The following is a 61,669-nucleotide window of genomic DNA, read 5'->3' on the forward strand; positions in this document are numbered from 1 at the left end:
AGAAACAGGAGTTTGACCATAAAAAACACAGTACCCAGTTGTGGACCGACGATCGTCAATATTAAGCCCCCAATTGGCATCAGCATAACCCACCAGAGACAACCGATCAGAGGGTCGAAACACTAGCCCATAGCTAATTGTACCACATAAGTATCGCGAAATGCACTTTAATGCGACCAGATGTTCAGAAGTTGGAGAATGCATAAACTGACAAACCCTATTCACAGCATAAGCAATATCCGGGTGAGTTAAAACTATATATTGTAAAGCTCCAGCTAGACTTCTATACTCGGTGGGATCACTCAGACGATCACCATCATCTTTAGAAAGAACAGCCGAGCTAATCATAGGTGTGTTTACACTATTTGCATTCGCCAAGCCACTACGCTCAAGAAGATCACGGATGTATTTCCGTTGACACAAATGAAGACTACCAGCAGACGTACGTATAACCTCAATGCCAAAAAAGTAGTGGAGATCTCCCATATCTTTAAGGGTAAACTCGTAATGCAACTGTCGAACAAAAACATCAATGCTATCTGGTAGATTACCAGTAACAATAATATCATCCACATAAACCAAAACATACAAAGTGGAAGTAGTCATAACACGCACAAATAACAAGGCGTCAGATTTAGACAAAGTAAACCCTGTAGAAAAAAGAAAACCTTTCAGTTTGTCGAACTAGGCACAGGGAGCTTGACGTAAGCCATACAATGCTTTGGTCAGACGACAGACCAAACGCTCGCCATTAGGACCAGTTTGAACATACCCCGGAGGTTACTGCATAAACACCTCATCTGTAAGATCACCGTTTAAGAAAGCATTGTTCACATCAACTGATAAACATGTCAAATTGCATATTTTTTGTGCTTAATTTGGTTTATTGATGAACTGAACCCTGCTAATTAAGTGTTTTTATGATTTAATTCTTGTCAGGGATGCAATTGGCCAAAAGTAAGCTGAAAGGGGGCCAAATTAGAATAAAATTATTGGAATGGGCCAAAGCGAAAAGATGGAGCAAGCCAAGGACTAGTCATAAATTTAACTTTGTAAAAAGCCAAAAATAGGAAATTCTATTTTAAGTTTATTTTAATTTTATTTATTTTTAATTATTATTATTTTAGATTTTATATTAATTTTCTTAAGTTATTTTTAGTAAACCCTATCTATATAAATAGGGGATTTTAGTTCTTAGGAAATCATCCATTAATCAATTGTCTTTACATTCCTATTTCATTTTGGAATTCCATTATCCACTTTGTTTTTCTTTTTCTTAATTCAATTGAGCATTAGATTATTTTTTCTTCTTTTTACAAAATTTGTCTAATTCTCTTTGCAAATATTTTTCCTATCCATTTCCACTACCTTTTTCATATAATTTCTATCATTTCCATAACCTTCAAGCATGATTAAATTCATGCCACACTAAACCCCTTTCAACTTTAAGCCAGTGTTAACCCCGTCAAAAACCTGTGAGTTACAAAACCTGAGCTGTTTAATTCCCAACTTTCGATATTTATTATTTCTCCGGATTAAGAGTATGACTTCGTCAACTCACAAAGTCTAGACAACACTAAGTCAAAAAAGACGTCGTTTGAGTTAGTATGGCTAGACGTACAGTTGGAATTCTGAAAGGATCGATTGTCTAATTGGTCTTCCGTGAACACATTGGCGTGCCAAGTGGGGACTGTTGTTTGGTTCCGTCAAGGGAAGTAGTAACCGGATTTAAATGCCCCAAACGTTTGAGGGCATTGGTTCGAGCTAGGCTCTTCTAGAACGCAAAGCTACCGGAGTTCTAAATCACGAACGTTTCGTAGGTTGTTCGATCCGTAAGGGTTAGTTATAGAACGTTCCATAACTAATTCACACAAGGAAGAGTTGGTGTCCGAGGCGTCCTTGGTAGCTATAACTAGCTTATCGGAAAAGAGGAGTTCACCTAATTTCGAGGATCGGGTTAAAGACAGGAAAACCCGTGCTTAAGGGTGAGCTAAGTTTAATTGATTTTTCTTCATATTACTTCGTTGTTTTTTATTTCAACTTTTACTTTTTACGTTTTCTTGTGTTTATTTCAGGTTTCATATTTTATTCCCCCCAAAATGTCGCGGGCACGACAACTGCCCAGACACTAATCTGGTCAAGAAACAAACAATTTTCAGTAATTCTAGTCTCTGTGGGATCGACCCTACTCCCTATACTGCTTTAATTTGCAAACTAGGTGTAGGTTTATATTGGTGGAATTGACAGCCATCAGTTTTGGCGCCGTTGCCGGGGACTGGCAACACTTACAATTGTTTAAATTGTCTTCATGACCAGATCTTCATCCAGAGATCTCAAATACAACCCAGAGATCGAGAAATCAGCGCAAGCACGACGAAAAGAGACAGAAGCTCTTAAACGTGCAAGTAAAGCAGGAGTTGAGCTAGGACAAGGGATCCTAGAATTCGACGTTGAAAAGTTGAGCGAAGCCATTCGTACAGAGGCAATTCGACGTGGAAAATGAGTCGAAGAGGTTAAACCTGAGATCGAACCACTCTTTGAAAAAAAAGGGAACCTCGGTGAATCAGAAAGGATGGCAAACCTAACCATTCGTCAACTAGCCGCTGCTCCCAACGAGCAAACACCGTTATGTATCAACTATCCAACCGGAGGAACCCCTTTCGAATTGAATTCGGGCTTGATTCACCTTTTGGCCACTTTTCGAGGCTTGAAGAACGAAAATCCACACACTCACTTGAGAGAATTCCACATGGTCTGCTCAAGCATGAAACCCTAGGGAGTACCCGAAGATGAGATCAAACTTCGGGCATTTCCTTTTTCTTTAGTTGATACAGCAAAAGAATGGTTATTTTACTTACCCCCCGGTTCTATCACAACGTGGGATGACTTATCTCGTGTATTTCTTGATAGAATTTTCCCAGCGTCACGAGCAGCTGAGCTTAGGAGGGATATAGTGGGAATTTGCCAAATAGAAAGTGAATCGCTCTACGACTATTGGGAGCGGTACAAAAAACTGTGTGCAAGTTATCCTCAACATGGGTTGATCGAACAATCACTTCTTCAATATTTCTACGAGGGTTTGCTCCCTATGGAAATGAAGATGATCGACGCCGCTAGCGGAGGAGCGCTTGTCAATATGACCTCTCAAAGGGCAAGAGAGCTAATATTCACCATGGCATCAAATTCTCAACAATATCGGCCAACTTCGAAACCGACAAGACGGGTTAATGGGGTAAACGTTTCAACTTTAGAAGATAAATTGGATAAGCTTACGAATGTTGTTCAATCTTTGCTTACAGAAAAGAAGAGTTTGACCCCACTAATTGGAATTTGTACTACATCTGAACACCCGACGGATTTGTACCCAATCTTTAACGACAATTCAATGGTACATGTTGACGCTATCGGAGGTTTCCCAAGACCTCCGCAAAGACACTATGATCCTTTCTCTAACACCTACAATCCCGGGTGGAAGGATCATCTCAACCTGAATTACAGAGCTAATCTTCAATATAATCTACTATACCAACCGAGACCTCTGCAACCACCACCACAACACAAGCCGAGCACATCTCTAGAAGCTATCGTGGAAAGACTTGCTGTCGATACTGTAAAATATCAACATAGGACAGACGCATCAATACAAGAGTTAACTAATCAAGTTAGTAAACTCTCGATGGCAGTTAATCGCTTGGAGTCTCAAGGTAAACTACCTTCTCAAACAGAGCCGAACCTTCGGTAGAATGTCAGTGCAATAACTCTTCGTAGCGGAAAGGTTCTAGAAACAATTCTAGCCAAAAATCATGGGCAAGAAAAGGAACGGGAAAAACAGATCTCGGATCCAATAACAAGGCCAGAATCAGAAGTTCAGAAACCAGTTGTGATGCCACCTTCTTTTCCAAGGAGGCTTGCAAGGGATAAGAAAGAGAAGGAGGAAAAAGAAATCCTCGAGACATTCAGGAAGGTGGAGGTAAATATCCCTTTACCCGACGCTATCAAACAGATCCCTCGTTATGCAAAATTCCTCAAGGAATTGTGTACTAGCAAAAGGAGGTTAATAGGTAATGAAAGAGTAAATATAGGAGAAAATGTCTCTGCAGTGCTGCAAAAGAAAGTTCCACCCAAATACAAGGACCAAGGTATGTTTGCTATTCCTTGTGAGATAGGCAATATAGGCATTAAGAAAGCCATGTGCGATTTAGGGGCTTCCATTAATGTTATGCTTTATTCTATTTATAAACTGATTAACGCGGGTCCTTTAAAAGAGACAGGAGTAATAATCCAGTTGGCGGACAGGACAGTCGTCTATCCTTAAGGGCTGCTTGAAGACGTCCTTGTTAAAGTTAACGAATTAGTTTTCCCTGTAGATTTTTACATTATCGACATGGAGGATGACAATTTGGCTAATTCGTCTGACATAATTCTTGGGAGACCATTCTTGAGTACTGCACGAACGAAAATTGATGTTTGGAATGGAACACTTACCATGGAATTTGACGGTGACGTGGTTAGGTTTAGTGTTTATGAGGATATGGGACATTCAAATGATAAGTTACAAATTGTGCCTTGCAGGAATATGAATCTCAATTTTAAGCAAGAGAAATTATCGATGATCCAAAAACCAATACATGAAGATGTGATGAAAGCCTCGAAATTGGAAATCAAACCGTTTCTAAAACATACAAGGATTCCAATAGAGGAAAATGTAAAGATGAACGAAGAAGATCAAATGATAGGAGAATCTGAGAAATGCTTCAAGGATAGTGGAAAACGGTCGAAACTTTTCTGCAACAACATCCAAGTGCACGAGATGAAAAAATTAATTCTCAATAAACCCAAAGGATAACATTTAAAGTCATCGAGCTAACGACGTTAAACAAAAGCGCTTTTTGGGAGGCAACCCAAATTTATTTTCATTTATTTAATTTTGAGTTTAAGTAAGATTTAGGTTGTAAATAAATAAATTTTTATTTAATCTAGTGAATTTGCTATTTTCAGGAACGTAATGGAGATTTTGCAGAAGTCAGATAATGATGGTAGCATGGGCACGCCGTGCTAAATGCTGACAATTATTTCCCAACACCGACAACATCAGTTGAAACACATGGGGAGCATTCTTAACCTTTCTCTTTGCTTGTTGTTTGAGTTACTAAACTTTATTGCATATAACACATGCTTGAGGACAAGCATTGATTAAGTAGGGGTGTAACACCCCGTACCCGAGACCGCTGCCGGAGTCGGACACGAGGGGTTAACGGGCTTAAACCACTCATTTTCACAGTCCATTTAAAAAAAAAATTTCCAGGCAGTTGGCTAACTGCATCACTGTCACCTTAAAAATCATATCTTGAGTTCCAAAACTCGAAAATCAGTTTCGTAATTTTTTTCTGAAACTAGACTCATATGTCCATCTACAGATTTTTTTCTAGAATTTTTGGTCAGGCCAATTAGTACAGTTTATTAGTTAAAGTCCCCCATGTTACAGGGATCGACTACACTGACCTTTGCGCATTACGACTTGGATATCTCCCTGTACAGGGCTTCAATACTGATGCCATTTGTTTCTACAGAAACTAGACTCGAAAAGGAATCTGTACATATATGGCATGGCTTCTAATTATCTCTGGTAAATTTATAATGAATTTCCAAATTCGGAACAGGGACTCCAGAAACCGTTCTGGCCCTGTCTCACGAAAACTTAAATATCTCTTAACATACTATTCATATGATCGTTTTGTTATTTTCCTATGAAAATAGACTCGTCAAGGTTCATTTACATAATTTATTCACTATTTAATTCCATTCCTACTATTTTTAGTGATTTTTCACATCCACATCACTGCAGCTGTCAGCATCTGTCTTTAAGGTAGGCTTTACCTATTTCATAGTTTCCATGATTCAACTAGCCCTTTAACATAAATAGCACAAAATATGATCATGATTAACCATCCCAATGGCTAATCGTTTCCAAACATTTCCATACCTCTTAATGAACAACATACAATGATTATAATACCATGCCCAAAGTATACTTAAGCCATTTTCGCATGGCTATCCAAATTTACACAAAACCGAAAGGTACATGACCTACAACAAAAGGGTAGTCCTATACATGCCATTCAAAGTTCAACCAAAAAATATACCAAAAGGAGCTTTGATAGTGTGGGCGACTTCGACTTCAAAAATCCCGAGTCCGATAGCTGAAGAACCAAAATCTATAAAACAGAGAATCAAAGAAACGGAGTAAGCATTTAATGCTTAGTAAGTTTGAGTCATGAATTTAGACACAACCAAAGTATAGTATTTATGAAGCTAAACAGATAATTTCATATGCACAAATTCTCAATATCATACTTACTTCACATTACCAACCCTTATATTCATACATAAAGATCAACTTAGCCAAAGGCCGGTAGCTCATTTATCAACGAGCGAATACTTATTTGTAAGGGCTCAACTAATTCAAAGCACATACTGAAACATACCTCATTGTTGGGATTTCACAAGCGTATTAACTGAAATTTTTACAGCAAGTTCATTCATTCCCGAATCACGTACCTTCGAGTTTAACCGGATATAGCTACTCGTTCAAATGCCTTCGGGACATATCCGGTTATAGTAACTTCGCACAAATGCCTTCGGGACTTAACCCGGATTTAGTAACTCGCACAAATGCCTTGAGCTTAGCCCGAATAGTAACTCATACGAATGCCTTCGGATCTTAGTCCGGATATAGTCACTTAGCACAAAGCCTTGGGACTTAGCCGGACATCATTCGAATAACCAAGCACAATTATCAATAAATCATGACACATTCAGTATTTCATTTTCATTAGCAAAACTCAAACACAAGACACTTATCACACTTGCAATTTCGCTCAATAGCCACACACAAAGAACATGATTTTGATTTTGCTTAAAACATGATCTAATCAAATCATAATCCAAATTCCATTACTCGAAAACTTACCTCGGATGTTGTCGAGCGATTTCGATGGCTATTCGACCACTTTTTCCTTCCCTTTATCGGATTTAGTTCCCCTTTGCTCTTGAGCTTAAATTGACAATTAAATTGATTTAATCATTTGAGTATCAAAAAGAGGAACTCAAGGTACTTAGCCCATATATATTCATTAGACATTAAAGTCACATATGTACGAAATCATGAATCTAACTCAACACAATAGTCCACACTCTCTTTTAGCCGATTATCTAAGCCAAGAATAGGCATCAATATGCTTGCCTCTAACCGAATGCATGCACACCGATCCACCTCATGTGGCCGAATATGCATGTCCATGTTGAGGCCAATTATATACTTAATACCACATATAAATGGCATACATTTTACTAACTAACGCATTACATATTGTAACTCAATACGCATCAATCATTTACTTCATAACCGAAACATCATCATATGTAAATATATACCTTGAGATAGTATATATGTCATACCAATACATCATGTGCAAACATATATATATATATATATGCAAGAGCCGAATCACAAGTTGATTATAACCAAATATAAACATATATCCAAAACACAAATCTTACCTATCATGCAATAAGCATAAATCATGCTTATGGATATACCATGGCCGATACTTCCAACAACACCAAATAAAAATATACTTCATGGATCTAAGGTAGACCCAAGAGAGGAACTCATAATCATCAAGATTTAGCATGAAACACAACCATCACCCTTATTAATCTCCATAGCCGAAAACCTTACTTATTCCAAAATCACAATTTCAACATGGGTTACCAACAATAACTTGATATCTCACTCAAAATCAACTAGGATTTCAAGAACTAGTATCAACTTCCTTACCTTAATATCGACCTAAGATGACCGATTGCTTCACTCATTTCTTCCCCCTCTCAAATCGGCCAAGAAGAACCAAAGAACACAACTTGTTTTCTTTCTTCCTTAGAATTTTCAGCCAAAAGAAGTGAAAAATGATGGACACTTTTTTTTCTTCTTTCCCTCAACTCACGACAATGGGGGAACACTCACACCATTCTTTTTTTTTTCCCATTTCTTTATTACCCATACTCCTTATTTTATTTTTCCTAACATACACCATTGTCACAACATGTTTTATGACATGTTTTGCCCATCACCCTTTGTCATGGCCGGCCACTAGCAATTAAAAAGGGGGAAATTGACATGCAAGTCCACCCCTTTGATTACATGCACTAATAGATCCTTATAGATTTACCTATCACATTTCAAAAGTGTCACACATAAGTCCTATCGACTAATTTCACATGCAATTTACTAAATCGAAGCTTAAAACCTTCACACATTCATAATCACATATTTTAGACAATAGATATCATATTCAAATAATTTGGTGACTCGGTTTAGCGGTCCCGAAACCGCTTTCCGACTAGGGTCACTTTAGGGCTGTCACAAGGGGGGTTGGATTGATATGTTAATTTTTGCTGCATGTCTTTCTCTTTTGTATGTGTTCAATCTTACAATGAATTCTTTCGACAATTTATTCAACATTTGAGCCTTAAAACCTCATACTTAGTCGATTTAAGCAATTGGGAAAATTTTGAATTAAATGTTTAAGTATATAGATTGGTCGACATTTAGGTTTTAAAATTGGTATATGTAGCTAGAATTTTTTTTGCATGAATTGATTGATTGAATAAAATATGTTTGCTTGTGCATAAATAAATAAATAAAGGTTCAGGCTATGAATGAAGTTTCGAAAATGTGACCGAATTAAGTAACCGGGGCAGGGTGCTAGGGTTGTCATCTTGTCTCGCGTAAAAAGGTTCGAGTGACAAGTCGATAACTTACAAACATTCCGCTAGCTGAACACCCCATAAAATAAAAAAAGAGAAAAAATAATACAAAATAAATAAAGACTGTTTGAACTGAGTAACCGGGATAGGGTGCTTGGGTTGTCATCCTAATTCGCGTAAAAAGGTTTGATCTTGTCTATTAATTTTCTGATGCATAGTTAATTAATAATGTCATGCAAATTATGGGATTCAATCTCAATTTAGCGAAATTGTTTAGTTGACATATTTCAATTTTATGACACTTGTTGATTAAAATGTATATTTTGAACATTTATTTCTTTTTGCCTATGTTGTTTGCATTCATTGAGGATATGAAAAAGGGGCTCGATTTTTAATAAATTGTGGAATTAATTCTAATGTTTGAAAGAACAACATGCTTGAGGGCAAGCATGAGCTAAGTAGGGGGATCTGATAAACATGTCAAATTGCATATTTTTTGTGCTTAATTTGGTTTATTTGATGAATTGAACCCTGCTAATTAAATATTTTTATGATTTAATTCTTGTCAGGGATGCAATTGACCAAAAGCAAGCTAAAAAGGGGCCAAATTAGAATAAAATTATTGGAATGGGCCAAAGCGAAAAGATGGAGCAAGCCAAGGACTAGTCATAAATTTAACTTTGTAAAAAGCCAAAAATAGGAAATTCTATTTTAAATTTATTTTAATTTTATTTATTTTAATTATTATTATTTTAGATTTTATATTAATTTTCTTAAGCTATTTTTAGTAAACCCTATCTATATAAATAGGGATTTTAGTTCTTAGGAAATCATCCATTAATCAATTGTCTTTACATTCCTATTTCATTTTGGAATTCCATTATCCACTTTGTTTTTCTTTTCTTAATTCAATTGAGCATTAGATTATTTTTTCTTCTTTTTACAAAATTTGTCTAATTCTTTTTGCAAATATTTTTCCTATCCATTTCCACTACCTTTTTCATATAATTTCTATCATTTCCATAACCTTCAAGCATGATTAAATTCATGCCACACTAAACCCCTTTCAGCTTTAAGCCGGTGTTAACCCCGTCAAAAACCCGTGAGTTACAAAACCCGAGCTGTTTAATTCCCAACTTTCGATATTTATTATTTCTCCGGATTAAGAGTATGACTTCGTCAACTCACAAAGTCTAGACAACACTAAGTCAAAAAAGACTTCGTTTGAGTTAGTATGGCTAGACGTACAGTTGGAATTCCGAAAGGATCGATTGTCTAATTGGTCTTCCGTGAGCACATTGGCGTGCCAAGGGGGGACTGCTGTTTGGTTCCGTCAAGAGAAGTAGTAATCGGATTTAAATGCCCCAAACGTTTGAGGTCATTGGTTCGAGCTAGGCTCTTCTAGAACGCAAAGCTGCCGGAGTTCTAAATCACGAACGTTTCGTAGGTTGTTCGATCGGTAATGGTTAGTTATAGGACGTTCCATAACTAATTTACACAAGGAAGAGTTGGTGTTCAAGGCGTCCTTGGTAGTTATAACTAGCTTATCGGAAAAGAGGAGTTCACCTAATTTTGAGGATCGGGTCAAAGACGGGAAAACCCGTGCTTAAGGGTGAGCTAAGTTTAATTGTTTTTTCTTCATATTACTTCGTTGTTTTTTATTTCAACTTTTACTTTTTACGTTTTCTTGTGTTTATTTCAGGTTTCATATTTTATTCCCCCCAAAATGTCGCGGGCACGACAACTGCCCAGACACTAATCTGGTCAAGAAACAAACAATTTTCAGTAATTCTAGTCTCTGTAGGATCGACCCTACTCCCTATACTGCTTTAATTTGCAAACTAGGTGTAGGTTTATATTGGTGGAATCGACAGCCATCATCAACTTGACGGAGTGTCTACCCTTTAGACACAGCCACAGATAATATGAGTCTAATAGTAGCAGGTTTGACCACAGGACTAAACGTTTCTTTAAAATCACAGCCAGGGGCCTGTGAACAACCTTTAGCAACCAAACGAGCCTTTCGACGATCAATAGTCCCATCAGAATGTCTTTTAACCTTAAACAACCACTTACACCCAGTGACTTTCAGCCCAAGGGGTAACGATACTAGGGTCCAAGTAGAATTAGCTGAAAGAGCATCAAACTCAGCTTGCATAACTAACTTCCATTCTGGATGAGCCAGAGCATCCTCCACAGTGCGAGGTTCAAAATCATCCGCTTCCACATGGAGAACCTTAGGTTTAAAAATGCCTGCCTTAGACCGAGTTACCATACGATGAGTGTTGACAAGAGGAGGGGCAGAAATCTCAGGTGTTTCAGCAACACCAACGGGTTGAGAAGTACTACAAGTAGCATGAGAGTCAACAGGAATGGATGGAATAGGAGTGAAGGAGTGTCGAATTGGAGGCGGACAAGGTGGATGAGCCGTACATGACTGAGCAGCAGACGATCGGACAATAGGAACATGAGTAGAAACAGAATCACTGAGAGTTGAACCATTAGTGTCAGAGCTTATAGCAGGGGATGCGGAAAAAAGAAACCGACTTTCATCAAATACCACATAACGAGAAACAACCACCTTACCATCCAGTGTGAGACAATAATACCCCTTATGTTGAGAGCTATTGTAACGCCCCGTATCCGAGACCGTTGCCGGAGTCGAACACGAGGTGTTAACGGACTTAATTCATTACTTAAACAGCTCATACAATTTATTTTAAAATTTCCAGACAAGTTGGCTAACTACATTACAGTCACTTTAAAAATCATATCTCGAGTTCCGAAACTCGAAATCCAATTCCGTAAATTTTTCCTGAAACTAGACTCATATATCTATCTACTAATTTTTTTCTAAAATTTTTGGTCAGGCCAATTAGTACAGTTTATTAGTTAAATTCTCCCCTGTTTTAGGGTTCAACTACTCTAACCTCTGTGTATTACGAATCAGATATCTCCCTGTACAGAGCTTCAATGACTATGCCGTTTGTCTCTAATAAAACTAGACTCAATAAGGAATCTGTACATATAAAGCATGACTTCTAATTATCTTTGTAAAATTTATGGTGAATTTCCAAAGTCAGAACAGGGGATCCAGAAATCGCTCTGGCCCTGTTTCACAAAAATTTAAACATCTCATAAAATATAGCTCATATACCTATTTCGCTTCTTCCATATGAAAATAGACTCATCAAGCTTCGATTCCATAACTTATTCATTATTTAATTGATATCTATCTTCTATGCTGATATAAGTAAGAATATATTCACGTGAAGAGAATGGAAGCAGAAAATGAATCTTTGAATCTGAAATTGATATCTATCTTCTATGCTGATACAAGTAAGAATATATACACGTGAAAGGTGAGATAACTGAAGCTAACAACTCCAACTGCATTACAGCTGGACTAACAACCTAACTGACTAATATATCGATTCTCTAACACTTAGAACTGGTGGAACCTCACTTACCCTTTTCAAGAATGGGTGGCGGGTATTGGATGCCATTGGTGTTGCAGATACTCTCAGGGGCCAATTTCTTGAAATTCAAGGGTATATATGTCAATTTCACATGCTTCTTGCTAATTCTAACGGATATTTATACAAAAACCAAACATTCTAAAGTGCATTTCAAAGCTTTAATCTCGGTACTTTAATAATAAAAATTATAATAAAATTATTAACAATTTTAATATTTTTCATCAAAATTTGATTATTATAAGATATGCTTACGCAAAATATTAAATTATAAAAACAAATTTAACCCCTAATATTTATTAAACTTGGGGGAAACTTGGGGGACTTGGGACCTACGTTTTTAGACCTAATTAGTTATGGCTTATCATATTCGAACTTGTTAATTGCATCACCGCAAGGGATGGTGGTGAACTTAGAAGATGGAAGGAGTTACGCTCCTTCAAATTCAAAGACGAAGATCAAACGTAATGAACATTCTTCGGAGACAATTGTTTTCTTTGTTTCGACAAACTAATATTAGAACCTTTTTACTTGGCAGCCAAGAAGTTCGTGCGAGTGGAGCGGAGAATACTATCGAGACGCTTGCCAACGAGTTACCACCTGAGACAGTTCGGTTCTCTTCCAAATTAGCAAAGATTCAATCGAGTGAAAATGATGAAGCTCTTTTGCAACTTACCGATGGGACTACGTTGCTTGCAAGTTGCAAAGGTTAGTAGACCTCAAGTTTCAACGTTGTTGTGCTGAAAGAAATCAGGTTATTGAATATGTTTCTTCAACAGATTGTTATTGGTTGTGATGGAATTAGATCTGCGATAGCCAAGTGGATGGGTTTCTCCGAGCCGACGTATGTAGTTTGGGGTTTTGGCCTGTCAATGGCCGGCACCAACTCGTATTTTGCACACATTATTGCCTGATGATTGTGTCAGGCTTTAAAAAATTAATTTTTTTGATTTTGGCCTGTCAATGGCCAGGACCAGGGTATTTTTTTTCAAACCATATCATATTGGTATACAAAAATACGAGTTTTCAAAAAAAAAATTTGGTGCCGGCCTGTCAATGGCCGACAACAGTATTAAAAAAAATTTGAAAATTTTTTGGTGCTAGCCTGTCAATGGTCAGCACCAAAATACGAATTTTCAAAAAAATTTATCTTGGCTTTATTAATGGCGGGCACCAAAATCGAGGTTTAAAAAATTTGGTCTTTGCCACAATGGCCTAAGCACCAGATAAAAAAAATTGAAAATTTTGGTCTTTGTCTGTCAATGGCCGACACCAGTATTAAAAAAGAAAATTTGAAATTTTTTTTTTGCTGGTTTGTCAATGGCCGACACCAAAATACGAGTTTTAAAAAAAAAATTGGTGCTAGCCTGTCAATGGCAGGCACCAGTATTAAAAAAAAATTGAAATTTTTTTGGTATTGACCTATCAATGGCCAGCACCAAAATACGAGTTTTCAAAAAAAATTTTGGTGCTGAAATTTTTTTTAATACTGGTGCCGGCTATTGACAAGCCAGCATTTAAAAAAAAAATTTTAAAAACTCGTGCTTTTATATACCAGTATGTTACGGTTTGAAAAAAAAATACTCTGGTGCCGGTAATTAACAGGCCAAAATTAAAAAAATTAATTTTTTAAAGCCTAACACAATTATCAAGCAATCATGTGTGCAAAATACGAGTTGGTATCGATCATTGACAGGCCAAAACCTCAATCTACTGTTTATTTCAGGTAATTTTAATGATTATTTTTGAATTTGAGTTATTTTTATAAATATTAAATTTTTTTAGATGAGTTTGATAAAATAGCCGAAATAGTCTAATTGGACTGTTCTTAGTCAGTTCATTATTGTCCTTTTACTTCCTTTCTAAGTTACCTTTCTTGCAATCTCTCACTCACAGCATCACAACAAAACGACCCCATAAGGCCATACCCTGTTCCCACTTCCCATTAACGGCCCAGAGGCTCCCTTCTTGCATTCACACCTTCTTCACATGTGTGGTCCTTACTCGTCCACGTTTCATTCAATACTTCCTCGCAATAAAAATCTCAAAATTTGGAAATTATAAAAACTAAATCCAACTTTAGAAAGTAAGGAAAAATAACATAATTTAACCTTTTGTATAATTTTGGGAGTTCTCTTCAGCCTTTTTATCTCTTTGGGTTTTTGTTTTCTATATATCTATAGGATACTAAGTTATCATGTGCTGAGGCGAACTTGTGGTTAGGCTAGCAGTCGAGTAAGTTTGTAGTTATTAGTCTCTCAAAAATGAGTACCGAATTGATGAGGGCTGCTCATTATGGAGATATTGGCGCCTTATATGAACTGATAGCTTTTGATCTTCACGCTCTGGACTATTCTGATTCACTACCTGTCGTTCATACTCCTTTGCATGAAGCCGTAGCAGTGGGGAATACCAATTTTGCCTTAGAGATCATGAAGCTTTACCCATCTCTTTCCAAGAGGCTAGACCCAAGTGGGTGGTGCCCCTTCCACGTTGCGTTGCTAAAAAACCAGATCGCGACTGTGTTGCGGCTACTAGAGACGGAGCCAGACCTTGTCCGTCTCAAAGGAAGGGAGGGCGTCACTTCACTGCACCTTGTAGTTGATGAATCACGACTTGACGGGACTAAGCATAACCTCTTGCGTGAATTTCTAGCGGTTAGCCCTCTTTCCATCACCGACACCACCAATCGGGGCCATACGGCTTTGCACATCGCTGCCTACAACGGAAATATCGAAGCTTTAAAGGTTTTATTGTCGTTTCTTCAAAGGTCAACGTATAGAAACGCACTATACTGGGAACACAAAGTCCTCAATTGGAAGGACGAAAATGGTGACACTGTATTGCATGTGGCAGTGAAGAAGAATGATCTTGAGGTGATTTGATCAACTCTTTTTCCTCAAATCTAAATTTTCATTTCAGCTATATATGCATAACAAGATTATATCTACTTTAATTTGAATAATTTTAGTGGAATGATAATTATTTTCTTCAATAGTAATAGTACAGATAATTATTGCTAAATTCTACCGTGCAGGCTGTGAAACTGTTACTAAATTGTAACATCAAAGTGAATGCAAGAAACCTAGATTCTTACACAGCTGTGAACTATGCTACAGAAAATAATAATTCAGAGATGTTAAATGTTTTAAACAAAGCAGGGGCTAAAGATGGTAATTTAATTGAGGAGATGAAGCAATTAACTTTGGAAGCAAAGCCTACGCTTCTTGATAATGTGATACGGTTCGTAAAAGGCCAGAAAACAGATATCTCGAGCGAAACACGTGATGCTTTGCTAGTGGTGGCTGCACTGGTTGCAACAGCCAGTTTCCAAGCGGTTCTCAGCCCGCCGGGTGGGCTTCGACAGGCTGACAGTAGTGACAACGATTCACTTCCGTTCAGCAAGGTGGGGAAGGTGGTGATGAAAGAATGGTTATTCATAATTTTCTTGATTCTTAATGGTACTTCATTTTGGGTGACAATCATAAGCATTTATCTTTTACTCCCATCTGGGTTTTATGGAAAGCTATTGGCTCTACCCTTAATTCTCTTCTCTATTACCTACTTGTTCTGCTCAACAATCATATCACCAAGCCTCGTTTGTGCCATTGTTAATTTCAGCTTTTTCATATTTTGTGTGGCATTATTAAGTTTAGGTGTTGTGCTTGTATCCAATCGTTCGTTGTTGTCCTACATCAAGAAATTATGTCCCTGTTGCAGATAGGATGATTACTTGCGGATTTAGAGTTTGTTACTATGTATATGACATAACCTTGTAATTCTATTGCTAATTGTTGAATAATGTACTGTAATTGAAGCTTGTGTTCAATCAACGTGATGGGAATGGATGAATTTAAGAAATTGTTGGCATATTTTGAAGGGTTAATTTTGACTTATATTCTAATAAATGCTAAAAAAATAAAAAAAAATTACGGAAATTAGCCGATTTTACAAAAATACTTACAATTGAAAACGTTTTAAAGGTCTTTCAACTGGAAGTACTTTCTACCATTAAAAGTGATCGTACCAGTACTGTTTTTATTTTCTGGTAGCACCAAGAAATAAAAAAAAATATTAATTCTTCCGCTTTTAATGTTGATGCGATAGAAATCGATTTATTCCTGTAAATTTTATAAAAATTTGCTAAATCATATAATTTTTTTTATTTTTTATTAGCATTTATTAGAATATAAGTAGTTAATTTTAGTACTTTATTTTAGATTTATGGTAAATTGTTGGCATATTTTGCTGCAGCGTACCAATGGAAATGTTACTTTTAGCACCACTGTGATAAAATAAATACTTGTCTTATTTGGAATGCACCCATTTGGGAGGGGCCAATTGACTAAAACAGACGACCAAAGTGGGGTTGCCATGTGACTGACAGCGATTTCTTTTGGAATCATTGTTGTCATCTCTTCACCTGCTTTTATGACTTCTTTCGTTTCAATCATTAACCATAATTGTCAGCACCCAATTTTTTTTATTTTTCTATTTGAGCAATCATTTTTATGTATGGAGTTTGTTGCATGGAACCTCCTCACCACTTATTTTGTGTTGTGTTACTCTGTCTATGACATAATGTTCAAACTCTATTACTAATTGTTGGATAATGTGTTGTAATTAAAGCTTGAAAGGATAAATTTAGAAAATTTAGTAGTCATTAATTATGATGTATGAATGTAATAAATTAATAACATGTTAATTACTTCATTCGAATGAATGAATGTATAGAATTTAAAAGTCACTTGGAACATCTGTATAAATGATTGTAAGTGATGAAGCTAATGTAAGCAAGAAATAATACTTTAATTTCGTATTCCAATCTTGAGCGTATCTTCTTTTTATCATCTCTAGATTTTCTCCAGTGAAGTGGTAATAGGAATTAGAAATCCTTAGAAAGAAAATATATATAGTTGAGAGAGAAAATTTGAAGTGACAAGTCATGATCTTCACGAGTAATGTTTCAATCAACAATACATTCTATAGCAATGTTCATGTTCCTGTTTTTGAAGGCAAAAATTATAAGTTTTGGGGTATTGAAAATAGAGACGCTATTAACTTCCTTGAATGTCTTGAAATTAGTAAATTAGGGCTACGAAGAACTAAAAGATCCAAACCCTACTTTTTTGCAGTGTTTACAAAATGCCACTATGTGTATAGAAAACATTGTATGAAACTTTTGCCAACCTCTTTTATTTGCGGCGTTTCTTTTATAAATGTCACAAATAGTTTTTATTTAAATCATTGTGGTGCTAAGTTTTTGTTTTAAAATTCGGCTAGCGAACTCTAAACGATAATTTGACGTTCAGTACGATGGATCAGTACACATCGACGAATAGAAGAATATACTTTAGATCGAAGTCGATCTGACGGTCTGTTGCAAATCGGAAATGAAAACTATTTAGATTTTGGTTCGTAGAATCATAACGACATTTAAAGTTATTTCATGAAAAAAACTAAATCGTAGAAGATAAGAGGAATGAGAACTTTCGAAGTTCGATGGTGTAAGCGGTGCGAACAAAGAAAATCAACTATTTTATTAACCTAATGACTTGAATAAAAACTTTCGAATAGTTCAATGATTAATTTTTACAATTTAGATCAAAGTTATTTTAAGCCATTCAAATGTTATAAATCATTCAAGGTTTCTTCAATCAATTTTGAGACCAAAGTTTAAGCTATTATTCATTGGGTGAGTGTTCGATCGAGTCGAGTCGAATCGAATGAAAAAATTTTGAGTTAATCGAGTTGACGAGTCCCATTTTATCATTCTAACTCGATTTGAAAGTTTTTCGAATTGAGTTGAGTGAAATGAAATTCAAGTTGAATCGAGTGAAATTGTTCGAGTGAAATTAAAAAATTAAACATGTCAAATTAAAATCTTGTTACATTATAACTAATTCCATGTTAAAGCACATAAATTTGAAACAATGTATATTTGAAAACTTTTTCAAACCAAATAATAAAAATAAAAATATCTTAGTATGATAAATTTGAATCACTAAGTAACTTATTTAGGTTCCAAAATTATTATTTTAGAAAATTTTTAATTTTTAACTTTCTTTATATATTCTTTTAGAATTTTTATAATTTTAAAAAATATAAACTTTAAAAATTTTATGCATATTTTGAATTTTAAAATTATTTTATATTTCTTAAAATTATTTTGTAATTTTTATTAAGAGACCAATTTGCTCATTTTCAAACTTAACAAGAACCAAAATGATATTTACACCAATCTATTATTAGAACTATTCGAATTATTTAAATTGTAAAATTTAACTTGATTCAAACTCAAAACTCAAATTATTTATTCGAATTGACTTAACAACTCAAAAATTTTTTTTTTTCAATTTTTATTCCACCATTTCAAATTCAAGTTTGAGCAGTTGAATTTTTTATGAATAGGATATGGTCAAATTTGGATCAAACAAGGGGGATAGAATTTTCTATATCAAAGTATCATTTTTTAATCAAAAACATGGCTCAACATGAACCACCTAGATCCTTTTCATCTCCTCCACTTACTTCTATACTTAAAATCTGGTGTGTGTGTGTGTGTGTTTTTTTTATTCTCCAATCTCAAAAAACAATCACAAAACTTCCCAAACTCATTACACTCTATATCACCATGGCAATGATCACTTCCCATATGCCACGACCTTCTTTCTACAATTCTCATGGTATCAGATTTTCACAGAAACCATCATGGTTCCAACCTCAACCCAGAACCAAACTCAACCCCTCCGTCAACATAAAAGCTTCAGCCGGTGTTCGGAAAGAAGATATCGTCATCGTCGGAGCTGGGATTGCTGGTCTCGCCACTGCAGTGTCTCTTCGCAGGTCTGTAAATTTTTGCCATTTAATTTGTTTTCATGTTAAGAGATTAATATCATATATATACACATAATCAGGCTAGGGATTGGGTCAGTGGTGCTTGAGCAAGCAGCATCGCTTAGAACTGGTGGAACCTCACTTACCCTTTTCAAGAATGGGTGGCGGGTATTGGATGCCATTGGTGTTGCAGATACTCTCAGGGGCCAATTTCTTGAAATTCAAGGGTATATATGTCAATTTCACATGCTTCTTGCTAATTCTAACGGATATTTATACAAAAACCAAACATTCTAAAGTGCGTTTCAAAGCTTTAATCTCGGTACTTTAATAATAAAAATTATAATAAAATTATTAACAATTTTAATATTTTTCATCGAAATTTGATTATTATAAGATATGCTTATGCAAAATATTAAATTATAAAAACAAATTTAACTCCTAATATTTATCAAACTTCGGGGACTTGGAACCTACGTTTTTAGACCTAATTAGTTATGGCTTACCATATTCTGAACTTGTTAATTGCATCAGCTGTGCAGGATGGTGGTGAACTCAGAAGATGGAAGGGAGTTACGCTCCTTCAAATTCAAAGACGAAGATCAAACGTAATGAACATTCTTTGGAGACAATTGTTTTCTTTGTTTCGACAAACTAATATTAGAACCTTTTTTACTTCGGCAGCCAAGAAGTTCGTGCAGTGGAGCGGAGAATACTACTGGAGACGCTTGCCAACGAGTTACCACCTGAGACAGTTCGGTTCTCTTCCAAATTAGCAAAGATTCAATCGAGTGAAAACGGTGAAACTCTTTTGCAACTTACCGATGGGACTACGTTGCTTGCAAAGGTTAGTAGACCTTAAGTTTCAACGTTGTTGTGTTGAAAGAAATCAGGTTACTGAATATGTTTCTTCAACAGATTGTTATTGGTTGTGATGGAATTAGATCTGCGATAGCCAAGTGGATGGGTTTCTCCGAGCCAAGGTATGTAGGATATAGTGCTTTCCGTGGACTTGGAGTTTATCCCGATGGCCAGCCATTTGCAGCAAATGTTAATTATATCTACGGAAGAGGTTTGCGTGCTGGATATGTTCCGGTGTCTCCTACAAAAGTTTACTGGTTTATCTGCTATAACAGTCCCTCCTCTCCAGGTTTTTTTTTTCAATTTATTATTTTACTTTAAGATTCAATCATAAAATGAAGTAACGAATTACCTTATAACGATCCTTCTGACATGTCTTGTTGCAGGTCCCAAGATTACTGATCCAGCTTTGCTGAGGAAGCAAGCAAAGGAACTCGTAAACAACTGGCCTGAAGAGTTAATTAGATTGATTGATCTCAGCCCAGATGAGACGATCAGTAAAACCCCGCTTGTTGATCGTTGGTTATGGCCGGGTTTAAGCCCTCCCGCTTCAACTGGCAAAGTAGTGCTGGTCGGGGATGCTTGGCATCCGATGACTCCCAATCTAGGGCAAGGTGCTTGTTGTGCTTTAGAGGATTCTGTGATACTGACCAGGAAATTAGCTGATGCAATTAAATCCGGACCAACAGCCGTAGAAGGTGCTCTCAGGGCATATGGAGAGGAAAGATGGCCTCGGGTCTTTCCGTTAACCGTACGGGCAAATCTTGTTGGATCACTGTTGCAGTGGGATAATCAACTTGTCTGTTCTATTCGTAACAATATTGTCATACCTAAACTAGTTAGACTTGGACCAGTGCTTGAACACACAAATTTTGAGTGTGAGCCTCTGAAAGCATAAAAATGTAAAGATTTAAAGACCATAAGTAGCAAGAAAGTAAACAAACTATATATCATTGCCATTTGAAGTTGTTCTATCCATCATTTATTAATGAAACATGAAATTAAAGAGCTTTCTTTGATAAAATGAGAAACGTTACTTGTCCCTAGTCAAGCATTTGTCCAGATATAACCAAACAACCAAGTCGGATTCAGTGAAGAAAAGCGCATTGCAGATTATAGAAATGGAAAATATGCAGCATATTATATGATTCCTGGAGTTCCGTTACCTGCCACAAGAAGATTCTCCACCCGAAATAGTTGAATCTCTACTCATCGTCGTACCTGCAAATCAATACTCTAGCACCAATTCAAGATTCAAGTATCCAATAGCATGAAAACTTGCTGGGAAATTGTTGAAGTTAATATTAAACCAATGACCATAAATAGCAAGAATGAACAAATTGATGTTTCTCATCAATTGAAAATACATTAACTTTCATCTTGTATACATTTAACATTGAAAAGTGCATGAAATCATCTGCATTGTACAAAAACAGAAAATGTTTTTTCAGTAGCAAATGAATTATCCATTTGAAAAGAACCCAAGCTACATTCCATTCTTTGACAACCTCACAGGTTATGTATATGCCGCTTGGTTTGTTGAATTGAAGCTCTTAACAGCTTCAATTTTTGAATCAAGTTGCCCCATGCACAAAAAGTACTCTTGATTTTGATATCAATCTTCAAACCCTTGATTCTGCAAAGAATTTGATCATCTTAGGCTTTAAAGCAACACTAAATCAAACACAAGACTCTATAGTCTAAATTTGATTTTTAACCACTATGTTACTCGGACTCAGGTGTGAGTGTCGAATATGGTCTGCAACCGGGACCAGTATAGTTAAGACTTTTCTAAGATTTTCTATGTTACTCAGACTCGAGTGTGAGTGTCAGATATGATCTGTAACAGAGACTGGCTTATATAGACTTTTCTAAGATTTTCTTCACATTTGAAGGATCTTTAAAGCTCATATCCCCAGAACCATATGTTGGACATGAGTGTCGGACACGAGCAAAACAGTCTAAGCTTAATCTACCTAATATCTGCGACTGAAAATCAGTAAATCTTATCAGAATTCATGCATCTAAATTTAAAAAAAGGACCTAAAATAACTTAATAACCAATAAGAGGATTTAAAAGTAGAAAGCCAACCAGTTACTTATGCCTTGGCAGATCAATAGAACATACAGATATGGCTAATAATCAAATCACACCAATTCAATACTCTTAACATCTCAACCAAATAAACGAAAGTTGTTTATTTCACTAACTTAGAACCAATTTTTCAAAAACCTAGACCGTAGACAATCATAAATAACACATTGAACTAACTTCTCACAATCAATCGAAGAAAAAGCAGATAATATATGAAAAAGAAGGGATGGTGTTTGAAACCTATGCTGGAGAATAACCAAAGGATGAAACCGCAAAAAACGAGAACGAAAGGAATGATGTGAACGGCGTTCTCAGCAGATCTAAGGTGGGACCTTTCTTTCTCGGCGGCGCGTGAAAGGGGGTTATATTTCGGAAGTAGTTGTTTGTCCAAGAGAACCGTCTCTGAACCATGTTGATTCGAACTCAGTGATTGGGAATCAGGTGACTCCAAGAAGACCTCGCTCGAGACTCGGTTACTGCATGAGGATCGAAGCATCTTTCGGATTCTTTTCTTTTTCAGACAAACAGAGAGTTGGGAGTTTCGAAAAAGATATAAACAAAAATAATTTATATCTTAATTTCGGAGAAAAATATGGGTTAAATTCAGTGTAAATCCTTAAACTATGACTCAGATTATAAATTGATCCAAATTTTCAAAACATTCTAATTGAACCCTTGAAATTCTAGTACAGTATCAATTAGATCCTTTCTTCAGTCTAGCCATTAGCTTGGGTGTTAAATACAGGCTCAAATATGAACTTGAGCATATTTAAAATGATTAAACCAAATTATAAACACATGTATCTATTATATAAACAATTTGGATCTAACATATTAGATCTAAGATACGTGTAAGTGTATTTATAATTTGCTCCAAATATTTTAAATATGTTCCACGTCAGATCCAAACTGACATTTAATACCAAAATTGATGGTTAGATTGACAAAAGGACATAATTTGTACAATATTGATATTTTGAAGATTTAGTTAGAGCATTTTAAGTTTATAAACCAATTTAAAATCTATACAATAGTTTGAGGATGTTTGATAAAATTAACACATTAATATAACATAAGTATAGTACACGTGGTAATCTTTTGTTGGTCTAGTTGCTACATCACACTCTCTCTAATTTCCTTTAAAAATATTAAATAAACAATTAAAAAATTATAAATCTATTCAACCATCCATTTTTTTTTTTTTTTTGAGTTGTTGAATTCTTTTGTTTTGACCAATAAACCGATCAATTTTTCATCTAATCAATCCAACCTACAGGTGCAGTATGGTTCCAATAACAGTGCTTTAGACAATATTTTAAAAATTGGATTGGATGATGAGCTAATTATACTGCTAATTCTAAGTTTAACAGTGAATATAACAATAATGAAATAAACAATTAAAATTTTATACAAATTAAAGAATAGTTAAAATTTTAAAAAATTATAAATTGAATCATCGATTTTTCCTAGTTTTTTTTATTTTTATCGGTTTCGAGCAATTCACTCTAAAACTTTATTCATTATTTTACCTGAATCAATATACTAATAGATTCTCAATCCGATTGATCCAATTTCAATAACATTCTCAAATTAATAATTCATTAATTAAAAATTGAAATTTAAAAAAAAACTGACTTTATTTCTTTATTTATAAACAACAAATATTCCCCCATTGATCTTTCTATTTTTTTTTTTGTTTCAATTTTCTCTTTCTCCGGCAACGATCGGAAATTCTAACTCGTCACTCAGTATATTCTAACTCGTCGCCATCATGACTCCCGAATAGTAAGCTCCTATTATTTTTTTTTCCAAATCTTAGAAAGAAATCGTTAATTATCTTGGATTTACGTTAAATCAGTCATTTTTAACTATTTTTTTCTGTAGAATTAACTTTTTTTTTTAATTTTTGCCTAAGGAAATTTGATTGTCGATTGGCTATGTGAATCAGATCCGATTGCATTTTTGTTTCCGATCTGTTTATGTAAAATTTTATTTTTAGCACTAAATTTAGCTTAGAAATAATAATGTTTGTGAACTCTCAAGTTAGGTAGTAATTTTAACATATTTCCAAGAAATTTAGGCTTAAAGGATGGAAATCGTTGCTGCCAAAAAAATTTTATAATTCAATGTTAATACAGTCTGGTACAAGAAATGAAAACTTGTATCAATTAAGTCTTAATTTGATTGATATGAGTATTGTTGTCAATGTAAAAGTACGTAGGTTCGAGTATGCTAAAATGCATTATCCTCTTATTTATGGGTTGGGAAGGGGCTATGGGTAGTTTTAGACATTATGTCAGAAAAAACAAATATGATCAGAATCTATAATGAGATAGTTAAAAAACGTTATTTGTTAGGGTAATTTTATAGAACTTAATTCGCTAGTTCTATAAAATAAAGAACGATCCAATTTAATTTAGTAAAAACGAAATGTGATTATAAGAAGTGAAATACTTTTTAGAACTTATATATAGTTTCTATGTTTAATTCTAAATAAATAAATTGTGAACTTCGTGAATTTGTTGTTCTATAAATAAACTCCAATAAAAAATTTCTCTAGTTCTTCTCAAGTTCGAAATTGAGTAAATTGGTCATTTTCAATTAAAAAATTAAAGCAATTTAATTCTATCAATTTTAAAAGTGAGCAATTAATAACCATTAATCTTGGCGTTAATGTCTTCTATTAATTTACATAGTTTTGATTGACATAATAACAAATTTAGCCTTCAGTGTTTACATATTTTGTCATTTGGTCTTAATTCTAAAAAGTCTAACGAATTCAGCCTCAACATTTACACAAATGTTGCAACGTTGAGGGATAAATTTGTTAAATCAGAACCAAATTGATAGAATATGTAAATTTTGAGAGTTAAATTTGTTATTACATCAATCACAATTAAGTACAATCGATGTTGATAGGAATTAAATTGCTTTAATTTTTTTGAAAGGACCCTCAATATCGAAATTGAGAGAGATTGGAGAGGTTTTTTTTAGCGATATATTAAATTTTTGATTTTTTTTCCTTCTTTTAATATCTTGAATATTGTTTGTTTGTTTAAATGGCAGTGATTATCTATTTAAGCTTTTGCTTATCGGAGATTCTGGTGTTGGGAAATCATGTTTACTTTTGAGGTTTTCTGTAAGTGGTTTTTTTTTTTTTTTTTAAATCTTAGCTTAGTGATTTAGTACAGCTTTGATTCTTTTGATTCATTTTTGGGGAAAGGCGTATAGCTTAGGAGGTTCAGGTACTTAAAATAGAAAATTATATATTTAGGTGATTTTAAAATTTTAAATTAGTAAAAATAAAATTACATTTTAGTCTCTTTAAAAATGATAAAATTTGATTTAATCTTTTAAAATTATAAATATATAAACTATTAAAATGATGAAATTGTACCTTTACTATTATAAAAATTACAATTTAACTTCGATCTCTTAAAATATTTTATGACTTTACCCCTGAGCAGGATGATTCATATCTGGAAAGTTACATCAGTACCATCGGTGTCGACTTCGTAAGTATCATCTCAAGTATATGTGTAAGCATTCGTTTGTTTATTTTTAAGCATTTAAATGGTGAATTAATTTGGAAATCTTATTCCAATATGCAGAAAATCCGTACCGTGGAACAAGATGGAAAAACCATCAAACTCCAAATTGTATGTCTTTAAATTCGCTACCTATGCTTTCATATTTCAATTGGGGTTTGAATCTCTAAATTTACCTATTTGGATAGTGGGTTCATTCTTATAGTTCTAGTTAGACCTGTTAATTGAGTGGAATAGGCTGAAATTTGGATCGAAATATTTCATATTTTAAAATTGGGTTAAATCATTTTTTGAGGTTTGAACTTGGCAATAGTTTTTATAATTGTGTCGATTTTTTTTGTCCAAAATAGTGCTTGAACTAAATAATTATTCGCATATTGGACTCTGAACTAGGCAATTGTTCTATTGTTAGGGCTTGAACTTTCTTTTGTCAACTTTTTCTTTAAGTAAATATTGGGACTAACTTAGACAAAAGTTTAGGCCCCAATGTTAGTATAATTGCAAAGTTCAAGACTAACTTAGACAAAAATAAAAAAAAAATTTAAGCCCTGACGTAGGAATACTTGCTAAGTTCAAGCTACAAATAGTGCATTAACCATTTAAAATCTTCAGGTATTTGGGTTTATGCTTTGGTCATTTAGGTTTGTTATGTGGATTTTTTGAGTAAAGTTATCTTGATTTTAGGTCATTTTTTCGATTACTTCTTCAACTCATTTTGAGTTTGGATCATTCTAATTAATTTTAAATTATATTTGAATTCTGCTTGTTGATTTTTATGATGAAATCAAGTTGTATGATGTTTAGGTTTAGTTCAATTTCGAGTTCAAAATATCTTTTCTAGTTGTTTTAATCATTGTTGATTATTGATTTCCTTTTCTTGCTTGTTTCTAAATATACAGTGGGACACTGCTGGCCAAGAACGTTTTCGGACAATCACTAGCAGCTATTATCGTGGGGCTCATGGCATCATTGTAAGTTGCATATTTCGGATTTTATTTACACTTTCACTCCCTTATTTTCTTTACGCACGATTATATTCATGTCGGTTGCATACTCGACAGATCGTTTACGATGTGACAGACCAAGAGAGTTTCAACAATGTGAAGCAATGGTTAAACGAAATCGACCGCTACGCCACCGAGAATGTGAACAAGGTTTTAGTCGGGAACAAATGTGACCTATCGGCCAAAAAAGTTGTCTCCTACGAGGCAGCTAAGGTAAACTTCTCGAACACATGTCGAAAATTGATATCAGCTTTAGGTATCAGAACTCGCTTTCCTTCCTACAGGCTTTCGCAGATGAACTCGGGATACCTTTCATGGAAACAAGTGCTAAGAATGCCACTAACGTCGAAGACGCTTTCATGGCCATGACTGCTTCGATCAAGAATAGGTACATGCACACACGGGCGAGCGCACAGAGTCACATTCACTCTCATTTTTCAAGTTTAACGGTACTGATCTCTTTACGGTTTTTTACAGGATGGCAAGCCAACCGTCCATGAACAACGCTCGACCTTCGACCGTGCAGATTCGGGGACAGCCCATCAATACGAATTCCGGTTGTTGCTCTTCTTAAAGAAAACTAGTTATAGAGAGAGGGCTTATGATGTTTCCTTAGTGTTTCTTTTTGTTGCATGTAGTAAAAACTAGGCCTATTTAATGCTTTTTGATCTGAAGGTGGTTGACTTTGCTCAATTCTTTTGTGCAATTTTACTCTGCTAATTTTTTATTCTTTAATTGTATTCCATTTTTTTTACTGCATTTGTACAAAAATAGGAGTGATGGTGAAAAAGCAGTATTTTCCTTGTAAACATTTGGATAAAAAAGGGTAAATTACATCCAATGTGCTAAATTATTATTAAGTTTACATTTTGGTCACTCAACTTAATAAAGTTATAAAATGGACATTGAACTATTCGAAAGTTCATTTAAGTTGTTAAATTATTCGAAAGGTTTTATTTAAATTATTGGGATATTAAGTGCTTTTTTTTTAAAGTCCGACTAGTGAGCTCCAAGCTATGATTTGACGATCGGTGCAGTAGATCGGTACTTATCAACAAGTAAAAAAACATACCTTAGATCTAAGTTGATCTAACATCAATATCAGAGATTGGAGAAGAAAGCAATTTAGATTTTGGTTCACATATTTGTGACATTCAAAGTGGTTTCATGAATAAAATTGAATTGTAAAAGAGAAGGAAAATGAGAGCTTTTAATGGGTGCAGGCGATGTGAACAGAGCATGCCATACAACAACTATTTTAACAGCCTAGTAACTAAAATGAAAATATTTAAATAGTTCAGTGACTGCATTTCAACTTTTTAGAGCTAAGTGATCAAAATGCAAACCTACTAATAGTTTAGTAACTTTGGATGCAGTTTAAAAAAAAAACTAAAATCCTAGGAAAATACAACAAGAAAACCCTAACCAAATCCAGTCCCCAAAAACCCTAGCAACCATCTTTTCGCCACCAAGCTGGAAAAAAGGAGAGGGAGAGAGCATTGAGGAACAAAGAGAGAGGCTATTGCAACTAGTCCAACTGAATGGCTGCCTCTAGTGTAAGCCATGCCACGGTGAAGCCCCAAAAAACCAATGCTGGAGCCGTTATGGCACCGGCTAGACCACCAACCAAAAGAGGACCCAAAGTCGAATCATCGGCTACAACAACCATCAAACACAATATCTAGTACGATGACACTAGAATCTATTGAGGTGTAGGTCCGGTGAAACCCTAGAGAGGCATTAATGTCATAGCACCATGCACCAACCAAAAAAAAATTACAAATACAGTCCAATGAAAAGCAAAGGCCATAAAAAGACATGGATGAATGGTCACATATGTGCAAGGTTTTATCTTTTTCATTTTTTTTTTGTTGCATTATCGAGATGGGCTAGGCAAACAACTAGGTATAGGGACATTTAACCTATCCCTATCAAGGTTCAAACTTAATGCCTTGTGTGTATACAATTGTTTCACATTTGATCTTTGTTCATTAACCAATTTCACTAAACTTCTCTTCGCATTCGACCTAAAAGGACAATTCGACGATGAAAAACCATCCACCAAATGTAAATAAGCCTCCAAATCGTGACAACATGCTATGTCAGCATCTGGTTTCAAGTAAGGCGACATTTTAGTATCAACCCTCAATTCCGTCCCGACATGGGTATATGCCCATGAGTTATTGTCGCCAATAAATACACCCGGAACTCTAGTGATCAGATCTTGATTATTTACAATTCGTAATACCTTAACATTTTTTTGATTAAGGCGCTGGACGAAGTTTTTGTTACCGACCCGAGGCCCTCCGAATGAAAAGACCGCGATCGGCGGCACTTGAGGTGCACATGAACTTATCTCATCAGCAACTAAAAGAGATAGTGCAGCCCCAAGGCTATGCCCTGTGATTGTAATACTTAAGGTTTCACCTTTATACATTTCTATCAATCTCTGTACTTCTTGAACAACTGATTCAGCTAAGCTAGGCACGTGAGCTCCACGTGTTTCGTGTAAGCTCAGGAACCCACATTCAACCCGTTCGTTCGAGTCGTCTGAACCCGGGATTCGAACCAATTGAGCTCTAAAATTCTCGGTCCATTCAAGACACGTAGCGGTTCCACGTAGAGCAATAACAATATCCCTCCTTCCCATACGTTGAATCTCTCGCCGGTCATCACAAACCGCTACGAATCCGATCCAACTAGATCGTTGGGTCATCCACCCAAGATTCGGAGCCATATCGTCAACCCATTTCGGTAACCCAACAGACGACGTCGCATAAAGGCTCTTCGTCACCTTATATGACCTATCAGGCAACGCCACGTGTCTCGGTAAAGGAGCTTCGTCGACCGGCATGGCCGGGTTTGAATGAAAACCATGGTAAGCCGCTTGAACGAATTCCCCATATCGAACCACTTCTCGCCGGAGATTCTCATCGAGCGGGTCAAGTAAACCGGACCAATCATTACAACCATGATACTCTCTCCAACGTGAACCGAGATTGTTCCTCGGAGAATACTCCATGGTTTTCGATAAAAGCCTTTGAAGCCGATTCAAGTGACTCGGTGACATTTCTTCGGCGGCTTTCATTTCCGGTTTAATATCCCAAAGCTTCAGCCCTTCGAGTAAACCCTTACGTTTGATACTAATAGACCCATTTGTGAGGGGTTTGGTAACTTGGTCTGAGTCGGTTTGGTTCGTTTTCTGAAGGAGTTTTTCGAGGTTGGAAAGATGTTTCCGAGTTGACTCAGTAGACAATGAGTTAAGAGGTGATTTCCGGCACTTGAAGCTTGCCCGTTTGGATTGGAAAACGAGCAAGTTCTGAGCCGGGACGGTCGAGTTAACACCGATCTGCATGAAGAAGCCAATGAAAGAGGAAAACGAAAGCAACTTCCTGAAAACAGCTAAAGTAAGAACCGAGTAGGATGGAACACGTCAATCACAGTATTTATAGAATAACATTTTCAATGAATACCCTCCCATTTACTTCATAATTACATAAACAACCTTCCATTTATGAAATAAAAGTCTTTTATTAGTATGTAAAATTGTTAAGTTAAAATAATTTTCTCCTTTTAGTTTTTGTATCTTTCCATTGTATAATTGGAATTAGATTGGATCGGTTTGTCAAATTTATTAGTTTAGAAATCGAATGATATATTATCTCAAATAATAAAGAGATTAAATCGATTTTCGAGTAAATCGAACGAAACTAATAAAAAAATTAAAAATTAGGATAAAAATCTACGTTTGAACCAGTTAAATCAATTTATAAACTTTAAATATTTTAAATCATTTATTTAATTAGTGTTAGATTAACGCCAAACCGATTGACTCAATAATCAATAATCTAACTAACTAAAGTAATAGTCCGATTTTAAAACATTGCTTTTTGAAATTTCAATTTGGACTTGAATGATATTGTGATCAAGTTCATTAAGTTAAATTATGATACTTTCAATATTTATATTATTACATTAATAATACTATATTACTTTTTTATTTTCTCATAATACTTACAACAAAATCACGCCTTAATTATAATAAAGAACTAATACGAAAATTTGAATAAATAATAGACATGTGAATCGATAGGTATTTAAAACCTTTTATTATTTCGATTCAAGTTTGTTTTAGCTAGAATCATTTTAAGTGTTTTTATTTTTAATTAAGTAATCTTATGTTTAGATCGTTTCAAGTTTTGCCCTCACGAGATTTACATAATTCTAGATTATTTGTTCAAATTCTTTTAATTTTAAATTATTTTAAATTTAAATTATCTCGAGTTTAAATTTTTCATAATTCGGGTCAATTTCGTTTAAGGGTTATTAACTTATTTGAATTTGAGTTCTAATTGGTTGGTATTTCTTTTTTTTGGGAATCAGAATCCACAAATGTAGGACGAATGAAATAATGTTCCAATGGCAATACTGAAAATAGGAAATGTTTTATGGGTTAGAATAAAGAGATTGACCATTTCTTATATTAATCCTTGAAAGCTTTACGGAGTTCAAGAAAAGTCGGCGACCAAATGGAAACGGGAGTTAGCATTTTATTTATTTATTTATTGATTTATGGAGTTGAATTGACTGAAGGGGCATAAACAAAATTTTTCAATTAAAATTAAAGCTGCTGCCCCTTTTTTACTCTTCAAGAGTGTTTTCACAATAAATATTTTTACTTTAGATTTTTTGTTGTTGACTTTTTTCGGTAAACTAAACCGTAGTGTAGCCGTGTACGTGTAATAATTAGTCAAAGAAATTGTGAATTTGTGAACGCATTTCTAATCTGAACTTAAATCCCACACCCACTGATTTTTACATTTTTTTATTAGGATAGAATATCAAATTTATATATTAATTTTGATTTAATTTGTAATTTTGTATATAAATTTTGATTTGATGTAATTATATATATTAAATTTAAATTATGGTTTATATGTATATATAAAATTTTAATTTTGATTCAATTTTATATAGCGTGAAGTTAAAAAATATTTTGAGGCGGAATTAAATTGTATATTTTTACGATAATAAAAATGCAATATCACCATTTTTAATAGTTTATATCTTTATAATTTTTAAAGGATTAAATTAAATTTTTATTTTTTTGAGGGGCTAAAGTGTAATTTTACCATTACTAATTTAAAATTTTAAAATTATAAAGGGCCTAAATAGAAAATTTTCTATTTTAGAGGGATTAGGGCCCTTACCAACCCCCCTTGGCTCCGCCACTGGGCGTAGTCAAAATATTTTTGAAGGGCTAGAATTAAGTTGTATATTTTTACGATAGTAAAATATAATTTTACCATTTTAATAGCTTATATCTTTATAATTTTTAAAGATTAAATCAAATTTTTAATCATTTTGAGGGGTCAAAGTGTAATTTTATCATTAATAATTTAAAATTTTATAAATCATAAAGGAGCTAAAAGGGAATTTTTTCATTTTAAGGGTTGGAACCCTTACTAGCCCCCTAGCTCCACCCTTGATTGTACACATTTAAAAAATTGAATACATACATTTATTTTCATATTAGATTAATATAATTGTATGTATATGCAATATATCAACGTAAAATAATATTAATTTGATAATATTGTTAGTAATTTTGAAAATTGAGCTAAATCAAAATTTTATGTATAAAATCACATAAAATTAAAGTTCATGTAAGACATTGCACATTGGATCAAAGTTCTTGTATAGCTTTGATATTTATCCCTTTTGTTTTTTATACTATACTCTCTTTTTTCTTTTTTAATAAAAATAATATTATTTTTTAGCAACAAAGTTTTTTATTGACACTTGAAATTCTATACTGAAAATTACACATTTAAAATAAATGTGCACATTTAGAAATAATATATAGTAAATAATAAAACGTAAGGTTTGAAACTAATAATAACACATATACAATATAAACGAAATTAAAATAAAAAATAGTTTAAATTGTGAGTAAAATGAAATTTTAAATAGGTAAATATATCATATTAACATTAAAAGCACTCCAATTGTTTATCATAGTATTGTCTTTTTTAAGTTGATATCGAATTGACTTGCGACATCAACTCAATCAACGACATTATTAATAAAATATAAGTATATGTTTAAAAAACATATAACAAATAATAAAACGTATAGTTTCAAATTAATAATAACAACATATATTCGATATGTACAAAATAAAAATAAAAATAATTTAAATTGTGAGTAAAAGAAAATTCAAAAAAAAATAATTTAAAGTTTAATAGTAATATTATTATTATTCTAATATCAATGTTGCAATATAATAAAAATTAATAAAAATTGTTATATATTTATATACATATGTATATGGATATGGATATGGATATGTATATGTATATGTATATGTATATGTATATGTATAATCATAATAGCTGTGGGAAGAAACTAGTCAATATTTAGGTTGACCCAACTATATATTCAAATACGGTTTATTGTTGATATTAATATTATTAATAATATTAAATAATAATAATAATAATAATATATTATTATTATTATTATTATTATTATTATTATTATTATTATTATTTTGAACATATCAAAGGTCATCTCATGGAAAATATAGTATTTACATATATATTTATATAAAAGAATGAAATACCAGCATATATCAACGCAAGTTTTGACCATGCGGTTTTCCTTTTAAAAAGCTAAATTATACAGATAATGAGGCAATTAAAAAAAGAAAAAAATTCATTTTAAGTATTTAAAAGCTTGTAATTTAAGCACTCATATTATATAGTTCAGTCATTTTGGTTGTTTCGTTAAAATCATAAACAACAAGCTGATGTGGTAATTAAAAAGTTAGTATAATGATAAATTTAGCCCTCGAATTTACATATTATATCAATTTAGTTATAATTTTAAAAATTAACCTCAAAAATTTACAAATGATCCTAATTCTAAAATTTTTTAAAGAAATATATAAAATAAATAAATATTTATTATTATATTTTAAAAATATTTATTTATTCATTTTAAATTTATTATTATATTTTATTGAAACTACCTATGTATTTTTATATAATTCTTTGGTTTTTTAGAATTATAATCAAATTGAGACGATTTATAAATTTTTTAGGGTTAATTTTTAAAATTATGACTAAATTATTATAATTTGTAAAAGTTGAAAGCTAAATTTGTTATTATACCGATTTTTTAATTTCCACGTCAACTTGTCGTTTGTGATTTCAACGAGAGTGGCCAAAAAGATCGACTATGTAACGTAGGTGCTTAAATTGCAAACTTTTTTATTTTGGATATCTAAAATAAATAAATAAAATTATAGCTGGGTGACTATTGTATAGTTTACCTTATATTTTGGTCCTTTTATTTAAAATTAATTAATTAATTAATCCTTATATTTTAGATTAAAAACAAAACCATCTGATAAAATTTTCATCTATTTACATTACTTTTAAATGGTCCAACACATATAATCATCTGACCTATATTTATATTTCTCTCGTCTTCTTTTTTGCAGTATATATATATATATATATATATATATATATATATATATCTGTGTGTATATGTAACCAATTGAATGAAGTAAAAGGTTGAACATGGAATTAGCTCTATTTGTTGAAACATTGAAAGTAATAAAAACAAAACAATTCCGGTCAAATAGTGGATATTTTTAATCTTTAAATTTTAAACGAACATTAATATATTTATGGGTTAATTGTGATTTTGATCCCTATACTCTTTGTAAATTTGAAAATCAGTTTTTATTTTTAATTTCAAGAATTTATAGTCTCTATTATTTTGATTTAACAATTGAAATCCAACCGAGAAAACTATCAAATAACTTTCATTCAATCGGATTATTTAGCGATTTAAAAATTTTAACAAAAAAAATTTAAAACTACGTGGAAGTCAAGTAAGAAAAAGACATAGTATCGACTTTTGATATAGTGTTGAAAAACCTTATAAACCCTAAAAATAGAATTGAAAACCTTACAATCCTAGATTCAATTTTTTTTTTATTTACTCATTTGGCCTTCCACGCTTGTAATATTAGTTACGCGAAGATTCTTTTTATTTTAAAAATGTCACATAATCTATTTAAATGGAAGCCTTTTGAGGAAAAAGTATCATGAAGCCCATTGTATTAAGAGTCAGATTGCATTTTACCCACTTTACTAAAAAAAAAAGGGGCAAATTAGTCTATCTATATTAGACCAAAGAGCAAACCAGTCATTCTGTTAAAAATTTTATCTATTTTTACTGTTAAAAACTGGTCCCTATATATCATCATGAGGTACACGTGGCACATCACGTGTAATTGTTTAGTTTTTCGTCAACCACATCAGTTTTTAATAGTAGATATAGATGAGAATATTAATAGAAAGGGCCAATTTACTCTTTGATCTAACGTACAATGATACAATATGATTCTTAATATAAGGATCTCCATTGTAAATTTACCCTTTTTTGATGATGCTATCATGGCGTGAGAATGATTATCTTAGATGAATTTTACGTTATATGTATTGTTTGATTAATTGGTCAATATGGTGTATGGTATAGACAAATTCATACATTTTTTTGGTTATAAGTTGGCCAATATAATTACGTGGGCTAATTTGGAGTGGCATGGCGGATGTGTTTGAACTTTATGATTGCCGATATTGTAAAACATTGTTTTAAAATTATGAAGGTTCCTTCTCATTTCCATTTCTATTATATACATATTACGATTAATGTGAAAACTATATCGAATTGGTAGATCAAATCGATTAAATTGAGAATTAAAAGTGTTAAGCGTAACGATGAGGCATGCTGCTGAGGCATGCTGCACTCTAAATGAGAGAACGTAAGTTTAAATTTTGAAGACGATATTGTTAGATGAGATAACGAAAAATATGAACCATAAAATAGATATGAAGAATATATAAAAAAATATTTATTTATATTTTTAACAAATAAAAATTGAACTTTTTCAATAACTATACATAAAAAATAGTAATGAAATGTGCATTATCTTCGTATGACGTTAAGTGGGAAAGAAAAGAAAAATACCAGAAAATTTTCACTACACAACAAAGTTTGAAAATTTATGAAATACGAAAGAGACAAAAAATATTTGTACATTTTCCATTATAAATATATATGGTTTTCAAGAATTTTTTTCACACTACACATATAAAAATGAAATTTAAGATTTAATTTTTAAAAATATATGCAGATACTTATATTTGAATATGTGTTTGAACACGGATACTTGAAAAAAAAAACTAAACGTCATAATATAAGTTTTTATACTTTTAATAAAATCTAAATTCACGTAGCTCTATTTTCTCTAATAGGTTTTCTCTTTGAAGCTCGTGATTAGATAAATTTAGTTGGGGTGAAATTAGAATTTTTTGTGGAGGAGTTAAATTTGAATTATAAATTTTTGAGAGAGTTAAAATGTAATTTTGTTATTATATCGATGTAAAATTTTATTATTTTCACGGGATTAAATTAAAATTTTTGTTTTAGAGAGAGCATAATTAAATTTTAACTTTTAGAAAAGACTGAAATAAAATTTTATCATTAAATTAATTTAAAACTTTACAAATACTCAAAAGACCTCTTCTAATTTCACCATTGAATTTTAGTAACACATAACCAATGATGTCTTAATTCAATTGCAAAGGTCCCAATAAGTCTCACCCTATATTAATGTGTAAAATACTTTCTTAAGGATAAAAAATTAATTATTTTATAATTTTTCAGGAGATTTAGAAAGAAATTTTATCATTTTAAGGGCCTAAAGTGATTGTCTTCCCCTTGCATTTGTCGTGAACTACGATCAGCTACATATAATTGTAAGCCTTCTTCCCTATCAGAAGTCAACTTGGCAATACGATCAGCTTCAACATTTTCTTCTTTAGGGACATGTTCAATTGACCAATTCTCCACATTCTGCAAAACCTGAGTTATGCATCTGATTATTGCTAAATTTGACCGCTTCGACAACGATTCCTTGATAGCCCCAATAACTTTCATGTGATCTAATTATTGCTGAATATGTGGGTTTTGCTCCATATGTATTCTCGTTATAGTTAATTAACAAAACTAAGTTTCATAATTACTAAATTAATTACACAGTTTAATACTTATAATTAATCATTTTAATTGAAATTGTAATATAATTATACCTTAAAAAAACAATTTTAGTAGCTTATATGCCTAATAAACTTTAATTTGAAGGCATCAAGTCACAATTTCATGTCTCCTAATTCACATACAAACCATGTGCATGATACATACTAATATTTATCATTATTACATGCATTAGACTTTTGTTGTTTGTACATTCCATTTTTTTTCTTTCATTTAAATAAAATAATTGAAGCATGCTCCTCGTGCTAAGCTCCCTAATTTGTCTTTATTTAATTATTCTTCTAATAATAAAGAAAGTTATCCATTTTTTTTATAACTTTTTTTCCACTGAAGTCCATTATTACACAAGAGTATGGAACACATGTTATACTTAATTTCTTTTATAATTGGGATAGAAAGAATCCTACTTAAAATCGAATTCAAACTTTCATATTTATAACATAGTATTTTTGTTATTATTAGCTCAAAAGATTGTTGAATATATGTATACTTAATTATTTTTCGTTTGAATCTTAGTTCAATTAGCATGAGCATTGTTGTTCATGCAAGAGGATATAGATTTAAGTGCGCTGAAGCGCATTATCTTCTTATTTATGAATTGGGGTAAAGCTATGGGTTTTATTAAAATGTGATGATGCAATTATAAAATGTGCTTTTAAATAATCTTATATTCCATCAATTAAACATCAAAATCTTAAATTCCAATCAAATGAACCAAACATGATAATGTACACGCCTTGTTAATATGTTAAAAAAATTTACATTTTGATAATCCTATTACTAAAAATAATCTTATATTTCGCGAAACAAACATCCACAAATAGCCGGAGCAAATCACCTTGCTTAAAGATGAGTGCATGGAGGAGCTTGACCAACCATGACTAAGGAATCACTTTGCCCAAGTAGATCTCATCACGGTTAACGTATTCATAACCACGAAGGGTTGTCTCGCCTAAAGGAACCGCCTCGCCACATATGGTCACCCTATCCCTAAATCAAATACTTACCACTTATAGGTGCAGCATTTGGAGGAACACCAATTGCCATGACACCCACTTCTATACTGTTTAGCAAACAACAAACCTCTTAATTACGTCCAAATGCACGTATTGGAGGTCAAACATGATTTAACTGATAATTGAGATATTTGTATCTCGAAGCTCACATTTTATAATTGACTAGACAAAATACTTTAAAATCTAAAAAACTCGAGTTAAATTATCTCTATTCAAACATTCTAAATTTTTTTAAAAATTTTTAAAACAATAATATATAACTCTCAACACTACGGTGTAAACCGTTATCAATCTCATACCAACTTTGTGCGTGTGATTATAATTTTAGACAAAACAAAATTCAACTTAAAAAAATGGGAAAATGACTATATTTTGGATTAAGATATAGTCAAAAAAGAGTAATATTGTATGCACAAAATGCCCCACATGTGAAGACGTAGCAAGCAGCTTTTCTATTTCAAAGTAAAATAAAATTTGTTTGATATAATTAACAAATAAAAAAAATGGATGCTTTAGTAGGTATTAGAAAAAGTTGGTCAATGTTTTAATTGCCTTAGAGTAAAACCTATATATCCCTTTTGGTATGACTTTCAATAGGCATTTTTGCATTAAATTGTATATAAAATACCCAATAGCGCTCTCTCTCTCTCTTTTTCCTTTTAATTTTATGTGTGAAAGTGAGAGGGAGTATCAAAATGAAGTTATAGACTTTTGAAAGTGAGAGATAGGCTTTGAAAACTTTAGCTTAATGAATTGATTAATTTTGGGGAATATATTTGGTATTCATACAACTTCAAATCATGTGAGGAATGATAATGATTTGGATATTTGTATTTTTGAATTATCCGAATATGAATTTGAATCAAGAAATTTGTTTAAAATTTTGAATATGTTTTATTATCCGTAAATCATCTAAATATTATTATTCAAATCTCAATCTAAATTAAATATTATTCTATGTTTGATATTCGAATATGCAAAAATAATAACTTCAAAATTTTCACTCATTTTTGGATATCTAATTAATTCACTAAAATTATTTTTATATATAAAATCTAAACTATAAGCATTTTGTAACAAGTCCGTTATTCAAATAAGCAATGCATATTCAAACACTGAAAATTCAATGTATCTATTTGGATTATGATTTTAAAATCCGAATATTATCTAAATCTACAATATCCAAATCCTTATAAAATGACTAATTTTTACAAATATTCAAATTCACAATTTAAATTACCATCCCTAAATAATATGTATGTAATTTTAAAGTTTTAAGGTCATTAATTAATCTTGGGGTTGGTTTAAGGGTTTCATCGAGCCTTACAAAGTTCAAGATTCAAAAGATACATTATAGTCTAAACAATATTAATATTTCTTGAGTTTTGAATTGAATTGAGCTTGAAGTCATCATTATTTAATCTTTATTAGATTCAGTTATAGCTTAATTTGAAGAGAAAAAGTTTAATATTTTTCTAATCACTAAAGTTATAACTAATTAAATTATTTGCCATAAATGTGAATTAAGAAAATATGAAGGCTTTTTCCTCCATTTGATAAAATCCTTTATTTTCTTAGATTTTTCTAATTTTTATTTATTAAAATCATCTTATAAGAGTATAATTTTTTGGTTAGATCTTTTATTAGGTACGATTCAAATGAAACGAGTTTAAATCTTGTCGGGATAAAGTTGGATAAAGTTAAAAAATTTTGAAATAAAATTAAATTATATATTTTTATGAGAATTAAAACACAAATTTCTATTTTAAGAGGATCGAAACCTACAAACCCTTAACCCTTTCATCTCTCATTTCTTATATTGTACTCTTTTTTCATAATGTATTTTTTGGGTACATATCACAAATTGAGATAATAAGAGAATTTCAACCCTAAATTCTTTTTGGTAATTGAATTCTAATCTTTGGTGCCAACAAATATTTTAAGTTATATTTTTTTGAATATTGAATGTGAGAATGTCAATGAGAAAAAAGTAGCAACTTTACCTATTCCAAGTTAAAATATAAATGTTTTGGTCAACTAAAATGGAGGATAATAATAATTTCAAAACTTTACCTAAATTTATTCCTCAACTTGGAAAAAAATGTACTTTCTGTTTGCTTTTATTCCATGTCTAAAAGATATAATAAAATCAATGGTCCATCCATGTTAATATAATAAGAAAAAATGTGTAATATCCCAAAAATTTTGGAATCGAATCGAGATAAATTGTGTGAAAATTTTAAATATATTTTTATTGTATTTCAAAATTTTCGGACAAAAGGTTAAAAATTAGATTTTTAGTATCTTGGAATTATTTGAAATTTTTGTTTAATTAGATAAGTTTATATATAGTTTTAATGTTTATCCTAATATAAATTTGAATTTTAAATTAGAAAATGAATAAAAATTTAATAAAACAAATTCCTTCTCTTCGCTTAAAATAAATAAAGCAAGTGGCTAAATATTACTAAACGAAATTAATTTAGTGCTAACTCATGTATTAAGACATATTGAAAAATAATATTTCTACTAAATGTAGCATTATTACTTTTATATTAATCATAAAAGAGATTGTAATTTCATATAACAAGGGTGTTATAGAACCCTCAATTGGGTTGGACTTTAAAATTTTTGGGTCATTTCGAATTTAGATTATTTCGAGTACTAGGTTTAGATTTTTTTTTCAGCTTATTTCAAATTTAGATTGTTTTAAGTTTTAATCATTTAATCATCTAGATTGTTAATCGCGCCCATATTCTTCTGCATTGGTAATAATGCCCATACCAATCAAGTTAATACTTAATCGATAACTCTATTATTAAATATTTATAACTGTAACGGTAAGAAGCACTGCACTGTTAGAAAGAAAACTTAGGTTTGAACTTTAGACATTATTGAGAAGAGCATCAACAAATCCCGAAAAAATTAATATTCATGGACCATAAAACCAACACTAAAGATATATCATTCATTAAAACAATATAAATGGATTTGAACCATTAGAAAATCAAAGAAGATCCATAACACTATTTGGGCCAAACCAAACCAAATCCAATCCCATCCATAACCCAATAACCTTTCCCATCTCTCCACATTTTCGCTAAATCCAAATATCAAAACAAATCACAATCATTGTGCTTCGTAAAATTTTCCCGTTAAAAGCAACCTAACAAACTTTCTTTTATTTATATTTATTTTATTTTCCTTTTGGATCCCCTTTTTTCTCTTTATATAAAAAATAAAATAAAAAATTCTCCTTCCCCTTCCTTCCACTTCGCCTACTATTCAGAAACCGCCAATTCCAAATTTTCCGGCGACTTTCCAGATCCGTCGATACATTCAATTTTTATCTCTGGTATATAAAAATACAAAAAAAAGCTTTTATGTCGTTTTATATAGTCACAAAAATTATATAATTTATATTCTAATTTGTCCTCTTCATCAATTATTTTAACCTGTCTAACAAATTTTGACCATTTTTTACGTTCAATTTTTGACTTATATTTCTATGTTCTCTAGGTATGGAGGTAGGCTAATTTCTTTTTTCTTGTTTCATGAAATTGGATTACGGTTACACGTATTATTTATTGTTTTTTAATTAATTTTTTATCAGTTTTAATTTAGGAATAAATTCTTATATATATATATATATATATATTTGTTGATGAATTAGGGTTTCTGATATTAGCTTATAATTGAATCGTGATGTTTTCCTTGTCGTAGAATTGATTAGGTGTTTAGATGTCTTCGTTTCGTCTTTCGTTTAAATTTAGGTATGCAAGAGAACAACAAAACGGGAGATTTTCTAGGTAAAATTGTAGCATTTGGTTTATGAATTATTGTTTGAGCTCGGGTTCACCTTTTGTGTAAAAATTCGAAATGGAAACATTGTTTTGCTGTTTAACTTGTTGCCAATTGCGAATTTATTATACTACCAGGAGCTGATATAGATTTTTATGCTAAAGAAATGTTGACATCTGCATTGGGGTAAACCAACCATTGTATTAACATCCATGTCAAATTTGACTTGGTCAACTCTATATTCATCTTCATTATTTTCATTTGCGATAATTAAATTTAATCCAAGTTGTTTTGGCTTATTTGGCTGTTTGATTGTTAATCTGCATGGATTTTTCAAAAGATTGATTCGATATGTATGACTGCTCTCTATTGCGTAGGGTGAAAATCATAGTGTCAATGCGTGTTTTCTTTTTTCTTATTACCTTGATATAGATTGCTGATGTGAGGATGAGGATGTGATTTTTTGGATTGCAGGTCATGTGCCGCCAAAATTCATGCTTGCATTTGTCTGCAGAGGAGACAGATACAGCTGTAGAGAATCTCTTAGTATATTGCAAGCCTGTTGAATTGTACAATATTCTTCGTTGCCGTGCTTCACACAATGTAATGCTATGCTTTTCTTACTGAACATGCATCTCCATATTTGATCTGTTTTACCCTAGGAAATCTTTTTACATATGTGTTTTTTGTGTCCAAGAGAACCTACTATTTGCACTATTTGGGAATTCTTGTTAATGCATTCTTTTTTTTAGGTCAAATAGATTCTATAGTTAATCTTTCTCGTATAAGTCATGTAAATGCACAACCTCAGTTTGATGAATTGAGCATGGTTATCTACTGTTTTTGGCCTGATGGGGCAACATTTTTCGGGTCAGTCTACTTTATAATCAAATATCACTTTCTGCTTCAGCCTTCATTTCTTCGAAGATGTCTGAAATACAAAATACAGGCGAGGCGTAAAAGGAGGTATGAACTTCCCTTTTAATATGTGCTTTGGTCTCTGAAGTAATGCTTTGAATATTATCAGTCTTATTTCCCTGAAGTATGATATTAGCGTATTACTTTTGCCAGTAACCATCTGTTTCAATTTTTCTCCTAGTTTAAAACTTTTAAGTTTATATATTTGAAATAATCATAATAATGTCCTTGAGTAAGGATTATGTGATTAAGGCTGACAAGTACAGTTAGTTAATGGGAAATATACGTTTCTATTCTATTTCCTGCTTCTGAAAAGTAGCAATATTCCTTGATGATTATTTGATGTTTGAATTGAAGTGTCTCATTCACAATTAAATTTGTTATAAGGGGAAAGTGAATCTTTGTTGTTTAGGTAAGTTTCTCGATGAGATTTGGGTCCAAGTTGTAGCATGATGAAGAATTTGATGCTGCAGTTGGGAAGATTTAGCCCTAGAAGAATTGTGTATAAGACAGATGCCCTGAGACAGTTCCAAAATCCTGGAACTCTCCATGCCCTGGAATTTTTTGAAACAATACTGTGAAAAACAGAATTTTTTATTATTTTCCAAAAGTAAAAATATCATTAGTAGCAGAAATAAAGATATCATCAAATTACTAACTAAAGTTGATAGTGATTGCTTGCTGGTGTATTGCTCCATTGATTTTCTACTTCATGTCTATAGCTAAAAACATCTTTCCCGGAAAAAGGAAAGCAAATTTATGTATAACAATTATGAGGTCTCTTTATCGCTTATTATGCTGTTAACTTACCTCCAATCTGTTTGTGTAGGTTGAGGGCTGGAATTGTAATTTTCAACTATAAGGATTATGGCAATATGCTACAAAAGACTGAAGGTTAATCTCTTTATCCGTACCGAATTCTGCATTTTACATCATATTTACTTAACCTTTAATAGCTAAAGTTGATTTTCTGAGTTCTAATTGCCATGTTCTTTTTAATCATTTAAATTTGCAGTAACTGAAGATTTCTCTTGTCCTTTTTGCTTGATGCAATGTGCAAGTTTTAAGGTGGATACTCATCTGTTGTCTTCACTTATTTTGAGTGCTTCATTCATAATTTTGATGATGAAGTCATATTATATCAATTTTCTCTTTATCTAAAGAAAACAAGAGGATGGAGTGTTTATTAAATTTCCTTGTATGTGATAAGATAAACTCATTTACATGTAATAGGATGACTTTCATTTCGTACGAATATTTTTTTTCTTTTCTTTTCTTTTTTCTACATATTGCTATTTGTTGGATTCAGGAATTGTTCTGATTTTTATTATTCATAGATAACTATTCTATGTTATGCACCAAAAAGCTTTTTTGACACTCAGCCTACCTTGATGTTTGTTCACAGGGTCTGCGATATCATTTGTGCTCGTCGCATGACTTGTTCAACTTTGACTTCTGGGTTGGTAGCTGAAATGGTCAAGTCACTTGCCACTCAATTGAGATTTTCCAGAAAGACTATTGAAAAGATGTTTATATTGTAGGTGACAGAGGAGTATCAAGCAGTTAATGTCTCAGTGAAAATTGATTCATTAGTATCTGAGGTAACAGTTTTCCTTCTATGTTCCTTCAAGATTCACATGGAAGCTTAGATTTCAATAAGTAGCAATCCTGCTGCCATCAAAGATAGTAGATATTTTAGCTTTAGACATCGGGGAAGAAGTGCTAGTGATGGTTGTTGACTTGGGTTGGAATGTTTTTCAAAATTAACCATGGTTGAAAATGGAAATAAAATGTCATTGTCACATTTTTTGTCTTTTCTATGTTTTGGAAAATCTATTGTGTTATTTCAAAAAAAAAAAAAGATTGTGACTAGGCAGAAAGCGTGATTTGACTTCTCAAACTTTAATATCCTGCCAAAAATTCTTGTTACAGACTTTGGCAAATGGAGTAGATCCACGAGTAGAAACTTTCTGCTTCTGGTAGGGTATAAATTTTTGGGTACATCTTGCTTCTTTCAATTGCAATGAAACCTTCTTGTTGGAAATAAATACTGGCAGTTCAGTGGTTAAAGGAATTGCATGTGCAGCTCAAAACCTCGAAGACGTAGGTCTACAAGCCCTCTGCAGGGTGTGAAGAATGTCAGTGTACAATTTCTGGAGATGGACTCACCCAAAATTGTTAGTGAAAACAGGCAGAATGGTTTTCTGGAGAATGATGGTAATTTTTCTAGTACCACTTGTCCTTACATTTTTATATATCTCTATGTTTAGTGCATAGTCTTATACTTATAGTGTGTGAACTGTGAATGCTTTACATCTTGAAGTCACCAGCTTAATTTTGTAACTTATAGGTAAATAACACCAGAAAAATGACTCAATAATAACCTTTCATTGACATAACTATTCAACTGTCTGAAGGTGAGAGGGCTTCCAAGTCAGTTCCTCTGGAGAAAGATTTGCAAAATGGATATAATGGTCTGGAGAACTATGGCTCTGATTATGCTAGTGCAACTGAGTGTCTTGCACAAGTTGCAAATAGTTGTGATGGTCCAGGAGTTTCAATTGCAATGGCTCATTCTCCTTTGGACCCTGATTGTATTAAAACAGTATCCGGAACTGATATTGCTGCACCTCCTGCAAAAACAAGGAAAATAGCTGTAGATCGATCTGAACCTAGGAAGTATGTTCTCCAAGGCAACTTTTTTCCTCAGTCAATTCCTTTCATTTTTGTTGAGGGTTTTTCTTTAATATATTCCTTTCATTTTTGTTAATAGAAGTTTTTTACCTCCCCAATTCACTGAAGTTTAGGCATGCTAACATTTTAAATGTTTAACGATTCAAAATGTTCTCTGACAGCCGCTTGCTCCTGCTGAGACGCCAATTCTTTCACTCACACCGAGTTCAGGTGATCAGTTTTAGCTATCTGCTATTATCTTATCACGAATATCCATGTTGTGTCAATAATCTTATTTCTCTGTATGCACTGACAAGTCTTATTGTTTAATTGAAGCCAATGGAGATGGACCAAGTAATGTCTGATAGAGACAGTGAAGATGAAGTTGATGATGACATCGCTGATCTTGAAGATCGCAGGGTATGGTTTACAATTTGCATCTGAATATTTCCTTTATTTTTTTATTACAATCATATGCTTGCTGGTCTAGGCTTTAAATTTTGTGGAACTCACTTATGAATTGTAGTATTTTATAACTTGTTAGAACTTCAACCAGTTGCCAATAGCTGAAGAAAGCAGTGGTTATGGCTCCTTGTTAGCACCTTAAGAACAAAGGTTCAAACCTTACTGTTGTTATCCCTCCCCCACTTTGTAACTTGTAATATGTAACCCAAAAATAAATAAAAATTCAAACAGTTTATTTTCCTGATTTTGCTCCTGTAAAATAGATCTTGTTTTAGCATTTTGAGGGCAAAATTATGTCATTAAAAAGAAAAAAAAATGTATTTAAATCATTCAACCTGGTTGGGGCCAAAATAACCGGTGAACAAGAATTTACTATTTTGGGTTTATAAATCTTCAGTTGTCTTGGGAAAGTAATTAAATAACAGTGATCTGTTGGGGTGAGATGATCAATTCTCTTCATTCATCTCAAACAGTAATACATTGCTCAATTTTTGCTTGTATTTTACGAGCATTACTTTGTTTAGGGTCCTAGCACTAGTTCCATCTTTAACCTCTGATTATTCTACTCTTTAGAAGTGAGAGGATAACATAAAAACAATTATGTAACAGATGCTCGACGATTTTGTGGATGTTAGCAAAGACGAGAAGCAGCTTATGCATCTTTGGAACTCATTTGTTAGAAAGCAAAGGTAGTCTATACGTAACACTTGAAGCTTTCTTTCCTTTTCTTGTCAATTGAATTCATAATTATCATCTACTTTTCTTTTCCCTTCGCCATTCTAATTGTTGTATGTCAAGAAATTCTAAGTATTTGAGCTGGTACCACATAGTAGGAGAGAGGAACCAGCCAGTTTGGTTAAGAAACCCTGCTTAACTGACCAACCCATACTTTAGCTGGACCGATCTATTGATCTGACTTAACATCGGTTGGTTCAGTCTGTTAGGTTGGTTAAACTAATCTTTTTTTTTTCTCTTGTTTCCTTTCAAGTATGGGAACATAAGCATGAACAGAAATATATATATATATTAAGAGTTGGTTAAGTTAGCCAATTTGGTTATGAAAATTCATAACTGATAACTGTCTTCAAAACCAAATTGATCATCATGATTGACTTGGCTGAACCGACTTGACAGAAGGCAATCGGTTAAGTTAGTTGAACTGAATTTTGCTCACCCTTACCACATAGAACTTGTTCCTTGTGGTCTTGCTGTGTGATTAAAATGGTCTCTTGATTCATTTGACAGGGTTCTGGCTGATGGTCACGTTTCCTGGGCATGTGAGGCTTTCTCTAAACTCCATGGGCCGGATTTGGTCAAGTCACCTGCTCTCTTTTGGTAATGTACTTAAAGAATGTTTACTTGTTTGTTTTTTACTGCTGAAGTTGTATTTTGCTAACAATAACAAAAGTCACACTACATTGAGTTGGAATTTGAGCTGACCATTTATAGGCAGATAGAGGTGATAAAAATCAACCGTAAACAGCCAATGCGCACCCAACCATAGCTATTGAAGTGTTTCATTTATGGGGTATACATTGTGGACCATTTAATACCGCAAGTGATGCTAGGAAAGTGTTGTAAAACTGTGTTTGAAATGTATTCACTTATTAAAGGTATTTGCACATTGTTGTTATCTTTTATATCTGTAATTGAGATGTTATGTAATTTTCGGTTCAGGTGTTGGAGGTTATTCATGATAAAACTTTGGAATCATGGTCTTCTTGATGCTGGCGCAATGAACAACTGTAGCATGATACTTCAAAGATGCCAAAATGAGGGATCGGATGCTATGAAAAGCTGAAATATGATAAAAAAAGCCTCAAAATGGAGGCTAAGCACATTGTTTTATCCTCCAGATCGAAGCCCATTCTTTCCATGATTCGATGATTCGATCACAATATTCATCAAATTTGGCTGGAAATTGGTTCTTAAATAATTCTTTCTCCAGGTAACTGAATGCCTCCTCATTATTGTAACAGCAATACCTTAATATATTCAGAACTGGCACTAGGTTCACTTTTCTAATATATAATGAAGTAAACTGATTTCAGTCTCATTGTTCTTGTTCTGAACTGATTATACTGCTATATATACACAAATATATATATTTTTTTCCTTCTTCATGGCTTATCCATTCTTCTATTAGCCTAACTACTCTGTAACTAGAACTGTTCACGAGTCGAGTTATCTGTTAAATATGTTCACACACTATTACTTCCAGTTCTGTTCACGAATTTTGCATCTTCCACGTACTGTTCTATGACTTAGATAAATTCTTTGAGATTTTATGAATCAATGCATTGAATCATTAGTGTATTCACTATTTAAGATAAGAAATAGTTAATCCACTTGCTTTTTGTTAGGTATGAAAATAGGCTCATTTGAAATAATTAAGAGTGGTTGAGAGTTGAGACTTTAGGGATGGAAGACCTGGAGACACTTGAGACTTGGAATCAGTAATTCAAACTATGCAAATTGACTATTCTCACCAATGATGTTTGAATTAGACCGGATTGGTCGGTCGGATCGAGAACTAGCTGAGATATCGATCCGAATAAAGCCATTACACCAGTTGACTTGCGAACTGGTGTGGACTGGTTGAACCAGGCAAAAACCAATTGAATCGAATTTTTTTAAGAAAATATTTTTATTTTTTTAAATTTTTTTAATGATTTATTTAATGGAACTTGACTGATCAGACGAACGAGTGGCTTGACCGAGTTGACTATTAGTCCGGTTCTGAAAACTTCACTTAGTTCTTTGTTCATTGCCCATACGGTAAAGCCATTGGCCATACTACTATATAAAGTCATTGGTGGCTCTTATAGAAGAAAGGGCACTAAAAATACAAAAATCAGTTTTACTACAAAGTTAGTAAAATATTATTATAAAAGATGTTTGATATAGGGAAAGTTGACTATAAACATACATGAGAGATTAGTAATATACACTTATTTTTATAGTTTTGTATGAGTCAAATTTTAATAGTTGGACCGTTTAACCATTAAATATTAGATAAAAATAATTTTTTTATTGATACGGTAAAATATTATTTTAATTATTTCAATAAATTTGATAAAACTTGAGCCTATTACTAATAAGTAAATTTATAAAATGTTTAATTTTTATTATCTAAATTCAAGTGTTTTTTCTTTTCATGAGAAAAAGTCTACATTTCATTCCAAATATATTAAAATAATAATTAAATAATCTTTAATAGGGTGAGCCGGACCCATTAAACAATGATTTCAGCTTATATGGTCATAGTCCATGTTTACCGTTAACATATGATACGACCAAATCATCATCTAAGAACATTTGTCTTTTACTTCTGCTTAACCCTTCAACTTGATCATTAAAATATATCATTTTTATTGTTGTCTAATGTTTTTATACCAAGCACAAGCTTTCTGGGAACCAATCAAGAAATGCAACATACAATAAAATGTTAATATATCATTTGGTATCATTTGATATTTGATTTTAATGGTTAATTTAATATTTAAGTAATTTTTTGTTTTAATTTGATATTTGACATTTTTAATTTTGTTAATTAATTTTGTACCGAGAAAAACAATACAATGTGGCCCAATGAATATTTTCCATGTGTTTTAGTAAAGAAAAAAATATAGGTACCTAATTGAAAAAAATTAAGATACTAAATTGAACATTAAAATAAATGTAGTTACTTTAATTGGGACAAAAAACTTGAGCATTAAATTGAGAAAATTCGGATATCAGATTGAATATTGAAGCAAAATTAATTTACCAAGTTCGTGAAAAAAACTCAAATACTAAATTGAATAATAAAATTAAACTCGAATATCAAATAATATGTATACATTAAATTATATGAAATTCATTAGTCTAAAAAGTTACCATTCTTAATTACAACTGAAAAGATAACATAATTTTTTTCTTAAAAATTCGTCTTCCAATATAAAAAAGCTCATGTCAACATTATAAGATGGAAGGAGCAGTTTTTTTTAGTTGAAACTAAGGTATCTATTCTCTGTAATAATGATTAATCCTCTTGCTGTGAATACTTTTCAAAAAGATAAAATGTTAATTATGAAATATGTTCCATTCCCACGAGTTGGGATTGAACTCCCAACCTTCGCTACGAATGCTTTTCAAAGAGATAAATAGTTGGCCATGGAATATGTTCCATTTTCACACGTAAAAGTCAAACCCCAAACATAGTTATTTGATGAAGTAAGCAACTACCACACCACACCTCACCTCATGATTATAGAAGCAATCTTAAGAAAAAAACCATATCAATATTTAATTATCTATATTATATATTAAGCACTTAATTAAGTTGATGTTACGAATTAATCATTTTATTATTTTGAGAAGAAGTTATGTTCTATAAGTATAAAAACTAAATAAAAATTTTAAGAATTATAAAGGGACGAATTTTGAAATTTAACATTTAAAAAAAGCAGCTGCTTCCTTCATCTATCCTCGAAGCTCCATTGAAATGTTTGGAAAGTCATAAAATTCAAATCTTCCTTTTACCCTATAAATACCCTTTCCACTCTCCCCTTCTACTCAACGAACTTCCAAATCTTCTCTTCTTCAATTTCGAATTTCCAGTCCACAAAATTCAAATCCTTAGCTTTTCCTTTTCCTTTTTTTTTTTTGAAAAATTTTCAAATTTTTTATTATGGAAGCAAGCAGTGAAGTAACAAGTGCGCTTCAATATATCAAGCTATATTTACTCGGTGAGTTTTCTCCAGTGGGATTAGGGAGTGTTTCAAGTGAAAATCAATGGTTACCTCAGTCGAAACCTCGAGTTTCGAGCTCTGGATCTGAATCTCATTTGAGCTCCGATTCGTCTTTTACAGTATCAAAATTTAATTGCCTTGACGATGATGATGATTTCTTTCAATTCTCTACCGATTTCCCTGGATTCCAATTTGAATCAAAACCTCAAATTATCGATCTGACGACACCTAAATCCCTCTCATCAAACGCCGGTGCTTTCGAATTTGAAGTCAAACCTCAGATCGCTCAAATTTCAACGACGAAACAGAAAGTTTCTTCGAATTCGAGCTCTCAGAATCGGAAACGGTGGCTGAAAATCTCGTTGCCGCATAAAATGGAGCAGATTCAGTTCGGTAAAACGGATTTAGCTCAGGCGGAGCCGAAAGTCTCAAATTCCGAAGACAAGAAGCATTATAGAGGAGTCCGACAAAGGCCGTGGGGGAAGTTCGCGGCCGAAATCCGAGATCCGACCCGACGAGGTTCTAGGATGTGGCTAGGAACCTTCGAAACGGCCATCGAAGCCGCGAAGGCTTACGACCGAGCAGCTTTCAAGCTACGTGGCTCGAAAGCGATCCTTAATTTCCCTCTCGAAGCCGGGACGTCGGATACACGCGCCGACGACTGGGAGAGGAAGCCGAGCAGAGATGACGGCGAAAGAGAAGAGAGGCAAGTAAAGGCAGTGAAGAGAGAAAAGGACGATGAGGTGACAAAAACGAGGGAGAACGGCGAAGTACCTTTAACGCCGTCAAATTGGAACGCCTTTTTGGATTGGAATAACGACCAAAAAGGGTTTTTTAACGTGCCGTTACTCTCGCCGTTAAGCTTTCCCCAAGTTGTGGTTATATGACGACTATTTTGTCAGTTTTTTAATTGAGTGACGTGGATATTTTATTAAATTCGTTTATTTTTTCTAAAAAGTTGTATATATAGATAGTGTTTAATTGTTTAAAATATTTTTCAGTGGATAATTCATTTTCAATTTACTTTTAAAATATTAAGTATATTCATCTAAAATATTTGTTTTAAATTTATGAAAAGTAAATCCTTTATTTACAATACATAAAGAATAGTCTGTAAATAATTTTAAAAATTAAACACCATATTTTAATTATTGTAATAAATATAAAATAATATTTTTATTCGAATGATTGTAAAAATTCAACATAATTTAAAGTATTTTAATATATTCAATTATAATATAATTTTATTTTATGTTATTAATGCAAAATAATATTATTTAAAATAATAATTAATTAACATAATTAACATATATAAACTAATTTGATAATTGAAATATAGTGTTCATAAAAATTTCTAATTATTGTTAAAGCATTTGTAAAATTTATAAAAAATTTTAATATATTGTAAATTAAACTCTTTACTATTTAATTTATATTTTCTTAACCGTTTAAAATTAATCATAATAATTTGTAAATAATATATTAATTATAAATTTTATATGATATATAAAATTAGTTATTTTATAGATAATTAAAATATACTATGTAAAATTAAAGTAATATCTTTTCAAGCGCATTATTCTCCTAATTAAGAGTTGAGGAAGGATAATGTTTAGTTTTAGGCATTGTATTAAAAAGAGCAAATATGATAAAATCTTATAATGAGATTACTATTAAAAATTATTTAATAAAAATCTAAATTTTTATTTTTAAGTATGATAGATTTTTATCAAGTAATTTTTTAAAACAAATTATTTTGATAAATATAAAAATAATAAATATTTAAAATGACAAAATTCTATAATATAATGAATAATAAGTGTAAAACTTAAATGTTGTTTTACATTCTTATATAATTTTTATATTATTATTATTTTAACGATTCAATCGTTGAATTTATAAAATAATTGTACTTCTCATTCGTTTAAAATTTTAAATTAATTCGATATTTTTATTGTATCAATTAAAAATATTATCTATATTAATATATATTTAATAGTTGAAAGTTTTTTACATAAAATAAATAATTAAAATTTTTAATTTATATCGAACTTGACATATATGATAATCATAAATGAAGCATAAAATATAACGATTTAATTATTAAAATATTAATTATATAAAAATTTATGAAAAAATATAAAACTACTTAAATTTTACACCAAAATAACTCTCTTATTTTAATCCAAAATTAATTTAATCCATTTCTCCCATGCGTTGACTTTGAAACACGATATGATTCTGACTAATTCACTAATATTTTTCCTAATATTTTAATCATTCTTATAACTAATTATTATAATCCGTATAATAAATTCTTTGAAATGGTTGTCAATTTCGTCATTATATTAAATCAAAGTCAACTCTATTTTGAGGTTGAATTGTCAAAACTTGCACTTATATTAAAGAGTCAAATCTGACGTGTGTTAAGTAATGTTTCATGTATGGGTATTGTTAGAGATTATGTGATCCAAATTTCGTTATTTGTTAGAGATTAAACATAAAACTAGATTAGGGTTGCAACTGAGGGTGCGGAATTCTTGAGGTACGGATCATATTGCACGAGTAGAGATTGTATAGAACCATACTTCTACTATTTGATTTTGATTATAACAGAGTTTTTCAACCCTTAAATAAATATAGTCGAAACTCCTATTGTATCATTCGTTTTTCAATATTAATGAATTTCTTCTCTTTTGTTTATGATTTTTTTCTCGAAAAGATTTCCACATAAAATCCATGTGTTCTTGTTTTTCTTCTCTTATTGCTTTGCGATCGTTCTAACGTTATTATCGACATTTATTATTACTTGTTATAATAACATGAATAATAATAATAAGAACAATCCACAAAATAAAAACATACAAATTTTTTTATAATTACATAACTGAGATAAGATCTAATTAAGAGTTATATTAACCCATTTATATATAGAGAGAGAGGATGACAGGCCAACCGAAATTAATTTAATCCATTAATAATTTTAACCCATGCATGGACCTTGAAACAGGATATGATCATGACTGATTCACAAATATTTTCCTAACATTTTAAAATCATCCTTATAACTATTACTATTTTATACATACATAAATAAACACTTTGAAATTGTCGTCAACTCGACATTATATTTATATAAACAGATGAACCCAAAGTCATCGTTATTGGCAATGCATTTCATCAGTCACCTCTACTTGTACCCAAGAGGTTGAATTGTCAGAACTTGCAATTAATATCAATTAATGAGTCATTCACATTTCCCTACCAATGCATTTATATCTATATATTGAATCTTTGTTGGTGGAAAGGTAAGAAATTCAATATTCTCAAAAGTAGAATTTAAGATTTAAGTTTTATAGACGAAAATTTTATTAAGTTTTAGTTTGATTGGTATGAGTATTATTGTTAATATAGGAGGATATGGGTTTAAGTGCGCTTAAAGCGTATTATCCTCTTATTTATAGGTTGAGAATAGGCTATGACTAGTTATAAGTATTGTGTCAAAAAGAGCAAACAACGTCGAGAGAGTTTCACCTTTTATTTGAAGAGTCCAACTTAACTCGACTCTGAATTTAATTAAGACTTAAAGTGATTACTTAATAAAAAAATGAATATTATCGATACTATTATTTAAGTTTTTGACTCAATCGGTGTCACAAGTTTATTGGCACCAACTCGGTTAAAAAATTATTAAAATTTCCATTCACATTTAAAAAAATTATATTATTTGGAGATACTTTAATATTTTTATTTAAAAATAATAAATATTTGAATTCATACTAATTACATTAGTAAAACCTTAAATTCACCACTCAAAAGTTTTATTTTGATGTTTTTATACATTTTATTTTAATATGCATATTTTATTACTTCCATCAATTATATTTTATGAATGCCACGAGTTAACTTAACACCAAATCAATTATGAAATTACTAAAATACCCTTATTGTAAAGAGCAATAAATATTATTAGAATAACATTTTAATCTTTCTATAGATAATCTCCAAATAAAACAGTTCAAAAATATTATTTAAGAACCGAGCACATTATCAACAAATTCATGTGAGAATCTCTTACCACTCCACCAAAAATAATTATAATAAATAAAGAAAAACATATAAAAAACTAAAAAATACACATTTCAAATCATAAATATAATAAATAAAATAAGCAGGGGACCAATAAATAAATTTTAAAAATTATGAAGGACTTAAAAATAATTTAAAAGACAGAACTTCGAACTTTTAACTTAAAACAACTATTTTTAAAAATAATAATAATTAAACAACGTTTAAGCTTTGGACTAAAATTGGGCTTGAGTCTCTTAATTTCATATTACATGGATACTAAAATTGGATATTTTTGCTTTGGGTTTGGATTTGAATTTTCGAAAACGGATCGATTTTGAGTTTTTTCAGGTTTTGAATAATTTAAAACTTAAATTAATTAATATTAAATTTAAAAATAAAAATCAAATTTAATTATTGATTAAATTTGCGTTTTTTAAAGATATGAATGGTTAAATATATACCCACACGCAGAGGCGCAGGCAGGGACGAGGTCCTCCAAAAAAATAAAATGAATTGTCTCTTTAGCTCCTTTAAAATTTGTCAATTTTTTAAATTAATTAAATGGTAAAATTATATTTCGACTCTTCTTAAAATTTAAAATTTAATTAAGAACTTTTCAAAAACAAAAGGTTTATAGTTCAATCCCTTGAAGTTTTGTAAAATTTTACATAAATATAATGATGAAATTAAATATTTCTCTCTCAAAATTTATAATTCAATTTCGACTCCTCTATATATATATTTTTGGATTTACTCTTGATTACACCAGAATTACTCCAATCCATTTTAAAATTGATTCAAATAGAAATGAAGTAAAACTCAGTTTAATCCAACATTTTCAAAAACTTCATTCCAAACTTTAAAATTCAATTTAGTCCCTTTCAATTTAGCCCAAAACCAAATTTAACTGTTCATTGTCAATATATGTATATATATATAAGCCCAAACATTGCAAAATCTAAATTAAAAATAGTCCAGACAAAATCAGGTTTGCGCAAATACATTCAAGCATTTTTAACTGTGTAGTTGTGGTTGTATCTTCACTTCCGGGAATGAAGTATATTTTATGGTTATTCATTTACTTATTTGAAAAACGCTTGCTACAATGAGAATAGTCATTGTTATCGGTAGTAGATACCTTTATTTTAACAAAAAATATATAGGGTAAATTATACCTAATGTCACTAAATTATTAGTAAGTTTATATTTAGTTATTCAACTCCAAAAAGTTATAAAAATGGTTTTAAAAGTTTTAATTTAAGTCATTAAGATATTAAGATTTTTCCTAAAAAACAGTCCGGCTAGTGAACTCTAAGCAGCGATTCAACGATAATACGGTGGATCAGTATCCAATGACGAGTAGAAAACCATACCTTAGATTCAAGTGGACTTGACGGATAAAATCAAAGATTGAAGAAAAAAACTATTTGAATTTTAGTTCGTAAATCCATACCATGCAATGTTATTTCATGAAAAGAAAACTAAATTGTAGAGAAAAATAACTTGCAATTGGTATAGACAACATGAATAAAAAAATTATAAAACAACAATTTTAATAATTCATGACGTAAATGATATCTTTCGAATAATTCTACCGTATTTTTAAAATGAGTGACAGAAAGGTACAGAAACGAAAACCATAATTTTAGGGTCTCCTTTTTCCTGTTTTACTTTTTTTATTCCCATGATAACAAAAACATATATTTCCAAAGTTTTATTTTCTAAAATTTGAGGGTACTTCCCTCGTTTTCATCATATTTTAGCTGTGAATAAATGAAAGAAATTGGAGATATTATTCAAAGTTCTTCTGTCTTTACGTGTCATATCCATCAACGACAACCATTTCACACCACAAATTCAACAACACATATCACACTCTCTTTATAAAAAAAAATCTAAATTCTTTCCCTTAATTTTAATTATAAACATATAGCAGACCTTTGTCATGCCTTTTTATGGCTTTTGTACTCTCCATTAAAACTCCTTCATGCATGCTTCAAAGTGGACTTTTTTCATCAGATATCTTTGGCCAATCCGTTCCTTGTCCCATCGATAAATCTTATAAGTTCGGATATTTTTATATTGATTATTAAACAGCTGATATCGTTAAATCAGTTCAGCGGGGCTTATCATCATCCTCATTGTCCTAAAACTTGCAGAGCTTTCTTCTGTCATAAATGGAGTGTAGCTGCAGCAGCCTTTTGAGTTCAAACTCCATGGAAACCATATATTCAACCCAGTTTTCATGTTTCAAGCCATTGTTTGATCTTAAATCCATCCCAAAGTTGACTTCTTTCAAAGGTACGTATTTAAAGAAAAAAAATATAAAAACCACCCTAATTGTTGCTTCCTTGTCGGATTTGTTTCCTGAATGTTTTGTTTTTCAGGCATATCTGCAAAGGCTTCTTATGATACTTGTGTGCCTAAGAAAGGTTTGAGTTCCATTGATGAACAACAACTTGGAGCTGCAGATTTGGTGTATCATGTTAATGGAAAGATCAATCCAAGTTTTTTGACGAGAGATTTGAGGATTTTAGATGGTTTTGATGATGAATATGGGGGTGTTATTGTTGATTCCGAGAGATTACCAGCTAATCCTAATGTTTTTGCTTCCATGCTTCGTTTTTCTGTTTCTCATTGGAAGGCTAAGGTAGTTTAATTCCCGTCTGAGTTTATTATCATAGTTTTCGTAATCCGATTTAATCATTAAAGAATATTTTTGAAAAATAAAGAAGAATTAAAAAAATTCAGATTTTTTTTTTATAAAAATTATGAATGCATGTAAATAAAAATAACCTTTTCATCCATTTTTTAGATTTGGATTGGATTTGGGCTAATTTGGTTTAGGCCCAAAAACATAAAATCCGGTTCTATTGATTTTTTACCGATTCAAAATGATTTGTAATTTAATTTATCTAGTCCTTTTTTCCGATTAATACCCCTATCAATTTTCGATCTAACTTGTCTTATTTAAATAAACATGTTTATTATATAATTCAAAATTTTGATTTCACTATAAAAGTTCAGCAACCCCACTAACTAACCTTAAATTCGGAATGACATATGATGTCAAATAATTTAAACTTAAAATGATCTGAATGTAAAATTTATGAGATTTATATTAACCCAAACTAAATCTAATCCGACTTTTGGGAATGAAGGATCTACTTGAAACTGATGTTAAGCCATCAATATGCAGGAAAAGAAGGGAATTTGGCTTAAGTTGCCCGTAGAAAAATCAGATCTTGTACCAGTTGCAGTCAAGGTATCTTATTCTTCTGGATATTAAAACCTTTAGATATAGGTTAAATTCTTGTTTTAGTCCATGTATTATACTCAGCTTGAAGATTTAGTCCTTAAATTTTAATTTTATTATTATTTTTGTTATGCTTTGGTTCAAATCACTGATATCTTTTAAAATTTTCATAATTTTTTTTTGAAAATATGCAAAGAGGTTGAGCTGGAATTTTTTTAAGACAAATTGGTGGGAAATAATTATTTTGATAATTATAATTTCACCTTTTAAATATTAAGGAATTTCGGGTTTGAGGTTCTAAATAAATTCCTTGTTAGTGATTTGGATTATACCTAATTAAAGTATAGAGATTAAATCTCAAGCCGGTAAAATATAAGGAAAAAACAACTATCATAATTTGGTCGTACACATATTTTGGGAAAATTGAAAATTACTCCCCGAATTTTCACATTGTATTCACTCTTTTAACAAGCCCCCAATGTTTCAGCAAGGATTTGAATATCACCATGCAGAGAAAGGGTACGTAATGTTAACATATTGGCTACCTGAAGGACCTAGCATGCTACCTGCTAATGCTTCACATCAAGTAGGGGTTGGTGGATTTGTAGTTAATGATAAAAATGAGGTACCAAATTGCTAAAATTTTATAATTTCCTGGACTGCAATTTTGTTGCTATGTATAAAATTTTTGCAATTTTTAAAAAATAAAGCATTTGGAATGATGAATTGCAGGTCCTTGTAGTTCAAGAGAAACACTGCGCTCCATCGTTTGTTGGCCTTTGGAAAATACCAACAGGTTTCATAGATGAGGTACTTGAAATTTTATAAAGTTTTAGATCAAAGAAAGGGGAAAATTAGGTTACATTATGGTTCTTTTAGTTCAAATTGTTTATTCTATTAAAAAATTTCAAGTTAATGCAATTTAAAAAAATTCAAATCATAAAATTGAGTTGGAATTTACTTTAAATAACAAATTAGTGGAAAATATCGATAATTATAATTGTAGTGCCAGTTGAACTAGTTAGGCTATTAGTTCATCAATTCGATCGGTTCAAGTGGTCCAATTAAAAAATTTAAAGAAATAAAAATTCATTTCAATCGATCCATACCAATTCCCAAATTAACTAGTTCAAAATTCATTTCTAAACTAATACCTCAACTAATTTTTAATCCAACTGATCCGACCTATCAACCTTACCTAATTCAAACAACATTGATAATACATTTTGAAGTAATGATTTTCTGAGTTTCCGATTTTTAAAAATTTCGTAACTTTTGTTTGATATGGCAGTCAGAGGAGATTTATGCAGGAGCAGTAAGAGAAGTCAAGGAAGAAACAGGGGTAAGCATCTTCCAATTTGATTATTCAATTTGGTACCCAAAGGTAGCAATGTTAATTTTTTAATGTTGAATTCGAATTTTAGGATTGATTTGATAAAATTTAAACTTTTCATGATTTTGTTAATGGAATATATTTAATGCTAACTACGAATTTGTTTAATTTTATATTTAACTTGTCAAATAAAGTCCAATGGATATAATCTAATTCGGGTTTTAGAGTTGTTTTGATAAAATTAATTGTTAATATTATTAGCTAGTTATGAATTTTCATTAAATCAATTATAAAACTTAAATTAAATATTAAAAGTTGACACTATTACCTTCAGACGTCAAAATGTACAACTTTTGTCAAATATAAGTACTACACCGGAAAAAAAAAACACAGATGCTATATTTAAAAAAAAATGTTAAATTCAAGTAGTAAATTCTTTAATTCCACTTTGCAGATTGATACTGAGTTTCTGGAAGTAGTAGCATTCAGGTAACATATTACCAAATCAATCAATTTATTCATGTAATAGTATGTATGTATGTATGTATGATTGATGATGTTTGGTTTATAACTTATCACAGGCATGTTCATAATGTGGCCTTTGAAAAATCAGATTTGTTCTTCATCTGCATGTTGAAGCCTCTATCAACTCGGATTATTGTCGATGGTCACGAAATTCAAGCAGCCAAGGTAGGTATATACTGTAGTTCAATTTGAATATGTATAGGATATAGATGCTTTAGGTTATTAAATCGCCCAATTCATCGGTTCGGCTTAATTTTGGATCAAATCAATTTAGATCATGTCAATTTAAATTTTCAAAGTTGTTGGATAATTTAAGATTTTTAGAGTTTTGAATTATTTGGGGTTTAAAATTTTTAAAGTTTGAATCATTTTGGGTTTGGATAGTTTCTTATTCAAGTCATTTCTGGACAATTTGAATTCAAATTATTTCAAGTTTAAATTATTTAACTCTGTCACTTTGAGTTTTTGGATAGGTCATTTAGATCTAAAACTCAAGATTAGACCATTTTAAGTTTGAGCCATTCTTGTTTGAAGTATTTAAGTTTGCCACTCAAGCTTTTGGGTCAGGTCATTTGGGATTAGCACTCGAGATCAGGTCATTTGGTTTTTCCACTTGAGTTTTGTTGCAATTATTCAAGTTTTGGATCATTTTAGGTTTAGATAATTTCATATTCAGGTGATCTCAAATTCAAGTTATTTAGGCTTGCCACTTGAGTTTTTGGTTTGGCATTCGAGACTGAATCATTTCAAATTTAGATCATCCAGGTATTGCATTCAAGTTTTAGGCTAATCAAATTCAAGTTATTCAGGTTTATTACTCTAATTTTTGGATAAAATCCTTCAAGATTGAGTCACTTCATACATGGGTCATTATAAAATTTAATAATTTGATGTTTAAATAAATTTCGAATTTAATCAATATAAAATCAAATTGAATATTAATAAAATTCGAATTAATTCAAATTTAAAATTGACACATTAGTAATGTGTGAATACTAATTTGGGATACCAATCCATGCAGTGGATGCCACTAATTGAGTTTGTGGAGCAACCATTTATTCAACAAGATTCTATGTTTAAGAAAGTGATTGATATTTGCATAGCTCGCCTCGGAGGGTGTTATTGTGGCTTATCCGTACATCAATTGCCATCTAGATTTGATGGCAAAATATCCACTCTCTATTATAATTGTATAGACAACTAAATCAAACTTTTGTGCATATTCCAAATCACGTATAACCTCTACTTTATACATATCTTTTTATTGTAAATGTACCTTTCAATGTGAAATTTCACCATTTTTATTTTGGATAAACTACATTTAATGTCACTAAATTATTAGTAAATTTATATTTTAATCACTCAACTTTAAAAATTACAAAATGATCACTGAACTATTTGAAAGTTTTCATTTAAGCCAATGAACTATTCGAAAGTTTTTATCTAAGTCACTAAGTTGTTAAGATTTTTTTTCCTTTTTTAAAGTTCGGCTAGCGAGCTCTAAGCAATGATTTGACGGCGATCGGTATAGTGGATTAGTACCAATTTTACTAGTAGAAGAACATATCTTAGATCCAATTCGGTTTGACGGTCAATGTCAGATATTGAAGAAGAAAGTTGTTTGTATTTTGGTTTTCAGATTCGTGGCATTCAAGGTTGTTTCATGAAAAAAAACTAAAGTGCAAAAGAGGAGGAAAATGAGAGCTTTCGACTGGTGTAAACGGTGTGAACATAGAAGGTCATACAACAATGATTTTAATAGCCAAGTGACTTAAATGAAAACTTTTGAATTAACTTAAGGACCATTTTATAACATTTTAAAATTAAATAATTGAAACGTAAACTTACTAATAGTTATCTTAAATTGAATTGTAAAAGGAATTCTAAAATGGTAAAATTATAGGTTTAGTCCCTATAAAAGTTATAAAATCACAAATTAATATAATAGTGAAATTATGTTTTAATATTCGATTCAAGTAGATAGCATGGTTAACTAAGATTATTTTTTAATATACGTTCGAAGGTTTTTATTATTAAATTACTTTTTTAATTTTCAGGTTTAGAACCTTTCCACATTTGATTAATGGGTAAATTATTTTCTAAATTTTATTATTAAATCATCTTTAAAAAATAGGTTAAGTTTAATTAATA

General features: G+C 31.6%; 6 protein-coding genes and 1 long non-coding RNA gene across 12 annotated transcripts; 5 read left to right on the plus strand and 2 right to left on the minus strand.

Moving 5' to 3' along the window:
- Positions 1–14,309: 14,309 nt before the first annotated feature.
- LOC108480732 (ankyrin repeat-containing protein BDA1-like) lies at positions 14,310–16,106 on the plus strand. Its single transcript, XM_017783819.2, has 2 exons — positions 14,310–15,121; positions 15,283–16,106. Exons 1-2 carry the CDS (start codon positions 14,510–14,512, stop codon positions 15,967–15,969), a joined length of 1,299 nt encoding a protein of 432 aa, XP_017639308.1. The 5' UTR covers positions 14,310–14,509; the 3' UTR covers positions 15,970–16,106.
- Positions 16,107–18,668: 2,562 nt separating this feature from the next.
- Positions 18,669–22,576, minus strand: LOC108480864 (uncharacterized). Of its 2 annotated transcripts, XR_008280198.1 has the most exons (5): positions 22,279–22,576; positions 20,296–21,579; positions 19,905–20,184; positions 19,589–19,828; positions 18,669–19,093 (listed from the first exon to the last, which is right to left on the minus strand). It is a non-coding gene; the product is annotated as an uncharacterized LOC108480864 (long non-coding RNA). The 2 variants fall into 2 exon arrangements; XR_008280197.1 differs by having other exon boundaries at positions 18,669–19,828.
- Positions 22,577–23,809: 1,233 nt separating this feature from the next.
- Positions 23,810–27,164, plus strand: LOC108482487 (GTP-binding protein YPTM2-like). Its single transcript, XM_017785621.1, has 8 exons — positions 23,810–23,823; positions 25,105–25,177; positions 25,506–25,553; positions 25,650–25,697; positions 26,486–26,557; positions 26,648–26,803; positions 26,875–26,978; positions 27,068–27,164. The coding sequence occupies exons 1-8, from the start codon at positions 23,810–23,812 to the stop codon at positions 27,162–27,164; spliced, it is 612 nt and encodes a 203-aa protein (XP_017641110.1).
- Positions 27,165–28,426: 1,262 nt separating this feature from the next.
- LOC108481493 (phospholipase A1-Ibeta2, chloroplastic-like) lies at positions 28,427–30,002 on the minus strand. The gene has a single exon (XM_017784618.2). It carries the CDS (start codon positions 29,943–29,945, stop codon positions 28,467–28,469), a length of 1,479 nt encoding a protein of 492 aa, XP_017640107.1. The 5' UTR covers positions 29,946–30,002; the 3' UTR covers positions 28,427–28,466.
- A 10,886-nt stretch (positions 30,003–40,888) lies between these two features.
- Positions 40,889–47,730, plus strand: LOC108480373 (polycomb group protein EMBRYONIC FLOWER 2-like). 4 transcript variants are annotated; one of them, XM_017783351.2, is made up of 15 exons: positions 40,889–41,098; positions 42,019–42,147; positions 42,455–42,510; positions 43,292–43,356; positions 43,478–43,530; positions 43,868–43,921; positions 44,004–44,063; positions 44,395–44,441; positions 44,549–44,679; positions 44,880–45,141; positions 45,318–45,366; positions 45,472–45,555; positions 46,210–46,289; positions 46,846–46,935; positions 47,278–47,730. In XM_017783351.2, the coding sequence occupies exons 2-15, from the start codon at positions 42,022–42,024 to the stop codon at positions 47,399–47,401; spliced, it is 1,281 nt and encodes a 426-aa protein (XP_017638840.1). In that variant the 5' UTR covers positions 40,889–41,098; positions 42,019–42,021; the 3' UTR covers positions 47,402–47,730. The 4 variants fall into 4 exon arrangements, with proteins under 4 accessions (XP_017638840.1, XP_052881774.1, XP_052881780.1 ...); XM_053025814.1 differs by lacking the exon at positions 40,889–41,098 and adding an exon at positions 41,128–41,270; XM_053025820.1 differs by lacking the exons at positions 40,889–41,098; positions 47,278–47,730 and adding exons at positions 41,128–41,270; positions 47,050–47,271.
- Positions 47,731–50,083: 2,353 nt separating this feature from the next.
- Positions 50,084–51,387, plus strand: LOC108480961 (ethylene-responsive transcription factor 5-like). Its single transcript, XM_017784118.2, has one exon. It carries the CDS (start codon positions 50,273–50,275, stop codon positions 51,218–51,220), a length of 948 nt encoding a protein of 315 aa, XP_017639607.1. The 5' UTR covers positions 50,084–50,272; the 3' UTR covers positions 51,221–51,387.
- Positions 51,388–56,298: 4,911 nt separating this feature from the next.
- Positions 56,299–60,833, plus strand: LOC108482068 (nudix hydrolase 8-like). 2 transcript variants are annotated; one of them, XM_017785174.2, is made up of 10 exons: positions 56,299–56,469; positions 56,564–56,705; positions 56,792–57,054; positions 57,604–57,669; positions 58,148–58,285; positions 58,393–58,470; positions 58,952–59,002; positions 59,448–59,482; positions 59,575–59,683; positions 60,540–60,833. In XM_017785174.2, the coding sequence occupies exons 2-10, from the start codon at positions 56,582–56,584 to the stop codon at positions 60,720–60,722; spliced, it is 1,047 nt and encodes a 348-aa protein (XP_017640663.1). In that variant the 5' UTR covers positions 56,299–56,469; positions 56,564–56,581; the 3' UTR covers positions 60,723–60,833. The 2 variants fall into 2 exon arrangements, with proteins under 2 accessions (XP_017640663.1, XP_017640662.1); XM_017785173.2 differs by having other exon boundaries at positions 56,299–56,705.
- Positions 60,834–61,669: the final 836 nt, after the last annotated feature.

Source organism: Gossypium arboreum, chromosome 1, assembly GCF_025698485.1.
Source record: "Gossypium arboreum isolate Shixiya-1 chromosome 1, ASM2569848v2, whole genome shotgun sequence".
Taxonomy (NCBI): domain Eukaryota; kingdom Viridiplantae; phylum Streptophyta; class Magnoliopsida; order Malvales; family Malvaceae; genus Gossypium; species Gossypium arboreum.

Coding starts and splice junctions, on each gene's coding strand:
- LOC108480732 (XM_017783819.2), top strand. CDS start 14,510: ATGAGTACCGAATTGATGAGGGCTGCTCATTATGGAGATATTGGCGCC. Junction 15,122..15,282: donor TGAAGAAGAATGATCTTGAG/GTGATTTGATCA, acceptor TCTACCGTGCAG/GCTGTGAAACTGTTACTAAA.
- LOC108481493 (XM_017784618.2), bottom strand. CDS start 29,945: ATGCAGATCGGTGTTAACTCGACCGTCCCGGCTCAGAACTTGCTCGTT.
- LOC108482487 (XM_017785621.1), top strand. Junction 25,178..25,505: donor GTTTACTTTTGAGGTTTTCT/GTAAGTGGTTTT, acceptor ACCCCTGAGCAG/GATGATTCATATCTGGAAAG. Junction 25,698..26,485: donor AAACCATCAAACTCCAAATT/GTATGTCTTTAA, acceptor CTAAATATACAG/TGGGACACTGCTGGCCAAGA.
- LOC108482068 (XM_017785173.2), top strand. CDS start 56,582: ATGGAGTGTAGCTGCAGCAGCCTTTTGAGTTCAAACTCCATGGAAACC. Junction 58,471..58,951: donor CAACAGGTTTCATAGATGAG/GTACTTGAAATT, acceptor TTGATATGGCAG/TCAGAGGAGATTTATGCAGG. Junction 59,003..59,447: donor AAGTCAAGGAAGAAACAGGG/GTAAGCATCTTC, acceptor TCCACTTTGCAG/ATTGATACTGAGTTTCTGGA.
- LOC108480961 (XM_017784118.2), top strand. CDS start 50,273: ATGGAAGCAAGCAGTGAAGTAACAAGTGCGCTTCAATATATCAAGCTA.
- LOC108480373 (XM_053025814.1), top strand. Junction 43,531..43,867: donor TGCAATGTGCAAGTTTTAAG/GTGGATACTCAT, acceptor GTTTGTTCACAG/GGTCTGCGATATCATTTGTG. Junction 45,556..46,209: donor CTGATCTTGAAGATCGCAGG/GTATGGTTTACA, acceptor ATTATGTAACAG/ATGCTCGACGATTTTGTGGA.